Source organism: Natrix helvetica, assembly GCF_964273705.1.
Source record: "Natrix helvetica genome assembly, chromosome: 10".
NCBI classification, from domain to species: domain Eukaryota; kingdom Metazoa; phylum Chordata; class Lepidosauria; order Squamata; family Natricidae; genus Natrix; species Natrix helvetica.
This window is the reverse complement of record NC_138561.1, coordinates 15,944,488-16,016,576: the sequence shown is the minus strand read 5'-3', so window position 1 is coordinate 16,016,576 and position 72,089 is coordinate 15,944,488. Positions and strand designations below refer to the sequence as shown.

Sequence of the window (72,089 nt, the reverse complement as noted above, 5' to 3'; positions counted from 1 at the left end):
ATCTTGATTTATTTTTAGCAATAGCAATAGGACTTCCATGCTGCTTCACAGTGCTTTACAGCCTTCTCTAAGTGATTTTTAGAAGGGACGCGGTGGCTCAGTGGCTAAGACGCTGAGTTTATCAATCAGAAAGGTCGGCAGTTCAGCAGTTCAAATCCCTAGTGCCACATAACCGAGTGAGCTCCCGTTACTTGCCCCAGCTTCTGCCAACCTAGCAGTTCGAAAGCATATAAAAATGCAAGTAGAAAAATAGGGACCGCCTTTGGTGGGAAGGTAACAGCGTTCCGTGAGCCTTCAGCGTTTAGTCATGCCGGCCACATGGCCACGGAGACGTCTTCGGACAGCGTTGGCTCTTTGGCTTTGAAACGTAGAAGAGCACTGCCCCCTAGAGTTGGGAATGACTACCACACATGTGTGAGGGGAACCTTTACCTCTACCTTATTTATTTTTAGAAAAAGAGTTATTTGGAGGTTCGTTGCCTAACTGTTTTGATAGCTCTTCTGATGGAACAGAGAGAGGCACCTCAAACGGAGACCTGAATGGTCAGTGTGGCTGCAATTGACCCTTGAGTCTGCTTGGTTTCAAACCTTTTGGAGCAGAGCTTGCAACCCCAACTGGAAGAGAAGCTTGCTTTTTGCAAACTGCTTCCTGAATGCGTTGGTCTTTCCTGGGGTTAATATTCAATCGCGTGCTTTTTTTTTCTGTTTGGGGTTCTGCACAAATTGATAGAAGTGAATGTTGCTGGAGAAGAAGCCGCGTTCTCCACAGCGATAACACAAGTACTCATTTTTCACAGCCAGGAACCTTTGATAACTTGCCTCTTTCAATTTTTGCATGTCGAGTTCACCTGCTGAATAATGTCGCAATCGCTGGATTAATTCTGGTTATCGGAGCTGTCAGCGCTTCCATCAAATAGTGGTGGATTTCTCCTTCTCGTCTTGACCCTTTGACCAAACCATGATCGCGGCAGGATCTCCAATCAAATAGCATTGGGATAAATGTCTATTTGCCAGGGGCTCAAAAGGAGGAACACTTCCCTCCATCAAGCTGGATAGGATTAAAGAGGTTTATTCCTGCAAATACACCAAATAAACATCAATTTTTAGGGAAGGGGAAACATTTTGGTGCAAGCCACTCATTGATGATGTAAAAAAAAAAACCAGTGCTTTGTTTTGTTCAACTAATTGAGGAAATGGATTTGCTTTAAATACTGCTGGAATGTATAAATTGCTCCATTGTAGAAATTAGCTTTCCTTCTCAATATCTCAGAAAATAATCGTATAGAAATGGGTAGCACATCTGTTCGAACATTATTACCCCTAATGCATTGAAGAAGGAGAAGCATTGCAGTCTTCGACTTTATGTTGGTAGGCGAGACCGTTGTTAAGTGAGTTTTACTTCCCATTAAAGCCTTTCTTGCCACATTTGTTAAATGAATCACTGAAGTTGTTAAGTGAGTGACACGGTTGTTAAGTGAATCTGGATTCCCCAGCAACTTTTCTTGTCAGAAGGTTGCACATGGCAATGGCATGACCCTGGGACACTGCAAATGTCATAAAAATGAGTCAGTTGCAAGTGTCTGTATTTTGATCACACAACCATGTGTTGTGGCCTGCCAGCAGAGCTGGCAGCAGATTCAGACAGTGAGGAGGGTTGGGGAGCAACATGGGCCAGTCCTGGAGTCTGGGGAAGGCTCTGATGAGGGCTCTATGTCGGAGGCAGAGAGGGGTCCAGAGCCGTCTGCCAGTTATCAGCTGCCTTCAGAGTCAGACATCAGTGAGGCAGACAAACATATGGAGCCTGTTCTCAGTGTGTGCATGTGCAGAGTTGCCAGACGAAAAGAACAGTTAAGGAATAAGGGTCAATTTGGGAGTGGGGTCACAGGTGGATGGTGAAAAGACTGTGGGAGAGGAAAGACTTTGCTGGAGAGGAATTCACTGTAAATTAAATAAAAGGGGTTTATCGGGACGAGGACTCGCCTTCGTGCTGCTGGGGAAGCCTAGGTCAAAACACAATGGGGATGCTGCAGTGGTCATAAGTATGAGCATTTCAGTGTCATTGTAACTTTGAACACTCACTAAACAAACTGTCGTAAGTCAACGCCTAGCTGCATTTACGTTAGCGTCAGTATCCAAGTGCCTGTGGTTCAACCCTCAATGTCTTCCCCTCAATTTATCGAGCAGAAAGGGCTATAGTAGGATTTCCTTCTGTGATGGGGGAATCTTGCTCCATCAGGATTCCTGTCGCAGAGGAAAATCGACAATTGTTCAGTAAAGAATCCCCTTTCAGACTTCTGCTGAGTAAAATAAGGTCAGGTCCAAAACCGATCGGTGTAGGACACTGACGCTACAACTGTGCTAAGCCATTTCACTCTCTCCTGCACACAGATTCCCTCCTCAGTTTTACTGACTCAAATCAATGCTTCATCAAGCTCACTATTGAGTTTGATGGACCACTGATTGGATTCAGGGTAGCTGATGGGGATCGTGAGTAAATCCACCCTCGGGTCAAGTGCAATTCTCGTTGACTACATGGATATGCTATACAATTTTTTTGGCAGTAGTATAGTAGTAGTTTACCGCAGCACTTTTTTTTTCATATATTTTTTTCAACTTTCCAGAGCATCCTATAGCCTTGGGTTTTCCCTGATGGTCTCTTATCCAAATAGTAACTAGCAATAGCAATAGCACTTAGACTTATATACTGTTTCAAGGGACATAATGGCTCAGTGGCTAAGACGCTGAGTTTGTCGATCGAAAAGGTCGGCAGTTCAGCAGTTTGAATCCCTAGTGCCACGTAACCGAGTGAGCTCCCGTTACTTGTTCCAGCTTCTGCCAACCTAGCAGTTTGAAAGCATGTAAAAATGCAAGTAGAAAAATAGGGACCACCTTTGGTGGGAAGGTAACATCGTTCCGTGAGCCCTTGGCATTTAGTCGTGCTGGCCACATGACCACAGAGACGTCTTCAGACAGCGCTGGCTCTTCAGCTTTGAAACATAGATGAGCACCGCCCCCTAGATTTGGGAATAACTAGCACATATGTGCGAGGGGAACCTTTACCTTTATAAAACAGGAGTTCCCAACCCAAATCTATGGACCAGCACCGGTCCACAGCATGCCAGAAACCAGGCTGCGCAAACAAGCGAAGCCCCATCCATGGGATGCAGCCAGCACATGAAACCACGCCCGCTCCGGTCCATGGAAAATCTGCTCTCCAAGGAACCGGTCCCTGGTGCCCAAACAATTGGGGGGGGGGGGGGCACTGCTCTAAAATGTCTCCTTTCCTTCTGAATCTTTCACGCTACCATAGTAGTTCTTAGCCTTCACAGGCTTCAACACAGGGCCTGCCTCCCCCTCCCAAAATCTTGCTCACTGCTTGTTTAAATAGAAATACAACTTAAGAAAATAAGAATGTTAGAGCTATGCCAGCGCAGGTCAAAAGGCCCGTTTAGCCTAGCCTTGTCCTCAGCTTAAGCAAACAAGACGCTTATGAAATATAATAATCCGCTCCCATCGTATTCTCCGAGAAATGATATTAAAAAGGTGCACCAACAAAAAAAAAAAGCATGGCATGAGAAACACAGAGCTAATATCGCTGCAGAGATTCCCACACAATTGTTAGGAACAAAGAAGGCAAGCCGGGGTCCTTTGTCCGTGTTTCTCTTCCATACATTCGTAATTTTAACATCTATTCATTGATCTCAGCCAGATACGTCAGCCTATTATGTTGCTTACAGTTGAGCCAGTTATCAGCCAAATGTCCTCCAGAAGAGTTGGAAGTAGAGTTGCCCAGAGTTGCCCAGATCTCAATAGATACACCAGCTGTGCTCTTTGGGGCAATTTGTTCCAGCATATCTGAAGGGTTCTCTGGACTGAACAAATGATCAGAAGCTCAGAGTAAGGATGGGTACCTGTATAGAAGCTCTCTCCTTGATTAGTTTCCATCCATTGCTTCTTGTCCTGACTTCAGGTCAGGAGTGGGCTTCAAAAATTTCAGCAACGGATTCTCTGCCCAGTTGCTGGGTGGACATGGCCAAGGTGGGTGTGGCCTAGTCTGCCTCCTGCACCATGGGGGGGGGGCATTTTCACTTCCCCAGGCTCCGGAGGATTTCCTTGAGCCTCTGGGAGGGCAAAAACTTCCCTCATTCCCGAGCCTCTGCACGTGCCCTGCCCTTACCGCGCATCTAAAATGGGCCAGTGATAGATTCGCGAAGGTAAAGGGATAAGAAATGATACCAAATTATATTTGGGTTTGCGGAAATACCATCCCAAGGAAACATAAACTAAGATTGAAAAGAGATACCTACAGCAATAGAAAATGAAAGAGAGAGAGCAGGAGAGAATGAGAGGAAGACGGGGGAAAGATGAAAGAGGTAAGGAGAGGAGGACGGGAGAGGAAGAGAAGGAGAGAGGGTAGGAAGGGGAAGAGGAAGAGCAGGAGTAGGGGAGAGGTAAGGGAAGAAGGAAAGGGAAGGAGAGGGGGCAGGAATAAAGTAGAGAAGGGAGGAGGGAGAAAAGAAAGGGAAATAAGGTGGTGTTACAAGAGGTGGAAGGGAAGTTAAATAAACAACCCAAACTGTATATTATAACCTATTAAATGGAATAACAAATGTATAAGAATGACAAATATAAAGAAGAATAACAATTATGTGCATGTATATTTAAAATGGCATGTAAGAGAATTTTTTTTAAATGGGGGGAGGAGCAAAATGGGCCGCGTGGAGACTCCTGGGACAGGAGGGGTGGGGTGGGCGAGGCCAGCCAGGGTTTTCCAAACCCTGGCTGGGGAATTCTGGGAGTTGAAGTCCACAAGTCTTAAAGTTCCCAAGTTTGGACACCCCTGGTATAAGGTCTCCTGCCTGAGCAGGGAATTTCACTAGAAGACCTCCAAGGTCCCTTCCAACTCTGTTATTCTGTAATTCGGTTAAAACTTTAAATCTTATTCAAGAAAGAGCAGGATGGCACATCAGAAAATAATAATGTCTCATTTATTTTGCTGTCAATCAGCAATCAAGTCTTGTACAATGCAGTGCTGGTTTCTAATTGCTCCAGCGCTCAGCTAGGTTCCAGCTGGATGGCAGGAGTGCTTAATGTCTCCTCTCTAAGTTATTTTCCTCCTTCTGCTGCTGCCACTGCCACTACCCTAGAGACAAGCAGTGGCGTTAATTAAGACATCACAATCTTAATGTTCACCCACCGGCTTCACTATATATTCAATTCCCAAAATAGATAAGCAGTTGCAAAAAAATTTCCATGCATTTACATGATGTCTTTCCAAGCGATTCTCTTGCCATTATTATCATTTACATGGCCATAATTTAAAGTATCCTCCAGGAAAATAATGCTCTTTTTTTTTCTTTTGGATGCGAGGCAAACATCCGTGTCACTAGAGAAAGTCGACATTTGACGCTTGACAGAAAAAGCTCCGAAATCAAAGAAATGTCATTATTCTGGACAGGAAGAAAGTCAGAGTGTTGAGTCTCCTACAATTTCAGTTACAGTGGCTAAGATGCTGAGCTTGTTGATCAAGGTCGGCAGTTTGGCGGTTCGAATCCCTAGCGCCATGTAACAGAGGGAGCTCCCGTTACTTGTCCTAGCTTCTGTCAACCTAGCAGTTCGAAAGCATGTAAAAATACAAGTAGAAAAATAGGAACCACCTTTGGTGGGAAGGTAACAGCGTTCTGTGCACCTTTGGCATTTAGTCATGACGGCCACATGACCACGGAGACGTCTTCGGACAGTGTTGGCTCTTTGGCTTTAAAACGGAAATGAGCACCGCCCCCTAGAGTCGGAAACATATGTGCGAGGGGAATCTTTACCTTCATCTAATATTTGCAAAATTGCAGACTTCAAGCAGTCCTCCACTTAGGGCCACAAATGGGACCAAAAATTCTGTTGCTAAACAAGGCAGTTGTTAAGTGAGTTTTTGCCCCATTTTATGACCTTGCCTGCCACAGTCGTTAACTGAATTGCTGCAGTTGTTAAGTTAGTAACCCAGTTGTTAAGTGAATCTTGATTTTACAATCCTTTCCCCATCTTGTTCAGCAAACCACTCTTGTTGTTAAGTGAATCAGGTGGCCATGAAACGAATCCAGATTCCCATGTTGACTTAGCTTGTCAGAAGCCAACTGAGAAGGTCCTGAATGGGGTTCATGTGACCCCAGGATGCTGCAACTGTTGTAAATATACACGGGTTGGCAAGTATCTGAATTTTGATCCGCTGACTGTGGGGATATGGCAATGGTCATAAGTCAAGGATCTTCCTTTTCCTTAGCTTCATTTTTTAAATAGACTTTGTTGATTCAGACCACAGAAAGGGATGCTGAGCCTATTAAGATACAATAGCACTTAGATATATCTACCGCTTCACAGTGCTTTTACAGCCCTCTCTAAGCGGTTTACACAGTCAGCCTCTTGCCCCCAACAATCGGGGTTCTCATTTTACCCACCTCGGAAGGATGGAAGGCCGAGTCAACCTTGAGCCTGGTGAGAATCGAACTGCTGACAGTCAGCAGAATTACCTTGCAATACTGCCCTCTAACCACTGTGCATTAATGAAAAAGCAAAAAATTATTCTTTGACGTTAATGCCTTATTTTACTGCAGCAAAGAGTCAGAAATCAATGCTTCTTTTTCTTTTCTTTTTTTCTTATCCTTCCTCACTTCTCTTCCCTCTCTTCCTCCCCACTGCTTTTCTATTTACTTTTGTATTTTGAATCTTATATTATTTTATAACTCAATAAAAAAATGTTAAACTAGAAAATCGAACTGATGACACTCGGCAGAATTAGCCTGCAATGCTGCATTCTAACCACTGCGCATGAATTCTCAGCATCTCATTCAAGAAAGCCTAAATTGCAATTGGTGAGTCCATTTTTCTATATCCTCCCTTCCTAGAACCCTCATCCCATTTCTGAACTGGGAAACATTCCTCTCTCTTTTTCCCCCTTTATGATATGATATAGTCTGTATATCAGTGAGCTATTTAAACAGAATTCAGCATGGTTTGAATGGCGTTTTCCTTTCCTGAATGATGGCTAGATGAATGGACTAAGAGAAACAAATCTGGAGCCAGAAATGGATAGTGTGACTATATATAGTTCAGCGCAAAATATTATGACTACCTTCAGATAAAATGTACACCTGCTGTTTTATGCCATACTTGTTTCATATACGCTGAATACTGCAGACCAAACTCTGCAGGTAGGTGGCAAGAACTGAGAAAAAGAAATAAAAAAAAACAACCCAGCCTTTTACAATTACTGTAAAACCACACAATAACTGAAGAGCATAACACACACACACACAGACAAGTTTGGAATTGACCTTATCTGGACGTAGCCCAGGTATACACAACTTGCTGCCCTTATCACATTCATTTTCAAGTTATAATCAAGACTCTCGCAAAACTAATTTGCTGTTTCTTTAGCAACCTGCTGGGGGTGGGGCAGGGCAGAGACATTGAAAAGGATAGTAAGAACGGAATAATCAAGTACAACATAATGCTAGAGATAAAATAGAGATCTCCACCTGACAGTTTCCCCAGATAGATGAACATCAGTTAAGCTAAGTCTACCTTGTTATAAGGTAAAGATAAAGGTTCTCCTCGCACATATTGTGCTAGTCGTTCCCAACTCTAGGGGGCGGTGCTCATGTCCATTTCAAAGCCGAAGAGCCAGCGCTGTCCGAAGACGTCTCCGTGATCATGTGGCCGGCATAACTAAATGCTGAAGTCACTGAGATATGTTTTCTGACTGAGGCTTCCCGAGAGCATGAAGCAAACTCCTTTTCCTGACAAAAAACCCTTTTAGTATAATTTACTGTGAATTCTGCTCATTCACCTCCAGCAAAGTCTTTCAAGGGAGGATTTACAGTCACAGACCTTATCTGGCTTGGAGAGCTGCCAGGCCAGGCCGATATCTGCAAAACTTGGCAAGGAGTCTTGGAGAGTCACGAACCAATTAAGCGAACTAATTGTCTTCTGCAAACTCCCCTCCCCCTCCACTCCTCTTTTATTTCCTCTGGGAGGGGCCATACATCCTCCACTTGTGGCCTTACTCCCAAGTCGACCCCTGTTCTTTAGCTGTTCCCTTTGTCTGGCAACTCTGCTCATGCGCACACTGGGAACAGGTTCCAGCTGTTCTTCTGCCTCACTGATGTCTGACTCTGAAGGCAGCTGATAACTCGCATACGGCTCTGGCCCCATCTCTGCCTCCGACGCAGAGCCCTCATCAGAGCCTTCCCCAGAGTCCAGGATTGGCCAATGTTCCTCCCCAACCTCTTCACTGTCTGAATCTGCTGCCGGCTCTTCTGGCCTCTGCTGGGCCACAACAAGATACCTCTCAGAATCTCAGGAGGATGAATAACGTACAGTAGCTTTCTCCCATGGCCTGTCCCTCACAGATAAGATCCAGAGGTGGCTTGCCTTTGTATATAACAACTTAGGGCAGGTTGGTGCTGATTACCTATTCTTCCTTGAATTTTTCTAATATTTTTTGTTAAACCCCATTCCTAGCCAAGATCATCAGTATAACTTTTGGCAATATATTCGGAAAGTCAAGTAGATATCATATAAGCGTTCGTTGAATCAAATCACAGAATCTTTCATTAAAATGAAAAGAAGTGCACCATCATCAGTTTCCTTGGGACCAAAAGAGAGAGTGAAGAAATCAATAGGGAAGAAACCACTTTCTCTTGAAAAGAAAGATGGAACTCATCTAACATTAGACGCTATTATGTTTGTTTATTGTGTCTCTAGAGCCAAACTATTCACATAAGGAAGGAAAATGTTTTTCTCTTTCTTTCTCTTTCTCTCTTGCCATAACCCCAAAATAGGAGGCATTTTTACATAGAGAGATAGAGAGTGAACGAGAGACGGATAAAAAGATAGATAGATAGATGATAGATAGATGATAGATAGATAGATAGATAGATAGATAGATAGATAGATAGATAGATAGATAGATAGATGATAGATAGATGACAAAAAGAGAGATTAAATGAGAGGCAGATGATAGATGGATGGGTGGGTGGGTGGATAGATAATAGATAGACAGACAGACCAACCAACTGACTAGACATATTCTAATATTTAAAAATTAAAATTATCAGTTTTATTAAAACCTGTGCACTGCAGACCCCATCCTCTATTTAATCCATTTATGAGAGAAATCAGTCAGAAAAAAAAACCCCACATAGATAGACCCAACATTGCCCAATGAGCTTTTAAAGCTCATTAGAGGTGGGAAATGAGATCTTCCTAGTCAGAAATCACATAAAGTCACATTAGCTTTTAGAATATTATGTTCGAGCAAGCATCACGTTACAGACTCCAGCTCTTACTACCCATAGACTATGGAAGCGATCAGCCCAAACAACTGAATGGAGCTGCATTGAAATGTTAAAAGAGATCCACCCAAGAAGATCAGATGTCAAGAAATCCCACCAAATCCTTCATGAATGTAGGACGACTTCTTTTTTGTTGTTGTTGTTGTTTATTTTCCCATTTCCGTTTTATTTTGTAGCCGACCTAAAAATGTCCGCATAAAATAGTTGAGGAATGCAAATCAGGCAAAAATCTCATTTGAATAATTAATTTCATTTAGAAAACCAAATTGATCCGATTTCATTCAATTAAACTGGAAAATCAATCCTCTTCGATGAATCTAGTTGATTTGGAGAGTCATTTGGGTGCTGAGTTTGGACTGGCTACTTCCCAACGAAATCTCTCAAAATGAGTTTTTTGCCCGGCCTTGTTAAACACAGATAAAAACATATCAGTATCTATTTTTCATTGTTGCTTCAAAAAGCAACAGATCACACGGGGAGATCTTTTGCTTCTCTTCTCAGATATTAGACACTGCTCCATTTACTGCTCATAAAAGCAGAAAAGAAAGGATGTAACAGTGATAAGAATAAGAGAATGGTTTATATCGGAAACAGTGTTGATCTGGTCAACTTCCTGCATTATTAGCCTTCTCAAAGCTTTTAATGGGAGGATAAATATCCCATCACATCAGTTTGGCTTTTGTTGGAGTTGAAATCCAGATGGAAATTGGGAATGCAATGCAAAGACTGCAATGCAAAGAATACAGTGAAACCTCATTGGTTTATATGCAACCATTGACATAGAGAGGAGAGGGAAGGGGAGGAGAGGAGAGGAAAAGGAAAGAAGAAGAGGGAGTAGGAGGAGAGGGAAGAGAAGGGGAGGGGAGGAAGATAGAAGAAGGGAAAGGAAAGGAAGGGAAGGGAAGGAAGGAAGATAGTAGAAGAGAAAGGGAGGGGAAGGAAAGGAAAGGAAAAGAAAAGAAAAGAAAAAAAGTTAAGGGAAGAAGATAAGGGGAGGGGAGGGGAAGGGAAGAATCACCCCCAATATTTTCTTTATAGTCTAAAACAGGGGTGTCCAAACTTGGGAAATTTAAGACTTGTGGACTTCAACTCCCAGAATTCCCCAGCCAGCATGGCTGGCTGGGGAATTCTAGGAGTTGAAGTCCACAAGTCTTAAAGTTCCCAAGTTTGGACACCCCTGGTCTAAAACATATGGCTGATAGACAAAGGAGATAACTTGCTTGCCACTTCCCTGGAATTTTACCTTGAACTTTCCCCTACCTCCAGTTTCCCAACCTCCTGGGTTGAGATCTTTGAGAACTAGCACCATTCATAAGCCAGAGAGTGCCTTCCTCGCCCGGCTGCTGCTTGTATGCCGACTGACTCCCACTTGAGCCAAGGAGGCACCAGCTCACCTTTTCAAACCCAGTGAAGCAAACTCGCTGGCCGCAAACCCATCTCTCAGCATTTTCTCCCCCCGAACAGCCGGGCTCTGATATTTATGAAGAGGCTCTTGGTTGGCGGTGTTCCCCCACCCCCCACCCCTCGCTGCAGTATGCTTGGATGGTTATTTTTGCATAGCAGCTAGTCAATATGTTTCCCTTTGGTGATATAGTAAGTATTAGGAAGCAAATAACTGCAGGCAACTTTCTATAATAACTTGGGTAATAACAATATTGCCGGCTTTAAAACAAAACAAAAACAAAAACACTTTGGGCCTGGAGCTTATTGTTTAATCATAACAAAAGGAGGGGGCGGGGGTGCACATAGATTTTCCAGGGTCTAGAGCTCCCATCCTCATTTCTAATTAAATTGCTAGTAGCAGAAACCGATGACCTCGGCAAAGGCAGGTTAGAGAAATAATGCTGTTCAGAGGAGCGTGCTAAACTTGACAATATGGGAATCTTCCTAATTTCACTTTGCGGGTTCTCCCGTCGGAAAAGGGCTCAAATGAAATGCACAGGTACAGTACGGGTGGCACCTGTCTCAGTAGTAGTAACTGTGAGAGGGATTCTGGAGTCCTAGTGGACAACCATTTAAATAGGAGCCAGCAGTGTGCAGCAGCTGCCAAAAAGCCAACACAATTCTAGGCTGCATCAACAGAGGGATGGAATCAAGATCTCATGAAGTGTTAATGCCACTTTATAAGGCCTTGGTAAGGCCACACTTGGAATACTGCATTCAGTTTTCGTCACCACAATGTAAAAAAAGATGTGGAGATTCTAGAAAGAGTGCAGAGAAGAGCAACAAAGTTGATTAGGGTACTGGAGGCTAAAACATACGAAGAACAGTTGCAGGAACTGGGTATGTCTTGTTGGATGAAAAGAAGGACTAGGGGAGACATGATAGGAGTCTTCCAATATCTCAGGGTTTCTCCTTAGTTCTAGGTTGCTAATAGCTTTTTGGCACCGCATTATTTTAAACACCATGCAGCATTCTACGCACGGTCCCTGACAATTGTGTCAAGTCCCTCTCAGCTGGATCTGAATGAGGAATTATACGGATATTTAATGCATACGTTAGGCATAAACTACAGAATCTTGGAACCTGATAAAGATTCCAGCCTTCATTGACTAGTCAGTTTGTTTAGGCACTGAATTATTTGAATCTCTTTTTTCCAGTCTGGGTTGAAAAAGCTTTAGAAAGTAAATCACTAAGAAATGTCTCTCTTGTCTTTGGATGGTGTAACGTCCCTTCCATCACTTTCCCAGTCTCTCCCAAATCTCTCCCAAACTTAGATCATCCTCATCTTCTTTTAATGACCACATTGCAGGGTGGAGTCTGGGCAACTGAATGGAGCCAGCAGAGTGTTTTACTGGCCAGATGCCTTTCCTGTTGCCAATGCGGAGTTCGGTTCAGCAGATATATTCTCAGTGTGCCCAGAGAGAGAAATATCTGCCTCTACCTAGGATCGAACTCACAGCCCTCCTGATTGTGAGGTGAGAGTTCCACCCTTGGGCCACTATACCATTCTTCTCAGGTTGGACCATGTGACTGCTTGTTTGTAGAAAGAGGAAAACTTTTAATTTTAATTAGGTGAAAACCGTGGGAACATTTAGAGTCGGTTTTCATCAGCCTGTGCCAATATGCTATGTCCAATAAAACTGTTCTTTGAGGAATATACTTGCCTCGGAGTTCTGTTTGCTATGGGTTTATTACTTGGAACCCTGACAGATGCTTGGGCAAGGAGGTATGGGCTCTGTCCTGATTTACCATGTGTCTATTTGTCATAAGAGACTCCCTGTCTATCAACTTGGAGTTGAAATCTCCTCCTCCTCCTCTTCTTCTTCTCCTCCTTCTCCTTCTCCTTCTCTTCCCTCCTCCTCCTCCTCCTCTTCTTCTTCTTCTTCAGCTTCATCTCCCCCTCCCTCCTCCTCCTCTTCTTCTTCTTCTCCTTCATCTCCCCCTCCCCTTCCTCCTCCTCCTCTTCCTCCTCCTCCTCCTCCTCCTCCCACTCCACAGATAGCAGGGTTTAATGAAGCAAGACGCACAAGCTGTTACAGCTACAAAATATGATCCCAACCAAGGAGGAGGAAATCCCTCCCTAGGAAGGGGGAAAAATATCTACAACCTGAAAAATGATTTTGACTGTCCCTCAAACCCCGGGTCTATCCAGGTCTCCTGCCTCCATTTCTGCTACTGGAACTTGCATAGTTGCTGAAACATAACTAACACTCAATAAAAGGCAGCAGGGAGGCTCGACTTGATTAAAAGCAAGGTTTTCTGTTCCCCCTCATCAGCATCCTATGTTTTAATTTATCTGCCCCTGGGCCAGTGAAATAGTAGCTTGTGTTAGAAAGATGCGCCTAAGATACTGACAATGTAGATACTGGAGATGACATAATGGGTCATAGGGGGACCGGTAAAGGAAAAGCTATCAAGAGTGCATTTCCTCCATGGGAAGTAGCCATCCATTCTGAGACTTAATGAAAACTCCCACTCAGATCCTGCCTCGCATCAGCAGAGCCATTTCTTTTCAGATTCCCAAACAGTCAGGGGCAGCTCTACTTTATGTTGCTGGCTCAGCTCCAAAACTGATTCCTTACTTGTAAGGAGGAGGAGGAGGAGGAGGAGGAGGAGGAGGAGGAGGAGGAGGAGGAGGAGGAGGAGGAAGTCACAGGTGCTTAGCAGAGATATTATAGCTATTATTTAGGAATTGAAAGGAATTCTAGAAGCCATGCTTGGCATACTTTAACTGTTTATTTCTTTCCTTCCTCCCTCCCTCCCTTCTTGCTCCTTCCTTCCTTCTTTCCTTCCTTCCTTCCTTCTTTCCTTCCTCCCTTCCTTCTTCCTTCAATCCTCCCTTCCTTTCTTTCATCTTCTTCCTTCCTTCCCCCCTTTCTTTCTTTCTTCTTCCGTCCTTCCTTCCTCCCTTCCTTCTTCCTTCCTTTCTTCTTTCCTTTCTCCCTCTCACCCTCCCTTTCTTTCTTTTTCCTTCCTTCCTTCCTTCCTTCCTTCCTTCCTTCCTTCCCAAAGAAGACACGAAACCATGTGAATTCATCCTTCATGAGGCCTACGCACGCTATTCCTCAAGTGATTTTTTTCCAAGCACGTCAACATGGAACACAAATTCTTTGGGACTGATCAGTCATGCAAACTCCTGAGTCACCATGCAACATTACTGTTAAATAAAAAGAAATGGAAAGTTTGTGCTGTGATAGCGCAGGCTATGCCTAAGGCCCTGATTTCATTAGGCAGGCAGCCTGAGAGCTGGACTGTAGCACTCAGCCTCCTGGAGAAACCCCATTATATAACACTTACAGACTACATGAAGTGTACATCTTAACCCCAGGAAAGGATAGGATGTGAGAGAGAGAAAATGAGACTTCACAACAAGTCATGCAACCTATAAGCAGTTTCTGGAAACCTCAAAAGTCTCCATAAAATAGTTGGAAAGATTCTGTAGGAGAAGAACAGGCAGAGTTGGGTTGGGGGAGGAGCTAAATGCACCATCACCTTATAATCCTTGCATTCCCACAAGTGCTCCAAATCCCACCTTCCTTGAATTCCATTGACCCTTATCTGGCACCAATTTAGTTTTGTACTTTAGTTGACCAGACTGTGTATAGACTTGTGTATACACAATCCTATCCTATCCTATCCTAAATTATTTTCATATTCTATTCTATTCCATTCCACTCTAAATCTTATTCTATTCTACTCTAGTCTACTCTATTCCTATTCTAGTCTATTCTAAATCTTATTCCATTCTATTCTATTCTGACTGCACCAATTTTAAAGGTTGCCCTTCACCACAAATCAGTGTAGGACCTTCTTAAAAGGAGACAGATTCTCAGCCTCGCCCACTACGATAAGCGTGCAAAATAACAGCCAGAGAACAGCTAGTCCTCACTTCACCAACATCTGCAACTTTACTAGAAGTTTCTCGCCCAACGAAAGAGGCATCTGTTCTTCTTTACAGAAGAACTGTTCTTCTTCTTTAAGCACTCTTTGGGTGCTTAAACTTTCTTCTGTGACTCTTTTTAGCTTGCTTTATTCTTGGAAGTGGCAGCTACTATCCCTCCGTGCTGCTATTTTCTGTTGCAGGGTTTCTGCAGCTTCCTTAGCTTGTCTACACTTCAAGATCTGAAAAAAAAAATCTCCCAGGGAGAATTCCTTCCAGATCTTTTGCCTTGAGATTTAATTGCTGCCTTAGAAGCCACAGATCCTGCAGATCACTAGAGAGATGATGGCAACAATGGGTGGGGGGGGGAGTGTTCATACACAACCTTTGGACTCTTGCAACTAAATCCCTGCAAGAACACTAATTGCCACTTATTTTTCTTTGCCTTTCCAAGAAGTTTGAAAAATAGTAGCAATAGCTGTTAAAGTTATATATGGTCCCATAGTGCTTTACAGCACCTTCTGGGAAGTTTACAAATATCAGCATATTAGCAGCAACAATCTGGCTCCTCATTTTATCAGCCTCAGAAGGATGGAAGTCAACTTTGAGCCTCATCAGGATTGAACTCCAGGTGGTGGGCAGAGTGAGCCTACAATACAATATTCTAAACACTGCACCACAAGGGCTCTTAAAATAAGAGCAATAGCACTTAGACTTAGCACATCGCAGCCCTCTCCAAGTGGTTTACAGAGCCAGCCTATTGCCCCAAATAATCTGGGTTCTTGTTTTACTGTGACCTCAGAAGGATGGAAGGCTGAGTCAACCTTGAGCTGGTCAGGATCGAACTGCTGACAGTGGGCAGAATTAGCCTGCTATACTGCATTCTAACCGACGGTGCCATCAGGGCTCCTAATAATGCAGGTACTCCTTGAGTCACAACCATTCACTTAATGACTATGACACTCAAAAAAGGTGGCTTATAGCCCATCCAGACATTACAGCATCCCCATAGTCACACAATCAAAATTCAGCCGCTTGGCAACAGGCATGTAGGTACTAATGACAGTTGCAGCATGTCAGGGTCATGTGATTGCACCTTGTGACTTCCCCAGCCAACCCCTAACAAGCAAAGACAATAGGGGAAGCTAGATCCACTCAACGACCCTCGTGATACATTTAACAACTAAAGTGATTTGATTAGCAGTTGAGGCAAGAAAAGGGCCATTAACAGAACTACTTGTGGCTGTTGACTGAAGTGGAATAAGAGCTACTGGAAGGAAACCGCGTCATGGTATCAATGAGCTCACTGCCCCCAAAGCCTCCAGAAATGAGCAATTGCTGCTGGTACCAGGCTTAAGACCTGAAACCATGTCAGCCACTAAACGTGGACCCTTGTGGATGGGGGAATTCAAGGCGCTGTGTGTCCATTGAATGATGAGTTACATTCTGTAGTCCAACCATAGCATTATAGAGCAGTGATAGCTAACCTTTTCGTCCTTGCGTGCCAAAAGTGTGCGCATGCGGGCGACAACGGAGACATGCATGCTCACACCCATAATGCAATGAGCCCTGTGCCCCTGCACCTGTGACCGCTCCGGGCATTCCCGTGACCCCCCTACTTCCCCGTGCATGCTCACAACCCCCCTTCATGCATGTGACACAAACCGCTGCACACCATTTTGGGCCTAGCAGGCCTCCCTAAAGCCTCCTGGAAGCCTCGTTGCAAACCCCCCCCCCCCCGTGTATGCACTTGTGACCCCACTGCCCTCCCCCACATGCCTGCGCATCTCCCACATGTGCAGCAGAGAACCAAAAATCTGCTGGCCGATGGGAGGCATGCGCATTGAAACTGAGCTAGGCGACGGCTCATGTGCATGCAGAGAAGGCTCAGCATGCCACCTGTGGCACATATGCCACAGATTCACCATCACGGTTATAGTTTCCCTCCAGTCTAGATTAGAGCCTGTTTTCTCTTTCTACATTGCCAAATTTTATTTTCCTGCTATCTCGCAATGGGGACCTCTACATCTAAAAGATTAGCTTCAGTGCAGTTTTAAAAGGATCCACTAAAGCTAGAAAGTGTATGTCCAACCAAATTTGTAGCAGTGACCTTCCCTCTCTCTCTCTCTCTCTCTCTCCCTGTATCCCCCCCAACACCACCAATGGTAGGGTTTAATTGTTCATGAGCTGCCCAGCTATGCCCAATGGATTAAACACTCCCCCCCTCCTCCCCCCCCCCGCTTGCAAGGTTTTTCAGGATGCAGCTGGAGTTTACATTCCCTTCCAGTGAATTTTGTGCAACGCTCTTCAATTAGCAAGTGGATTGATCAGTTTTCTGCATTCAAACAATACACAGAATGTTAAAGAAATGCCCATATGCTGGATTGCACCACATGCTGAAATAGACCCAGGCAGAAGAACAGCTACCCAAAGTCAAACTTCATCATGCCTGGCATCATGTGCGTCTGGCATAATGTTGTGACAGGAGCTTTTTGCCTCCAAATCCAAAAATCCAGAGGATTGTGATGTCTTTCTTAGGAGCAAGTAAAGCAGCAAAAAAAGAGAGGTTATGAGTTTTTGAGCCATTTTGGTTTATCTTGATACAGCTATTGCCTTCCTTCCTTGCCTTCTTACTTCCTTGCTTCCTTCTTTCCTTCCTTCCTCCCTCCATTTGTTCCTTTCTCCCTCCCTTTTTTCTTTCTTTCTTTCTTCCTTTCTCCATTTCTCCCTTCCTCCCTCTCTTCCTTCCTTCCTCCATTTCTTTTTTGCTTTCTCTTCCTTCCTTCCTCCCTCCCTCCATTTCTTCCTTCCTTCCTCCCTCCATTTCTTACTTCCTTTCTCTTCCTTTTACTTCTTTCCTTCCTCTATTTCTCCCTTCCTCCCTTCCTTCCTCCATTTCTTCCTTCTTTTCTCTTTCTTTTTCTTTCTTTCTTCCTTCCTTCCTCCATTTCTTTCTTCTTTTCTTTCTCCCTCCCTCCCTCCCTTCTTTCCTTCCCTACTATAATGCTACCCACACACACACACCTTCTCCTTAAAGCATCCACAGGGAGTGAGGGGGGAGATAAATCCAGTTAGCTTTCTGAGAAAGAAGGGGGAAAAAGAGGTTCCAAACGCCCCTTGCCCACATTCAGCAATTCCAGATGAGGGCAGGTGAGTATCTCCTTCCCCCACTCCCCACCCTCTCCAAAGTCCCTTCACGGGGGGTGGGGAAACGGAGACGTTAACACCCCCTCTTCGCTCTTCCGGCCCAGCAGCAGCAGCCACAGCAGAAGTAGCCGTTCCTCCCAAGCCGGAAATCCATCTTGAACTGAATCAACTAGTCTCTGTCCTGTTCGGTCCCCACTTCCAACTCCCCTCGCCCGCCATCACTCACTCACTCACCACCGCTACGTCTTCTCGGCCTGTGTCCGAGCTCCGGCACGCTTCGGCCTCTCCAATGCAGACTTCCAGCTAGTGTAGACGGGGAAGGGGAGAACAACCCTCGCTCTACCCCCCTCTTCCAGCTTTCTTGCTCCTTCAGCTCCTCTAGAGGCAGCCGCATCCCGCTTTTGAACCAAAGGGACAATATTTGGGCATTGGGAAAGACCTGGATGGCATCTGATTGACCTCCCGGCTATCTAAATCTCCTCCGGGCGTCCCCTCCCTGCCCCCACCGGCTCATTTCCCTTTCCTTTTAAAAGCCCCTGCCCCTCCCCTTTCTGGGTTCTCTCCGGGTCATGAATGGCTTTTTAAAAGAAAAAGCCGATAGTTAAAAAAAAAGGGGGGGGAGTGACGGCCACTATTGCTGGGGGACGGAGCAGGGGGAGTGGAGAGGGGTTTTGGGGGGGCGTTTGCAAGGGGGGGCGTCCAGGCGTCGGAGGAGACCCCTGTGAAAAGGGGTCGGGCTTTAAGAGAAGGGTCTCTTAGATTGAGGATAACACGCCACCCACCCACCCGATTTATTTCTTGTTTTGCTGAAACTTGAAGCGCAATTGGCGCTTTTGCAGGGGGGGGGGGGGAAGCAAGGGAGATCCACCCAAACACACACACACACACGGCCCCTCTAGGATGTTGTTAGCCCGGATGGCTCGTGGGGGGGGGGGAGGAAGCTTCGTGGAAAGCGACTCCTCTTGATCCCCGGTTGGGACAAGGCTCCTGTGGGATGAACGTGGGAAAGCGCACCTCGGGACCACCAGACGCTGGTCTCTCGCGGAAGGCACTTCCCCATCGGCTACCTCCCTCCCATAACACACAGAGAGAGGGAGGGAGAGAAGGGAGAAGGAGAGAGGGAGGGAAGGGGGGAGGGAGGAAGGGGGAGGAGAGGAGGGGGAAAGGGAGGGGGAAGGGAGAGGGAGGGAGGAAGGGGGAGAGAGAGGGGGAGAGAGAGAGGTTCCCCTTCCTCTCGCCCAGCCCCCTCCCTGCCCCTTCCCTCCTTCTTCGAGCAAGGCGACCGAGCAGACAAGCCAAAAAAAAAAACAGTTTGGGGGTGTCCGCCTTCCCTTTCCATCTCCCCTCCCTTCCATCCCCCAGTTTGGATGGCGCGATGGGACCATGTCCGGGGTGTGGTGGGGGGGGGGGTGAGGGGGCGTGTCTCTTTCCGACGCGACCCCTTTTGATTTCAGGGAGGCACACTTTAATTTTGCTCCCTTCCTTCCTTCCCTCCCTCCCTCCTTCCTAACCCCACCCCCGCCGTCTCCGTTTCGGAACCGGCCTCGCTCCGGGAACGTCAGCTCGCGAAGTCCCTCGCATAGGTTGAGCGGTGTGTGTTTCGTTGGAGACGCGAATCGAGGGGGTTAAAACATATTTTTTTTAAAAAAAAAGGCAGGAGGAATTCAGCCTTTTGATTCCTGCGTTTAATTCGGACTTTGCATCGCTGAGGAGGTGGTGGAGGGAGAGAGAGAGAGAGAAAGAGAGAGAAAGAGAGAGAGATTTCAGATCTATCTGGCAGGAGCAAAGCAGAGCGCGGCGGAAGAGAAAGAAGAATATTGCAGAGATCAGGCGTCTCCTTTGGAAGAAAAAAAAACCCACCCCTTAAGAGAAAGCGGGGAGGGGGCACGGGAAAAAAGCCAAAAATATACGACCTCCGATGGGTCTGGCCAGCCGATTCTGGCGTTCCTCCTTCTCTTTGGACACCGGAAAATCCCATCCGACGCAAGGAAGTTGAACCGGGAGGTTTTTTGCCTTAGGAAAGGGGAGAGACGGGGCGTTTGGGGAGCGGGGGGAAGGAAAGAAGCCGACCAGATTTACCCTTCTGTGCTTAGGGATCCAAGCTTCCAGACCTCATGACCATTGGATTTCCTTGGGGCCACCTGGATGTGGATTTAATTCGAGCTTCCAGAAGCAGAGGAGGAGGGGGGGAGGCGAAAACCACACTGTTGAGCCTGTTGGACTTGAAAGGCGTCTTGATTTTTTAGAAGCCATCTCTTGTTTTGTTTTGGTGATGGTGGCGGTGGAGATGATGATGATGATGATGATTTAACCAAATCCTGGACAACCGGCGGCCCACACTCTTGTCTAGAGATCTACGGTTTGCCATGGGATTGAAGAATTCCTAGCCTGGCGGCGTGAGGACCATTCCTCCCAATTTTCCCCCCCTCTTGTTCGTTTGCACCTTAAAGGATACATTTATGAGATGGAAAAGCGAGGGTTATTCGGCGCCCTATCTTACTTGATGCTTAATGCTCCTTTGCTGCTCCTAGTACAGGGTAAGTCCGCAAACTTCTTTTTATCTTTTTTGGGTACTCTAGGTACAAAATAAGGCAGGTCGGACGTGAATAGCAAGGGGAGGGAGGGGAGGGGGTGAGTGCCAGAGAGCCTACCCTTCTGTGCAGTTGCCACAGTTATTTTTTTTAAAAAGAAATCAGTGCAATGTTTATTAGCACATCTGTTTTCTGAAAGGCAAAACACTAAATTGCTAAATTGCTACGCATGTTTGTGGCTAGAGAAATGAGAGAGACAGAGAGAGATGAAGGAACAGAGGGTGAAAAAAAATGACTCTCTGTTAGGGGCAGCTATGGGTCATAAGTACCCCCCCCCCGGCTGCAAATGCACGGTTTTGAGGCTGAAGCCAAAGGGTGCGTGCAAAAAACACAGCCAAAGCTGCAGGATTGGGGGCCAGCTGCACTCTGCTGCAGAGAGGGTGGGAAAAAAATCAAAGCTAAACCGGAGACTGTGGGAAATGGTGGGGGAACCAGGACGCCCATCCCCAAAGCCTCACAGCTGCCAAAGGGGGGGCAAAGCATGGGTGCTGGCAGAGTCCAGGACGTGGGCATCCGAGGGGAGGGAAGGAAGGATTTCTGCAAACTTTTAGGGGCTCCTTAGCCACTTGTCTGACATGGATGGGTGCCGAGACTGCAGTGATAGGGAGGGGGGGTCTACCTGGTATTGGGGAGGAGGAGGAGGGTTTCCCAGGTCCCTCATTCAGAAGGAGGGAGGGCTGGTGAACTTACTGGCAGGGAGATGGGTGCCCTATTCGGAATTGGAAGAAGGACTTCAGGAAGGTCTTTGGCATTCGGAGGGGTTGTTTAGATGTATTTCAGATTTCCTTTGCTTTTTGTTTCCTTTCTTTCTTTCCTTCTTTCTTTCTCAGTGTTTGTGGTTGTGTACCAGGGAACCAGTTTGTGTGGCAATGTCTCCATGGGTTGAAGGAGGCTGAGAAATTGCCCTGGTGCAGGGTTTTGGCTTGCCTCTCTGGTTTTAGCAAAAGTACTTGGGAATGTCTGTCTTTCCTTCATTTCTTTCTTCTTCCCTTCCCTTCCCTCCCATCCTCCCTCCTTCATATCTTCCCTTCTCTTTCCTCCCGCCCTTCCTCTATTCTCCTTCCTTCTTTCCTTCTTCCCTTTGCCTCTCCCTCTCTCCCTCCCTCTTTTCCCCTCCCTCCCTTTCTTCCTCCCTTCCTCCTTTGCTCCCACTCTCTCCCTCCCTTTCCCCTTCCTCTATTCCTTCCTTCCTTATTCTCGCTCCTTTCTTCTTCCTTCTTCTTCTCCCTCCCTCTTTTCCTCTTCCTCCCTTCCTTTCTTTCCTTTCCTTCCTCCTTTGCCTCTCCCTCTCCCTCCCTCCCTCTCTTCCTTCCTCTATTCTCGCTCCTTCCTTCCTTCTTCCCTCTGCCTCTCCCTCCCTCTTTTCCTCTCCCTCCCTTCCTTTCTTTCCTTTCCTTCCTCCCTTTGCTTCTCCCTCTCTCCTTCCCTCTTTTCCCCTCCCTACCTCTCTTCCTTCCTTCCCTCCTTCCTTCCTCTATTCTCCTTCCTTCCTTCCTTTCTGCTACCCTCTAGTTTCCTTGTCCTTCTTTTTATCTTCAGCTACATTTACCGAAGTTCCTAAAGATGTGACGGTTAGGGAGGGAGATGATATTGAGATGCCTTGTGCTTTTCGGGCCAGTGGATCTGCCTCTTACTCCTTGGAAATCCAATGGTGGTACCTTAAGGAATCAGCACGAGAGCTCCCACACGAGGTAGCCATCAGTGGTCCTGGCAGCAGAAGCAAGGTAATGAAAAAAATAAATAAATAAACCCACTTCCCAATGATGCAATTACATCCCCCCACTATCAATTAACGTGATTTGCTACAGAGTCCTGTGTGGTTGGTAGAAACGGAGGAGACTTCAAGCAGCGTTTTAGCAACATAAGCAACAAAACTGCATTTTTCTGGGTTCTTTCTGTCTCTGGAGCTAATTCAGACACGCAGGCAAAGTACAGAAGCAGCCCAAGGGGACCATTTATGCAGTCCTTTCCACGGGTGCTCAAAATAATTATGGATCTGTGCCTAGTTCACAAGTGCTGATTAGCATCTGAAGGGTCAAAGGTGTAGGAGATATCAAAGTTCAGAGACCATATCCAGGGCATGATGTCACCATCCAGACTCTCCTGTGCATCTGGTTGCATGTTCAGATGTTGCTGCTTATTCCGTATGTTATGGTGCCCGATAACTAGTGAACGACATCACTGCGACGCCTTAGGAAACCCAAAATTTGCACCCTGGCTTTTCCAATTTGTCGAGCTGAGATTCATGGCTTCAGTTTTCAGAAGAGTTCTGAATGATGGTGAGCTGTAGTCTAATCCTTCAACCTGGAGGCTTCGTAGCATCTACAGGAAAGTTTGCCACTCAGATAAAAAATCACGTCAGGAGGGGGCCATTTACCCTCTTTCCTGGCTTTCTGAAGACACTGTCCAGGGTAAAAGGGGCTTGACTCAGCCAGACCCACAGTTGAGACATCTTTGGTCCTGATGTGTTAAATAGGTAAGCTTCTACAGATCAAATGGGAGAGCAGAGATGGATGGTGCTACTGATAACTAATGTTATTTCAGTTCTGGTTAGGGTGGAGGCAGCCCAGACCTCTCATACGCAGACACCACACACAGTGAGATGCAAGCAATCTCTCTCTCCATGAATGAGACCTAGGTTGGTTTAGAGGTTCAGGCACCAGGCTTGAAACTGGGAGACTGTGAATTCTAGTTCTGCCCTAGGCATGGAAGCCACTTGGATGATTTGGGGCCAGTGGCAGCCTCTCAGCCCAACCCACCTCACAAGATCGTTGTAAGCCAAATAGGAGAAGGAGGGAATATTAAGATGGTATGTGTTCGCTGCTTTGAAGGTGGGAGAGAAAAAAATTAAATAATAAAATCAATAAAATACAATAATAATATAATAAAATAAAATAAAATAAAATCATAGAATTCAGGGGGATCCACTCAGATCATTACCAAACTATACTGGGAAAGAACAGATGGAGGAAAAAATGAATTCCATGCATCACAGCATAAACACTGATTTCCGTCCATGCTCAGCTTCAGGATGAGAAGAAGGATCTCACGCAGGGTACAATGTTTCAGACAGATAGTATGCCAGAAATTCTTGTTATTGCTTCTACCGGCACATTTTGTAGGTTTATTGTAGACCTTTACTAAGAAAAAAATTTAGAGAAATGTTTTGGTGACATTTTGGTTGGTCCTAAGGCCTTTGTTTACAGATGTTCTTGCCTTTCATTTAACTTTGGTAGATAGATGACAGTCAGACAGACTTATGTTAGATGAGATGGTGGGTGGGTGGGTGGGTGGGTGGATAGACAGATGGATAGACAAATAGATGGATGGATGGATGGATGGATAGACAGACAGATGGATAGACAGATGGATGGATGGATGGATGGATGGATGGATGGATGGATGGATGGATAGACAGATGGATGGATGGATGGATGGATGGACGGATGGATGGATGGATGGACAGACGGATGGATGGATGGACAGATGGATGGATAGACAGATAGACAGATGGATGGATAGACAGATGGATGGATAGACAGATGGATGGATGGATGGATGGATGGATGGATGGATGGATGGATGGACAGACGGACGGATGGATAGACAGACGGATGGACGGACGGACGGATGGATGGATAGATGGATGGACAGATGGATAGAGAGATAGATGGATAGATGGATACACAGATGGATGGATAGGTGGACAGATGGATAGACATGGATGGATGGGTTGCTGGACAGACAGAACTATATAGGCTACAAGTTCGATAAAGCCTAAGAAAAATATGATTGCAGTCAACTAAGTAGTATATTAAGATTGGACTTGGAGAGCTCCACTTGGTTACAAACTGCCCTTTGAATCATAAAAATGTAATAAAGTGGGCAGTCCTTTTTATTGTGTTGATCTTCATTCCTTCGTAGAATTGGAATTACTTCAGTAGAGTTATAAGGGGGAGAGATCTAGTCGTCCAAATAGGCCTACACATTTGTAGTGGTCCAGATGTTGGACCAGGATTGGGAAGATCACATCTATTCTCATCCATGAAACTTCCTGTGTGTGAGAGAGACTTGGGCCGAGTTAATCTCTTGCTGCCCAACCCAACCCTACATGGTTGCAGGAAACAGAGAGAAAGGGATCCATGCTTATACCCCCTTTTGCTCCTGGAGGAAGGAAGGAAAATATAAACCTAACAAAAGTAATCAATAACAATTAATTTAATAAAAGTCCTGATGTTTTTCAAGAGGACGTTGTTTTCCCAAACAGTATACTTTGGACCATGAAATTGGCTGAAGTCATAAAACAATGAAATAACAGCACAAAGTTCAACAGGAAGGCTCTCTGAAATAGTGTCGTTCAAACTCAGCCAGTCAAGCTACAGAACCAAGAACGAATTCATACATGTCGTATTCTTTCAGTGCAAAGAGTCCAGAAAATAAGTCGTATTTAGGGACCATCTGTCAATCAACCAATCAATCAACCAGAAAAGGAGCTGGTTTAATTTTCCTGAAGAGGAAATGTCATCGTTAAAGGCCGATCCCTTAAAAGATTCCACCTCATAATCTTCCAACCAAACAGAACATCTACCAGGGTGGTCAATAAAAGTCAAGATGGTGACATAATCTAAAAGGTCTCTGGCTCGAGCAGGGGGTTGGACTAGAAGACCTCTAAGGGCCCTCCCAACCCTATGAGTCTATGATTATTTTAAAATTGTAACACCACCACCCCCAACACACACACAAACAAACACACACATGCCTCAGCAGCCAAGCCTTTCCTCCTCCTTCAGGCCAAGGTAGTAATTTTTCTCAAACCACCATAAGCTTTAAAGGTTCACAGCAGCATTCTGAAGGGAGTCCAGATGTGAGCAGTCACCGGGGCCAATGCAAAATGGCTTTCATGAAATCCCAATCATAAAAGCTGACTAAATAGGGTTTGAAAGGCAGTCATTATCTTAAAAGTCATGGACTTCTTTTTTCAGAGCTTCCACCTCTAACAGGGGTGTATACAGGCATTTTTAAAAGTGCGTGTGCAAATACATACACGGACAGATTATATGATGATCCGCTATATGGTGCAGCCCTTTTGACTAGTACTCTCACTACCGAAATGAGTCAAATGGGGTTTTATGTTTGCTTGTTTGTTTGCAATGGAACCTACCTAAAATTGACCAATAATAATTAAATGGTGAGATTTAAGTGGAAAGAAGACATAGAAGGTATGAGACGTTTTTTAAAGATGATGTTTGACTGGAATCTCATACTGTATGTATTTAACCATCATCGGTGGTCTGTCTGCCTGTCATCTATCATCTGTCTACCTATCCATCCATTCCTGTCTCAACACTTGTACTTAGGTTTTCATTAACTGAGAGGTTGATTCTCATACTGAACCCTATTTGTGTGGAAAGAAGGTTTTGTCATTTGTGCAAAGCCAATCAGCTAGTCGTATTGAGAGCTTAAAATTCATTGCTGTTAAGCATGCATTAAATTCTTCCTCCCTCCCTTCTCCTTATCCTCCATTCCTTCCTTCCATATTTCCTTCCTTCCCTCCCTCTCTTCTCCACTCCCTCCCTTCTCCTTATTCTTCCTTCTTTCCTCCCTTCTTTCCTTGCCTCCCCCTTCCTCTCTTCCTCCCTTCCCCTTCCTTCCATCCTTCCTTCCTTATTTCCTTCCCTCCCCCCCCTCTCTTCCTCCCTCCCTTCTCCTTCCTTCCTTCCTCCCTGATTTCCTTCCATCCCCCCTCCCTCTCTTCCTCCTTTCCATGCTTCTCTGTATCCTTCCTTCTGTCCTTCCTTCCTTATTTCCTTCCCTCCCTCCCTTCATAAATAAATAAATCAACACGATCTAAAGGATTGGTTGTTGTTTGACAAAATAAAGTTCACTATGCAGATGATTCATTCTAAATATTGAAGGGTTGTGGGTTCCCCCCCCCCCCCCGCTTCTAAACTCAATTGGGCTTGTGCATGTCCATCCTCCGGAGACATTGCGGGCAATCTCTGCAGAGGGATGATTTATGTCTTTTCTTGACATGTGATAATTAAATGTAGTCCAAGGGAAGCAGGTGAAGACTTCAAGAGCCTTTTTCCTAGCAGCTCTGGGAAGCCAAGCTCTGAGCTGGCATTGGGTTTGAAGGGGCTCGCTCACCTTTAACGCATGAGCACCAGCAAAGACCGCTGATCATCCATCGACTGGATGAGAACCGCCTAAAGATCCACTCACAAAATCTATGGCTCTATAGGTGTATGATCAGACAGGGGTTCCCAGTGGGGGGAAAGGCATGGAATCAGAAAAGTTAAAAAAAATGGCAGCTCTGAGCTGCCACCATCTTGGCATTTTTTTTAAACCCTACCCTCCATGGATCCTCCTGCAGCCAGGACCCTCTGTAGAATGGATTTCAACAGATCCTGAACCAAAATCTATTGATCCCCTCCAATCATAGAATAAGGGGAGGGTTTTGCACGAAAACGCACCCTGAACCCCCCAATTGCATTCAAAGGAAATGGTCACCTGCGTGCGACGAAGGAAAAAATGAATTTTACGGAGGTGGGAATCCTTATTTGTCTTTGTGACGGATGTGCAAGTTCACTGCCCCTCCAGCTGGTTCCCAGAAAATTACACTCAGCCATCCCCGCCTCTGTCAGATGTCCTGAGAATTACGGAATAGGTCCAGGGTGGGCTGCACTTCATTTGCATAGCTCCGCCCTGGCACCTATTCCTTGCTCATAGTACAATGGAAAGGCTCCAGCCTTGCAAATCATGCTGGGCTTGGTTGAGAAGTCCACTCTAGGCCTCTCTCCATAATCCTGCCACTCTAGGCTTTCCACTTGTCTCCTGTCGGACAGTCAACAATGCTTCATGGCAATAGAGACACCCAACTCTCATTGGGCTCTTCTTTTGGATGACCTGCCATTTTTGTTTTTTTCCCCTGACCATTTCTTGCAAACTTAGCCTTGCCAACTTCTCACAATTGTGTGTAATTGTTTGACTTTTGACTACTTCAGCACGAGAGATGGGTACGTAAACACTGCAGTGCCAACAGAGCATGGAAAGTTGATGCAGGATGGCTCAGAATGCAAATGAGTATTTATTTAAAATCTGAAACCCCGGGCAGCTCACCGAGTCTCTGACTGATAGGCAATCCTCTGGAGTCTTCAACCTCCCTTGAGATGCCAGGATTGCTGGAATTGATTTGCGAAGCCTACAGGCACCCAGCCACCAGCTGCTCTTGGCGTGGGGTGGCATGTTAAGAGAATGGAACCGGCAAGGAAAATAACAATTCCATGTTGATGAGAGACCTTCTTTGGATGCATGGAATGCACTGAGTCAAGCCAAGCTTGACTGGTTCTCTGCAGTGTCACATCTGACTATGATGGGTTCCAGTGGTGGGATTCAAACAATTTAACAACAGGTTCTCTGCCCTAATGAACAGCTGGGTAGGCATGGTTCAGTAGTCATGTTACTGGGTGGGCATGACCAACGCAACATCACTCAGGTCGATGGACGCTTCACCTTAGCTGTTACAATGTAATGAGGGTTAACTGGAGAGGCAGTTTCTGTAAGCAGGGCAATAAAGGTTTCCTTCCTGCCTTCCTTACAAGATTAGCCCTGTAAAGTGGGGAAAAACAAAAGGAGGTTTCTTCCAACAACTGGTTCTCCGAACTGCTTAGAAAGTTAACAACCGGTGCGAACTGGCTGAATCCCACCACTGCTACTCAAGTGGAAATCATGGGAGTTGCCTTCCCAACACATCTGGAAGGCAGACTATTGGAAGAAGTTGTCCTAAATGTTAGGATCTAAAAGCAGTTAGGTGAAAGGATTATTGAATGGACTATCGCATTGGACTGTGGGGCTGAGAGGTATAGCTTTTTGTCCATACCTGTTCAGAGTTAGCAATAGCAATGGCACTTAGACTTATATACTGCTCCACAGGGTTGTAAGTGCTGAACAGCTTACAGTGTAAGCATTATTTGCATGTTGCCCCCTCAACTTCCTCGTTTTACCGACCTCAGAAGGATGGAAGGCTGAGTCAACCTTGAGCTGGTCAGGATCGAACTGCTGGCAGTCGGCAGAGTTAGCCTGAAATGCTGCATTCTAACCCCTGTGCCATCACAGCTCTTAGTACAATCTTATTAGTTGGACTCTTAGGTACCTCCTTAGGGAAGGGGAGAAGGGAGAAATACAACATTTTTCCCTCTGTTGCAACTCTGGACTGCTGGAAGGGAAGGCAGATCATATCAAAGTTCTCGGAGCATTGAAAGGAAAAATCATTATAGCAATAGCACTTAGACTTATATACAGCTTTACAGTGCTTTACAGCCCTCTCTAAGCAGTTTTACAGAGTCAGCCTATTGCCCTCAACAATTTGAGTCCTCATTTTACCAACCAGGGAGGGATGGAAGGCTGAGTCAACCTTGAGCCTGGTGAGATTTGAACTGTCAAATTGCAGGCAGCTGGCAGGCAACAGTAGCCTGCATTACTGGACTCTGACCACTGCACCAACACGGCTCCTATCCAATCCCTTTTCCTCTTTTTTTAATATGTGTCATGTATAAATAAAAGAAGAGGTCTTGTTCTCAGAGTTGCAGCTGCCATCTTGAGTTTTTTTGACCCTGCTCCTAATCAATTGGAACCAGTTAAGACAGTCTCTCTCTCTCTCCCTCTCTCTCTCTCTCTCTCTCTCTCTCTCTCTCTCTCTCTCTCTCTCTCTCTTAAGCCAGCATCACCATCATCTTTTAATAACCCCATAATCAGGGGTGAAATCCAGCAGGTTCTGACAGATTCTGGAGAACTGGAAGCAGAAATTTTGAGTAGTTTGGAGAACCAGCAAATGTCACCTCTGGCTGGCCCCAGAGTGGGGTGGGAATGGAGATTTTGCAGTATCCTTCCCCTGCCACACCCACCAAACCACACCCACTAAGCCACGCCCATAGAACCCGTAGTAAAAAAAAATTGAATTTCACCACTGCCAATAATCCCTTGTGGGGTGACGTCTGGGCAACTGAATGGAGCTGTTTATCTACCGGATGCCCTTCCTGTCGCCAATGCAGAGTTTTGTTCAGCAGATATATTCTCTGTGCAGAGAAATATCTGCCTCTACCTAGGATTGAACTCACATCCTGTTGATTGTGAGGCGAGAGCTCTACCTCTAGGCCACCGCACCACTCCTCTCTTGAGCCAGGATCCTGCTCCCAATTTCCCCACTATTTCAAGCCAAAAGGAAAGACCACGAGATATTTATTTTATTGGAAAATAATGTCATTCTTCTGGAAAAATTACAAGGAATGTATCAGCCATTTATACTTGGACGATGCTGCTGCAAAGCCTTTCTCTAATTAAGAAACACTGACACCCACTTGCTGCCGATCAAAACTGACTTCACCAAGAGCGATGCTCTTAGCCTGAATTAGCTTTGCTCTCTGCCAATATAGTGGTGGCACAGCCAGTTGCTATCAAGGAAAATTGCACGCTAATGCAATGTCCACTTTTTTTCTCCCCAATATCTCCAAACACGAAGTGCACCTTTATTAAAGGATGCAGAATAGTTTAATTGTGTGTATTTCGGTCTTCGTGTTTTTCTCATTGCAGTAGCTACATTGGTGCATTTTTTTTAAAAAAAGCAGACTTGCACGCTTTAAAGTTCACACTTCACATTGGGTGGCTTTCTCTACTAACTTATTGCTGTTTGTCTCCGTGTTTGTTAAATAGGCTGCCCGTCAAAACATTCCAAGGGGGTGTACAAAGCTATGTAAAATATTAAAAAGGAACCACGTCACGATGTAAAAAAGATGTGGAGACTCTAGAAAGAGTGCAGAGAAGAGCAACAAAGATGATTAGGGGACTGGAGACTAAAACATATGAAGAACGGTTGCAGGAACTGGGTATGTCTAGCTTAATGAAAAGAAGGATTAGGAAGACATGATAGCATTGTTCCAATATCTCAGGGGTTGCCACAAAGAAGAGGGAGTCAAGCTATTCTCAAAAGCACCTGAGGGCAGGACAAGAAGCAATGGGTGGAAACTAATCAAAGAGAGAAGCAACCTAGAACTAAGGAGAAACTTCCTGACAGTTAGAACAATTAATCAATGGAACAAATTGTCTCCAGAAGTTGTGAATGCCCCAACACTGGACGTTTTTAAGAAGATGTTGGATATCCATTTGTCTGAAGTGGTGTAGGGTTTCCTAAGCAGGGGGTTGGACTAGAAGACCTTCAAAGTCCCTTCCATCTCTGTAATTCTGTTCTAGAAATGTGTAGCTTTGTTGCACGATAGTTTTTAATAATCCAATAAGAAGGTCAAAAGAAAATTCATCCATCAGCCAGCAACTAAAATGCTTCCGGTATCAGTTCAAGGCACTGTATTAAGACCATCACTTGTTTTATGATGCCCCAATGTTTCTTTCCTCAACCTGATCCCCTTTGTGGATGTCCCTTGGTGGAAGTCACTATGAAACCTCCAGGAACTGAATTTGACTTGAACAGACTTTTATCTTTTCCTTCGGCAAGTGCTCTGCACTCAGGAGGCCATTCCATAGTTGAGGTATCTCCACTGAGAAGGACCTATTGGATTCACCTCCTAGGGGCCAGAATCAAGATACAATATGTCCACAAACAGAGCTTTCGCTGGCATGGCTCAACCCAACAGTTGATTTGCAGAGGACAAAACAGAGGGGTTTGTGACTGTGATTGATGCCCTGCCCTTGTTTTGACATCTGCCACATGCCAAAAGGGCTGAGCCCTGCATCATGTGGTCACAACGGCCATTTTGACTTTTTATCGACTTCCCTTGCCAATGCCCCAAAAGAAAATGCCCTTCCAGAGCCCCTGAAACCATCCTTTTCACAGTTTGCATTTTGGACGCGGATGCCGCCTTCCCTTCTCTTGAGTTCTTAAAGCTTCTTTGGATGGGTGAGCTCGGCATTTAAAAGAGCCTCTTTTCGTTGGCTTTGACAACAGACCTGCAGGGTGGGAAGAAAAGCTAAATAACGTATAAAGACATTAAAATGATTGCACGGTAGGAAAATTGATTTTCAAAGCTAATATTTGAATGCCAGGTCTTTCTCCTCGCTTCATGCCATTGCAATTTCACATGCCTGTTGGAATTGTATTTGCTTGAAATATAATAAATTAAGTGATTTCTAGCTCTTCTTGCCCTCAGCTGCAGCTTTCTGGTAGCAAAACTGAATCTACACTGAGCCACAGTGGCACAGTGGCTAGAGGGCAGTACTGCAGGCTACTTCTGCTGACTGCTGGCTGCCTGCAATTTGGCAGTTCAAATCTCACCAGGCTCAAAGTTGACTCAGCCTTCAGCCTTCCTAGGTGGGTAAAATGAGGACCCAGATTGTTGGGGGCAATATGCTGACCATGTAAACTGCTTAGAGAGGGCTGTAAAGCACTGTGAAGCAGTATTTAAGTCTAAGTACTATTGCTATTGCTACATAACAGGAATCTTCTCAATTCAGCTCTGGTTCACCCAGACCATCTACCCAATGAGTTAAGATTTAGGGGATATTTCTATCCAATCCTTGTCATGGTCTGATCATTTCCACCTTAGGCTTGACTTCCATACTGCTACCCCTCGCCGCAGGGAGGCGAAACCGATTAGATGGTTCCGCCCTAGGATGGACCCTGAAAGGTTCCTGATGGAGCTTGGGACTTTTCCTGAATCCCTTGCTCACAGTTCGACCGAAGCCCTAGCGGAAGCCTGGGATAGGACGGCCACTGGGGCGTTGTGCCTTTGCGGCCTCTGACCCAGTGCCGATCCCGGGTAGCTCCCTGGTTTTCAGATGAGCTCTGGGAGATGAAACACCGGAAAAGACACCTAGAGAGTGATTGGAGGGCCAGCCGGTCCAAATCCAACCAAACACTAGTAAGAATTCATATTAAATCCTACTTAGTGGCAATAAAAGCGGCAAAATGGCAACATTTTTTCGCTCTCATCATGTCTGCAGATAACTGCCCAGCCACCCTGTTTAGGATGACCCACTTCTTACTTAATCAAGGAACTGGGGAAGACCACTTGCAGGGTAGGGCTGAGGAATTTGTTCAGTATCTGCAGGATAAAATCGCTCAGATTCGGACAGGCTTGGACTCTGACTGGGTAGATTTGGGCGAGTCGACAGGGATGAATCTTGTGGAAACTATCTGGGATGAGTTTGACCCTGTGACTCCCGAGGGCATGGACAGGATTATGTCACAGTGCCCAGAATCAAGGAGCGCTGTGGGGAAACAGCCGTGGAGCCGTAGCGTGTGAGCTGGCCGATCTGATTGCAAGGCAGGCTTCCTGAGTGGACTCGTGGCCGCAGGCAATCAGATGGCTGAGGAGAGGCAGCCAAAGATCAGTTTCGAATTTCCCTCCAATTTGTAGAATAAAGGATTATTTAAGGAACCAATTTAAAGGAACAACAATTTTTTTTGGAAAAATTCAACAATTAAAGATACAATTAAATAATTTGGAGGAGAGATCAATTCTCACAGCAAGTCCAGGTTGGACTGAGTCTGAAACTGGGGAGGAGCCACAAAGGCCCCATGACATCATAAGTGTAGACTCAGTCCGATTGGTTAATGGACGGAGCATACCCAGTCTGGCTGCTATCTCTACGATAACAGGAAAATGTCTATTGGGTTTTTTGGATATTCTATTTAATCTTTCTTTTAACTTTTGTAATATGTCTTTTTATGTTGTACGCCGCCCTGAATCCTTTGGGAGAAGGGCGGCATATAAGGACAGCAATAAACCTAACCTAACCTAACCTAAGAGTCTACTCCCAATCCAAATAAATTAGCACCACATAAAAGGATTCTGAGAAATACCATCCACTCAATTCTTGTGGAGAGGGAAAGAAGCATTGTTCCTGATCTTCAGAAGTCTCTTGTTTCAATTTTTCCCCCTTCCTTTTCTTTTTCAGGCAACCAATAAAGATGCAACTAAGATCAGCGTAAGTACCTATCAAAATGCATGCATGGGGGGGTTGCCTGCATGGGGCTGTCTGTCTAAAGTATTGCAGTGGTCCCTCAAGGTTAGATTTCTACCTGCCCTGAAAATGGACAAAGAGGCACCAAAGGCAGCAGAAATAATTGAGCACGTTCGGAAATGAATGCCTTCCTATCCATTCATTGCATGCTCGTTATCAATTAACGGCGAGGCCGTTCTAAACAGCTAATTGCCCTGCTGATAGAGCAGAGTCTGTCTTTGGCATGTAGATAGGTGACAGTTTGGGAAGGTCCACCTTCCTCCTGAAGTCTGTTGATCCTCAGCTAGTAGAGAGACAAATTTGTCTTGGGGTTTCTCATCTCCTCAAATTCTAGTCTCAGCCTGTAATAAGGAAAGCCAATACATTAGGAAGCCACACACACACACCCCTCCGGAGATGTTTAAAGGGAGATAAGCCACTGTTGTTGTGGCCAGCCAGCAGCCAAGTCAGACAGTGAGGAGGTTGGGGAGAATCATGAGACAGTCCTGGAGGCTGGGGAAGGCTTAGAGGCAGAGGCGGGACCGAGGCCATCTGGCAGTGATCAGGTGCCTTGGGAGCTAGACAGCAGTGAGGCAGAGGAACAGTTAGAGCCTGTTCCCAATGTGCGCCTAGGAAGAGCTTCCAGAAGAAAAGAACAACAGAAATCGGGGGGGACTTGGGAGTAAAGCCACAGGTGGAAGGTGATTGGCCCCTCCCATAGGAAGTAAAATAGGAGCGAAAGGGGAGTGGGCTTTTGCAGGAAACAATTCATTCGTTCGGTTATTAGATTCGTTTCAGGAGTGTGAAGATCTGTCCGTGAATCTCAGAGACTCTGTGCCCAGTCTTTCCTGGCACAGCACCTCATTTGGACAATATTTACATGGCAGCTTTCCGAGAATAGATAAGGTCTGTAGTCATAAATATTCCTTTGAAAGACTGTTTGCCAGGCCTTTGCTGAATGGGAACGAGAGGAATTCACATTTGTTTAATAAAAGGGGTTTTGTCGGGACCAGGACTCTGCCTCGTGCTTTTTGGGGAAGCCTAGGTCAGAACAACTGTTGGGAGGAGCCAGGGTAGAAAGCATGGACCTCTTCATTCTCTCCTCCTCTTCGCAGTGGGAAAAGGGTAGATCATTTTGTGCTAGGCTTACTCTAATAACTTGTGGCGCACATTGAAACTGAGCCAAGGACCACATGAATTTAGACCAAGAGCTTCATGTAGAGGTAGGGCCACCAGCTGCCTACCTGGGGAGCAGATTATTTATACATTCAGAAGAATTAGATACTCTCTCCTTTCTAAGCTTGTACCACTTCGAGATACAGATGGGAATGCTATGTATTTGGATGAAAACGCCTGGGTTTTGCTTCAATGGGGGGAAAAATATCTGCCTGTTAATGGAGAAAAGAGGACTCCACAAGCAATGTATTAATGGGAAATGGCCCCATTGTTTTTACTAAGATTCAAAGGCATCTTTTTCATCAAGGTTTGCTAAAGTTTCATCATGTGCTTAATGTCTGAAGCGGATGGTTGGAGAAATGGTAGGACAGATACAGAACACCATAGAGCAAAGGTTTAGCCCACTCCTCTAAAATACAACAATCTGTGTAGTTTGGAGGGGATGGGTTTAATGGATAGTCTTAATACCTCCATCAAGCAACCTTTTATTCTCGCCTTCCTTCCTTTCTTTCTTTTTCTTTCTTTCTTTTTCTCTCTCCCTTCCCTCTCCCTTTCTCTCTCCCCCCTTCCTTCCTTCCTTTCTTGCATTTATCTTCATATCTCCCATCCTTCTTTATCTATCTATCTGTCTGTCTGTCTATCTATCTATCCCTTCCCTCATTTTCTTTTTCATTTTAATGAATATTCTTAATACCTCCATCAAGAAATTGTTTATTCTCACCTTTCTTTCTTTCTTTCTTCTCTTTCTCTCCCTCCCTCCCTCCCTCCTTCCTTCCTTGTATTTGCCTTCCTATCTTCATATCTCCATCCCTTCTTATCTATCTATATCTATCTATCTATCTATCTATCTATCTATCTATCTATCTATCTATCTATCTCCCTTCCCTCATTTTCTTTTTTCATTTTAATGAATATTCTTAATACCTCCATCAAGAAATTGTTTATTCTCACCTTTCTTTCTTTCTTTCTTTCTTTCTTCTCTTTCTCTCCCTCCCTCCCTCCTTCCTTCCTTGTATTTGCCTTCCTATCTTCATATCTCCATCCCTTCTTATCTATCTATATTTATCTATCTATCTATCTATCTATCTATCTATCTATCTATCTATCTATCATCTCCCTTCCCTCATTTTCTTTCTTCCTTTTTTCTTTTTCATTCTGATTTCCAAGCTGCTTTCTCTTCTTCTAACAAAATGATCCCATACTCTTTTGGGCCTGCTGGGTGATCTGGCATGGGTTTGCCCTGTGGCTGATTGCACCTTAGATTTCGGGGGCTAATCCATCATTCATCCACCTCTGTCAAGTTCATTTAGACAATATTTCAGTGGAACTACGCTTGTTGTTTCGAAACACCCTTCTGTTATATATATCGCCTACTCTGTCCCTACTTTAAGGTGGGCTTAGTCATGCTAGCTAAACCCTGCCAGACCCTGCTTGTGAAGTTATGAGCTATTCAAATACAGGAATAATAATAATTCTCTCAAAAAATTGAGGTATGCCATTTTTTTTTTGTCTGAAGACAATGGAAACGATGTAAGATCCAGGTTTTAAGTGGAGAGCAGCTAGACAAAATCTACGAGATGCTTAAAATCTCATTTCATTAAATTAACAGAACAGTTGATACGTTACACACCTTGAATAGGATAAAGAAGACTTGACTGAATTGGTCTCTTCTAGTTGTGTGATGCTATAATTCGGTGATTACACCCAAGGCATTTCAATTTTTCCTTTCTTTTTCTTTTTTCCCTTTTCCCCCGCTTTCGCCTTTTCTTTTCCTGTCCTTTCTTTCTTTTTTTGGAGGGGAAAAAGGAGAAATCTTGTGGGGTGGGGGGGAGTCAGCTGGCAGAGATTTTTTTTGAGCTTTTGCAGAGAGGATTAAATGGAGACACTGTGTTGGTATTTTAACGAGGAGAAAGGAGCCCTGGGTTTTAGTCTGGGGAACAGAAGCACAGAATGAGTGTCTGGGTGTGATTGGATCCCTTTCTTTCTGTAAAAGGATGAAGACGGGATTAAGAAAGCCCAGCACGTTGGGGCTGATATTTTGACAGGTGATATATTTTAAATGCATTGTTGCTGAAAAGGGGAATGGCTAGGATTAACGGCCCGGCTGTTGACTGTAGTGGAGAGATGCATTTAATTAAGGGAAGAAGGAAATGGAATTAGTAGCTGATTTTTGGAGGAGAGAAATCAGAGCTTTAGAAACAGTCAACTATAGGCTGGAGAAATAGAAATGGACATAAGCAAAGACTAACAATGGGGAGGCATTTCATTCACGAAGAGGACAATTCAATTTGGAAGATGAAGGGCACTGCCGAAAGGCATCATATGTTAGCTTAAAGTAGGAGAATCAAAGAACGAGATGATTTTTCAAGCCGTGGCTTTTTTTAGTAACCCCGTCGTGAACATTGCTTGGGTTTCAGCCTCTGTAAATAAACCAGTCTTTGCCATTTTCCAATCTTGATTTGTGCCTTAAGGCAACGAGGGAATGTGTTTGTCATTGGTGTCATAAATCATGATAAAACAAGCCAGGGCTTAGCATAATATAATTATGTAAAAAAGATGTGGAGACTCTAGAAAGAGTGCAGAGAAGAGCAACATAAATGATTAGGGGATTGGAGGCTTAAAGAACAATTGCAGGAATTGGGTATGTCTAGTTTAATGAAAAGAAGGACTAGGAGAGACAGAATAGCAGTCTTCCAATATCTCAGGGGTTGCCACAAAGAAGAGGGAGTCAAACTATTCTCCAAAGCAACTGAGGGTAGGACAAGAAGCAATGGGTGGAAACTAATCAAGGAGAGAAGCAACTTAGAACTATGGAGAAATTTCCTGACAGTGAGAACAATTCATCAGTGGAACAACTTGCCTCCAGAAGTTGAGAATGCTCCAACACTGGAAGTTTTTTAAGAAGATGTTGGATAACCATTTGTCTGAAGTGGTGTAGGGTTTCCTGCCTAGGCAGGCGGTTGGACTAGAAGACCTCCAAAGTCCCTTCCAACTCTGTTATTCTGTTAAATGCTGCTTGTTTAAGAAATCTACGATATTAGCAAGACTAACTTTACTTCTTGCTACCTCTCTCCCAGCCCTTGAGACCATCCTACTGTATGATTAGTAGATCTTTGGTCCATGAAATGGACTTTGAATTGCACAACATGTTTGCCTGACTGCTTAATTGTCTCGCCTCATTAAATCTTCTTTAGATTTGACTGCACAGAGCAATTTATAACGAAGGGAAAGCTATAGGGAAATAAGGCCATCTCAACCTCTCAGCCCCCAAAATAGAATGTGTCCTAGGACAGACACATTGTGGGATCAGCTGCAAACAAAAAAAGGGGGGGGGGTAGAGTCACAGCACAGAAGAGGAGGAGCCAGTGACATGTTGATACAAAAGGCCATGCCTGGGAGATTCCATGGGAGTTCTGGCTGTGGAGACAGAGGTCCAATGCTCAACACATGATGGATTCAAAAAGATCTAATAACCAATGGAAGATCATCAGTCAGAAGCCCATTAATGTGGTTCCTTCCCACTAGAGTTCCTTGACTCAAAGTTCCATCAGCTCCAATCAGTATTCCTGTCTACTGAAAAAAAAAACATTGAAAAAAGCCATCTTCTATCTCCAGGGCTGCCACAAAAAAGAGGGTGTCATTCTCCCTCTTTGGAGCTATTCTCCAAAGCACCTGAAGGCAGGACAAGAAGCAATGGGTGGAAACTAATCAAGGAGAGAAGCAACTTGGAACTAAGGAGGAATTTCTTGACAATTAGAACAATTGATCAGTGGAACAACTTGCCTCCAGAAGTTGTGAATGCTCCAAACACTGGAGGTTTTTAAGAAGATGTTGGATAACCATTTGTCTGAAATGGTACAGGGTTTCCTGCCTAAGCAGGGGGTTGGACTAGAAGACCTCCAAGGTCCCTTCCAACTCTGTTGTTCTATTCTCTTGCACAGTCCAAAATATCTGAGTGTGCTGGATGGAGGAGGGCTACTAGTACTAGGGAAGGGAGTTCATGGTTAGAACTGTATCATGTAGGCATGGAATAAGTTGGCAGAAGCTGCTTCTGTCCTCCTTTCTCTCCTTTGCATGTTGCTCTGATGGGAAGGTGATCTTACTGTCCACAACCTTCAGGCTTTGTTCTGCCTCTCCCAAAAGAAAAGAGTTTTTATCTACTGTCTACTATGAAGCTAGTCCCCTTGAGTTCAAGGAGGAATAGGTGAGGGCACCTTTGGGCATTGGGTATGAACATCAATGGATCTTGGTTTTGCCTCCCGCGATTCCCCCTTGGCTTTAAGGTGGACTCTAGGGAGGGCGAGAGTCACCCGAGACCCTCGCTCTTATGACACCACTGTTGCTCCCTTTCCTCTTTCCTAATTTGTCCTTCTCAGTCCACAAACTCAACAGGAGAGAATAGAAAATCTCTTAAGGATCACTTTGTTGCGGTGTGTTCGCCGCAGAAACCTCACCGTGCTTGGTATCCTAATAACAACGGTTGTTAAGCGGACCCACCACGTCTAAATAACCTCTTCTCTCTCTCCTCTTTCCAGACGGTGCGCGTCCAGGGCAATGACATTTCGCACCGGTTGCGGCTGTCGGGGGTCCGGCGGCAGGACGAGGGCATCTACGAGTGCCGGGTGTCGGACTACGGCGACGAAGACACGCAGGAGCATAAAGCCCAGGCGGCGTTGCGGGTCCAGGCGCGCTTCTCTCCTCCCGACGTGCAGGCGGCCGAAGCCGTCTCGCACATCCAGAGCAGCGGCCCGCGGAGAAGCAGCCCGCCCGGGCGAGCCACGGCCGAGCCGGGTCTGGGAGACAAACGCCTCCTCCCGGCACAAGGCGAAACTGCCGCTGCGGCCGCCGCTTCCTCTTCCCTCTCTTCCTCCTCCTCTTCTTCTTCTTCCTCGGCGTCTTCGGCATCCGCCGCCGCCGCCGCCTCTTCCTCTTCTTCCAGCCCCGCGACCGTTGCCGCGGCGGCGGCGGCAGCAGCAGCCTCGTCGGCCTCGCCTCGGCCGGCCTCCGCGATAGTCCTCCCGCAGCAGCGAGGATCAGGTAGGTGGAGCCGCAGCGACACCCGACGGGGAGTGGCGGAAGCGCAGGGAGCTGTCCGTGGTGCTGAGCGCCGGCTTGACTGGGCGGCCCAAAAGGCGTAATCAGATTCACATTAATAGAGTAGGAATGGACCTTGTAGGTCATCTAATCCAACCCTCCGCCCAAGCAGGAGACCATACACCATTTCTGACAGATGGAAGTCCAGTTCCTTCTTGAAAGCTTCCAGTGATGAAGCTCCGGAAGGCAACTTCTGTTCAACCTGCTGTGGCCTAGAGGTGGGAGCAAGCTGCTGTGGCCTAGAGATGGAACTCTCGCCTCACAATCAGGAGGTTGTGAATTCAATCCTAGGTAGAGGCAGATGTAGGTTCTAGATGGTCCCTTCCAATTCTGTTAATCTGAAAATGTTCCATTGGTTGATTGCACTGTCAGAAAAATTCTCCTTATTTCAGGTTGAATCTCTCCTTGTTCAGTTTCCATCCATTATTCCTTGTCTGGTCCAGATGCCCATGCTCTGGCTGTTGAGCCAGACTTGCTTCTTTCCTCTGCTCCATTGGAGTTCTGTTTGTTCTCATCTTTTGTGACCTGTAAAATCCTCCTTTAAAGGCTCAACTGAACATTCTTCTTGTTTTTATTTGGTATGCTCTTCTATCAAAGCACAGGGCAAGACATTGCCCACCACCAGAATCTTAGGAAGTGGGTTAAGCTGGGACGAGAGCAGTTGATCCAAAGGTCTATGGAGATTCTCAGTCATCAAGGTCATGGTTGTTCCAAAGGCACTTTTTCAAGAGGCAAGTGGTTTTTCTTTGAAGACGTTTCACTTCTCATCCAAAAACTTCATCAGCTCCTTCTATTCCTCACCATCCAGTCAGGGCTGAAGAAACCTCTTCGATGAGAAGCTAAACATCTTCAAAGAAAAAACAGAAAGTCCAGTTGCCTCTTGAAAAAGCAACTTTGGGACAATTGGGCCAAAGTTAACTTCTGAGTTTGGGTGGATTTGGGTGCAATCTGGGTCTTCTATCCCAACATTGTATAACCTTAACACACCTTGGCTCTCAGTATGGTCTCAATATATTTTCCCAATAGCCTTCCGTTCAAATAGAAAGCGTTAAATAATTCTCAATGTACGTTTTCTTCCCCAGGTTGCCTTGCATTAAATTTCAAGGAATTAAGCCTAATGACAACAAAAAGTATTTAAACTGAAAATGACAAAAATTGGGCATGGCTTGTGATAAATTGTGTTTGGGGCATGTACAGAAATGTTCTTTTTGAGAAAAAATGGTTCTTTGAAGGATGAAAATATTTCTATGGGATTGGATGGTGTTTTCAGACTTTGAGTATATTTCTTTCAATGAAGCTCTTACGCTAGGAATATTGCCGTAGAAAAGCTCTTAGTTGATCCAAGAGGAAGCTTTGTATTTCTCACAGCTGGATAGTAAGTGAACGTAATGCTTTAAAAGGTCAGCTGAGTACTTGCCTCCCTAGGACTCTCTATAGAAACAATATAGACTCATTGTACGAAGAAAACTCTATTACAAATTATTATATAAAGCATTTCCCCAAAGCACTATGTAGCATTAACCAGTAATAGTAATAACAGCAGAGAAGCCCCTTTGCTCTTTCATAGAACTGATTGCAATAGTTCTTTGGATTTATTTTCAGGCAAAATCATAATTACATTGCATCACTCTATTTGAATGTATATTTATGTAATAGAATGGAATATAATAGAATTCTTTATTGGCCAAGAGTGATTGGACACACAAGGAATTTGTCTTTGGTGGATATGCTCTCAGTGTATATAAAGAAAAATAAAATAGAATACATTCATCAAGAATCATAAGATCAACACTTAGTGATAGTCATAAGTTACTAATAAGCAATCAAATTATACTAGGAAACAAATAAACAATATACATTTTAAAGATACAAGCAACATAGTTATAGACATAAGTGGGAAGAGATAGGTACTAGGAATGAAGAGAAGATTAATAGTAATACAGTCTTAGTAGATAATTTGACAGTGACAGTGATAATTGTAGGGATTAGTTGCTTAGCAGAGTGAAGGCGTTCGGGGGAAAACTGTTCTTGTGTCTAGTTGTTCTGGTGTGCAGTGCTATATAGCCTCGTTTTGAGGGTAGAAGTTGAAACAATTTATGTTCAGGATGCTTTTTTGTGTGCCCTTGGACATCTACTTGAAATAGAATAACAGTGCTGGAAAGAACCTTGGAGGTCTTCTAGTCCAACCCCCTGCTCAGGCAGGAAACCCTACATCACTTCCAACAAATGGTTCTCCAACATCCCCTTAAAAACTTCCAGTGTTGGAACATAATGGTATATGCACCATAACTTACAAAGGCCTTCATGGCTTAGGCCTTTAGGACAGTTGCTCCAAGTTGAATCTACCCACCCAAAGCAATTTAACTGAGAAAGGGTGCCCTGAATACCTACTCCCTGAGAAATCATATGTTAGGTATCAAAGCCCAGGTCCCCACACGAAGGTTCAATACAACTGATCTATTGCTGTAGCATATGCCCAAGAGTCTTCTCAACTAATAGTCCACATCTGGTGAGAGTTAGATAAGGGTCAAAGGCACTCAAGGATTGTTGGCTTTAGTTTGTTGTGGCTGCATAGGGATTCTGGGCTGATTCCTCTTTTCACCCTGCCCCCCAGGTTCTGCCACCCCTTCTCCCACCTCATGGAAGTAGGATAGCAAAAGCAAAGCTCCCTATCTTTGCAATATTCAGCTTTCCCAGGTGTGAATGAGCCCACCATTCTATCATTCCAAAAAGAATGTGTAGCTTATTCTCTTCGGCAAATACAGTAAAAGTGATTTTTTTTTTAATCTGGTCCTCTGACATGTATTTATTTAGAACTAGTGATGATAACCCGGAATTGCCTGAATATTTATTTAAAGGGCGGAAATGTCCAGACCAAATGTAATTTCTAATGTTGGATTTTCCCCTTACCAGAGGGAGCCCCCTTGTGGAGTACTGTGAAGCCATGGCAACTCCACTGTGCTGTACAGTAGAAGCCATTTACAGCAGTACAGTAGAAGCCATTTTAAGGCACAACAGTCTGTATCTTAACAGAACACACACACACACCCCACAGTATTTGTTTCCAGACACTAAGCCATCTGTGTACCAAGTTTGGTTGAAATGGCTCAAGGTGTTCCAGAGTTATGGCTGGAAAACACACACACACACACACACACACAGCCATTATATATACATTGCAAGCCACCTAGAATCTAATAAGTAATGTATAATGACTGGTGGTTGCAAATAAATAAATCTGTAAAATAAAAGTGAACAACTAGAGCAGTGGGGGGTTGCAGGCGGTATGGCCCGGTACGGGCATACCGGAGCCTTCCCGGAGCACTGGATACCGTTCCGGTATGGTGCTCCAGAGGGCCCGCCTGCCTGCCCGCCCGCGGTACTTACCGGTCTTTTAAGTCTTCAGCACTTCCGCGCACGGTGCATACAGTGCCTGTGCAACATTCCACTGAGCAGCTGGAGCGTCGCAGAGGCTCGCAGAGGCGCTAAGATGCATGCACGCGCTAAGATCCAGAACCTACCACTGAACTAGAGACACCCGCCCGCCCCCAAAGGCTTACATTTTTGGCAGCCTAACTTAACCTGGGGATGCTGAGGTTTTTAATATCCAAAGTAAAAGTGTATTTTCCTTATTGTATTATCACCTCTGCTTTTTTTATTTTTCCATCCCATTTCCAAGTCATCCATTTTCTCTCTTTTTTAAAAAAGTTTTTATTTTATGTTCATACATAACAAGTATACCATTACATCTTAACAATCACAAGGAGGCAGGGTGGTATCTGCTCTCCCTCTCTCCTCTGCCCTGCCTCCTTTCTTCCCTCTACTATTCCTCTCTTCTCTACCTCCCCTTCCTCTCTTCTTCTCCTCTCTCCTTTTTCCACTCCTTCTCTCTCTCCTACTCTTTCCCTCCCTTCCATTTCCTTCTCTCCTATCCCCTCTCTTCTCTACTTCCCCTTCCTCTCTCCTTCTCCTCTCTCCTCTTTCCACTCCTTCTCTCTCTCCTACTCTTTCCCTCCCTTCCATTTCCCTCTCTCCTATCCCCTCTCTTCTCTACTTCCTCTCTCCTTCTCCTCTCTCCTCTTTCCACTCCTTCTCTCTCTCCTACTCTTTCCCTCCCTTCCATTTCCCTCTCTCCTATCCCCTCTCTTCTCTACTTCCCCTTCCTCTTTCCTTCTCCTCTTTCCACTCCTCTCTCTCCTACTCTTTCCCTCCCTTCCATTTCCCTCTCTCCTATCCCCTCTCTTCTCTACTTCCTCTCTCCTTCTCCTCTCTCCTCTTTCCACTCCTCTCTCTCCTACTCTTTCTTTCCCTTCCATTTCCCTCTACCCTATCCCCTCTCTTTCTCCTTTCCTCTCCCTTTCTCGGAGTCATCTTCTTTTCCAAATCATCCATTTTCCAAGACAGATCTGCCATTTCAATACTATGAGGCATGGATATGCATGACTCACAATTCTGAATTCTATCCGATAAAAAATAGACAGTGAGCAGTTGAAAAATAGAAGCGACGTGCAGAATATGTGAGCGGGTTGTGGTGGAACAGTGGAAGTAGGATTGTCAGTAACCTGACAGACTACAGACACAGCCATAAATATAATACCTCCATTGGAAAAAATATTTATAATCATTGAAATAGAATCCTCAATATATTGTAGGTGCCACCCCAGGCATCACAATACGATTGCCAGAATGGTCTAGATTTAATCATTTGCATCTTGAAGCATATGGCATATGGAACATTGTTCCCATCAATTGCATAATAATATCATGACTGCATGATGTCACTTGCCTTTTTCTGCAAAGCAGAGAACTTGCTTTCCTGGATCAAATATTAGAAGGACAGTGTTGGAAAGTACCTTGGAGGTCTTCTAGTCCAGCCCCCTGGTTAAGCAGAAAACCCTATACCAGTTCACACAAATGGTTGTTGAATCTCTTCTTAAAAAATGCCAGTGATGGAGTAACTTCTGGAGGCAAGTTGTGACACTGGTTGATTGTTCTCACTGTCAGGAAATTTCTCCTTAGTTCTAGGTTGATTCTCCCCTTGATTCGTTTCCATCCATTGTTTCTTGTCCTGCTTACTGGTGCTTTGGGGAATAGGTTGACTCCCTCTTCTTTGTGGCAGCCTCTTATATTCTAGATGAGTAGCAACCTTCAAGTAACTCTTTGAAGGCAGGATTTTTGGAAGTCCCTTCCAGCCCCCGTGATTCTAAGCTCTATGTTTCAGAAAGCCACCAACCATTTCAGACCAGGGATTATAAAGCAGAACCCAGAAGTAGCATTAACAGCCTGGATTGCCATGTTCTGAGAGAACTACAATGTCCACATTACTTTCCATGAGCAAGAGGAATAATCTTGAAGTCACAGTGACTGTTCGCCTTGCTTGGATCCTCCTCCGGCTGTTTTCCCATTAAATGTATACCTTAATTGGAGCACTTCTGAACAGTGTGGGTCATTATAAGCTTTCAGTAAATTATTAAAGGGCTGATCATAACAGTAAACTCCATCTTCCTCCACAACTGATTAATTTATGCGGAGTGCTTGTGAGTTACATATATAGTACATATGCCTTAATGAAAGAGCCAAATTGTAATTGGCACAGAGCCATGTTAACAGTTAACAGATGGGCATAAACATTTGCAGCAAAAATAGCATGTGAGGGTAACATTTCCTGCCCAGATAATTTCATTTCAGCTAATGTATCTGTTGCGCTGTTCTCTATCTCTGGTGGGTTTTATGTCGGGGGGGGAGGACACAAGGTTTGGGTTGGGCCAAAACTGAAGCAACCAATGGCAGAGAGGATATTTGGGATGCAAAGCACATCAACTGCAAGAGGTGAAGGTATCTTAGATGAGATATTCAGGTCCATTGTGATGTACAGATGGTCCTTGACTCACGCCCACAATAGATTCCAAAATGTATGTTGCGAAGTGAGACGTTTGTTAAGTGAGTTTTGCCCCATTTTACAACCTTTCTTGCCAGGGTTGTTAGGTGAATCACTACAGTTTGTTAAGTTAGTAACACAGTTAAATGAATCTATTCTATTCTGTTGTCCATCCATTCTATTCTATTATCTATCTCTTCTATTCTATTCATGAAGGCAAATCTATGTGTCCCAGGATAAGGTTGCAGAAGCAAATTGGGCCGGTCACTGGGACCAGAGGTTTAGTCTTCTGAGCTTTCAGACTTGTACTGGAGCCCATTCTCAGTGAAATTTCTCTCTACCCGAATGTGTGCTTTCGGCTATTCTATGCGTAGAACCCCAATCAACAACTAAAAAGCCGCACACAACGAGGAGGCGTATAAATACCACACGCAGAATATACCCCAAAGCACACACTCTGCTAGAGAGACATTCCCCAAGGATGGGCTCCAGCACATGTCCGAAAGCTTGAAAGACCAAACCTCTTGTCCCGATGACCGACACAGATTGGATCCTGTACGAAGGATTTTACTTCAAATGTCTGTTTAATCATGAAGCTTACTGAATATCTTTGATTTGGTAGCTATTTGTCATGATTTGAAAGGATAGTTCATCAGGACAGCAATTAGAATATAATTATCTCTTAAGAGATATGCATGAGTCGGTGTAACATCATTATTTCTGGAAAAGCCTGCATTTCCAGAAACTCTTCAGTTTATGATACATTAGCATCATTTGGTACACATATTGTTTCTTTGGTAAACGCTAAAGTGCAGCAAGTACCTCTGGAATTATTTGATTTAGCAAATAGATCTATCCATCCCTTTTCCCCCTGGGGTTAGCAGAATGTACGCAGTTGGCAGCAGGTCTATGAATAATGTATTCAGGAGGCTGTCGCACCATAAATACATATATGCCCAGAATTCAATTCATTAAATGTTTTAATGCACTTATCCAAGATGGGTTTCGTTACCTAGATTCAACCCGGTTTTTATTACTCGTGTGGATTTTGAAAAGAAAATATTTACTACCTTTTAGATAGAAAGCACTTACTGATGGCATAATGAATCCCTGGAATGATTGGCTGTGAGATTTGCAATGCATTTTACCAGTTTTTGCCATTTACTTCAGGTTTCCAGCAAAAGACGCCATTTACTTAACGGCTATTGTTAAAAAATGGTTGTAACTACAAATCTGGTCCCATTGTACCTCAATTTATGAGTTCAAACATCTTATGACTGTAATTTCTTTAGAAAAGAGTGGAGTGGAGTGGAGTAGAGTAGAGTAGAGTAGAGTAGAGTAGAGTAGAGTAGAGTAGAGTAGAATAGAATAGAATAGAATAGAATAGAATAGAATAGTTTATTGGCCAAGTGTGATTGGACACACAAGGAATTTGTCTTTGGTGCATATGCTCTCAGTGAGTGTACATAGAAAGACAAGATACGTTCGCCAAGAATCATAAGGCACAACACTTAATAATAATCATAGGGTACAAATAAGCAATCAGGAAACCATCAACATCAATATAAATTGTAAGGATACAAGCAACAAAGTTACAGTCCTGCAGTCCTAAGTGGGAGGAGATGGGTGATAGGAACGATGAGAAGACTAATAGTAATAGTAATGCAGCCTAGGTGAATAGTTTGATAGTGTTGAGGGAATTATTTGTTTAGCAGAGTGATGGTGTTCAAGAAAAACCTGTCCTTGTGTCTAGTTGTTCTGATGTGCAGTGTTCCAGAGCGTCATTTTGAGGGTAGGATCTGAAACAATTTATGTCCAAGATGTGAGGGGTCTTAGATATTTTCACAGCCCTCTTTTTGATTCATGCAGTATACAGATCCTCAATGGAAGACAGGTTGGCCGTAATTGTTTTTCTGCAGTTCTAATTATCGGTTGAAGTCTGTGTCTATCTTGTTGGGTTGCAGAACCAAACTAGATAGTTATAGAGGTGCAGATGACAGACTCAATAATTCCTCTGTAGAATTTTCTGGGTTCAATTGCATCATGAGTCCAGGATTACCTGTACATGTATTGTGGGATACCCTTAAAAGATCCTACTCTCAGAATTCTTGCACCAGATTCAGTAAATGCATCTCAAATTCTGGGGTGGGGGGAGTGAAAATAACTCCTGCTAATCCTATCTCGAAATGCTTAAGATGACCAAGACAGAAAAAAATTAAATGCATAGAAAAGTATCACCTGGGATGGACTGGTTAATTAATTAAACAAAATGTCAATTCAATGACATTTAGCATTCAGGCTGATCATCCCTGGTTTTTAAGCTCTGAATATTTTTTAGGGCTGTTTAGATTATGTATCCACAGGTCATACATTGTGAGGTTCAAGCCCAGAGAGAAGAGAGCAAGAGTCAATCAAATCCAGTCCTTTATTAGCCTGAACCAAATAGACAGAATCTTGCCAGACTATAGTTATAACATTCTAAGCTGCTAGATACATCCTGAAAGATTGTAGGGTGTGAGTACCCTGAAACTTTCCCCCATCCCTCCTCCATCCAGCCTGGGACTGTGAAGTCTCTTAATCCAGGCCCTTTCTAGGAAAACTCTATGTTGTGCTACTGCAGAGGTATATTCCATCCCGCATGTGCTTTCTTCTGGCTGAAAAACATCCCACAGCCCTGGTAGAAAAATAACATTCCAATAAAAAGAGATACGGATGCCAACTAGTCCACTCAGCTGGAGGAATCTTACAAATGCAGAATCTCTGAAAGACTGATGGTGCTACCTAGTTTGGTAATGAAACATCTGCCAGAAATTCACCTGTCAAGGTTCTGACTAATGAAACCAAATGAGTCAGTACTCTGAGACTTTCAGCTTCCTCAAAGAACTGCTTTATTGAGTACATCATTTCAGCATGGATGATCTTAAAACCAGCTCTAGTTATTTCCTACGGTTTCAGGATAATTAAACGTTAGAGATTCCCCCTCTCCTAGTGTCACAAGTCACATTGTCCAATTAGGTGTTCTGGTGTCTTCTTGGCGACCAGTTTCAGTCTCTGGCCGGCACCAGTTGAGACCGACCTTGGTTCCCATGAGATAGTTGGTTGTTTTGGCTAGTTCGCATTCCACTCCTCTTTCCCCCCTCTTTCGATCCATTCATAGTTGACCAAGCTCAGAGGACACCCAGTTCCCCAGAGAGCAATACCTTCACCGGGAGCATTCATAGGGCACAAATGCCCATTTAAAAATGGGCGGAGTTTTGATGGTACCTTTGTGACATCTGGATGTTTTCAACCGTGCCATCCTCCCTGATCTTCAATGCAGGAGAATCACTGCAATTGGGATTCAAAACTTTTTACTACTGGTTCTGTGGGTGTGGCTTTGTGGGCATGGCGTGGCTTTGTGAGTGTGGCTTTGTGGGCGTGGCTGGGGAAGGTAACTGCAAAATCCCCATTCCTTCTCCACCCCACTAACCTGCTTTCCAGCTCCGTTCTCCTGTTCAGAGCAACAAAAGAAGATCAGCTGGGAGGCTGGGAGAGAGCAGGGGCCAGCCTATTTGCCGGTTCTCTGAACTACTCAAAAGTTCTGCTACCAGTTCTCCAGAACCAGTCAGAACTGGCTGAATACCACCTCTGGTACTATGCAGTTTCCATGGTACAAATGGTCTCAGCAGTGATTCTACTTTAATAAAATACCAGAAAGAGTATTCAGCATAAATGAAGTCAGAATCGGGTTTTTAAATGTCACGAGGTAATAAACATGCAAAAGGCACTTCTTAAACACATCCCTAGCGTTTTAAAAGCCAGGTCTATTAAGGGCTACCTTAGACCTGAATAAAGTCAAATGAGGGAAGAAGCTTTTTTTTTTTTTTTTGCTATGGGATGTAGATTAATTCCTAGACTGAAGAATATAAAAATGCCATTGGACTCTACAACAACTAGGGGGGGGGGGGAAGAGTTAGCTACAGGACTTTTGAGTCATGGTGGCGCAGTGGTTAGAATGCAGTACGGCAGGCTAATTCTATCAACTGTTCAGTAGTTCGATCCTCAGCAGCTCAAGGTTGACTCTGCTTTCCGTACTTCCGAGGTGGGTAAAATGAAGACCCAGATTGTTGGGGGCAATAGGCTGACTCTGTAAACCACTTAGAGAGGCCTGTGAAGCACTGTGAAGCGATAAGTGCTGTTGCTATTCCCATTCTTCATTTGAAAAGTTAGTGTCAATCAGGAACTGTGTTTACCAGTTCTCAAGCCTTAAAATGAGAAAAATACAGGTTTACCTGTGTTTGAATTGAGATATACACCAGAGAGAGGGGGAGGGAGGGACGGAGAGAGAGAGAGACACACACAGAGAGAGAGAGAGAGAGACATAGACAGAGAGAGAGAATCTAACCATCAAATATATTGCAATATATATTTTCATGGGATGCAAATTTATGTCATCTAGCATAGGACTGCTTCTCTCAATCATTGCACCCATGCACAGCTGATGCTTACAGTAACAAAACAAAATTGTAAGATGCTTTATCATCCAGCGTATCTTTAATTTTTAAACTCAGCTTCATAGATCAGGAGAGAGGCAATGTAGTGTAGTGGTTAAAGTGCCAGGCTAGAAACCGGGAGACTGTGAGTTCTAGTCCTGCTTTGGACACAAAGCCACGTTCTCTCAGTCCTAGGAAGAAAGTAATGGTAAACCACTTCCAAAACTGTATGTCAGGGTTCCAAATAGCATCCAAAAATAAATCAGAATCCAAGGCAAAGTATTGCTCAAAGTTCCAATTTATTAAGAGAGCCATGTTGGCACATCTGGGGAAACCCGAATCTGAAATCTGCCCGATTTTCCCCACCCAGTTGAAAGTTCAAGATCCATCACATGGTCCAATCTCCCATTGCCATGCTGGCAGTTCCACCCATCCAGTTCTGGTCAGGTACAGAGGTGCAAAGACAAAGGATGACCTTGGCTTTCTAGAAAGAGTTTTGTTATGACTACATAGCATCTAACTCCCTACAATCCCCCTTCTCATTTTCCCACAATAGAAAATGCATGGTTGAATAATAGAAAGTGTAGCAGGCCAAAGATCCAAAAGAAAAGATGGCTGCAGGCCTGACACTATAGTCAGCAGGAGTCAGGACTGACTCGAAGGCACCCTGCCCACCCCCCAAAAGATAAGATAAATTGTGTTCTTCCAGTGAGAAATAAAGTGCCTTGTTTATAAGTGGGTTCCAAGTGAAACAGATTTCTGTTTGAAAGAAGCAGCACTAGTAATTGTTCCTGAAAAAAAAGAGTTTAAGTGCTTTAAGTCCATTGAGTAAGGAATACATCAGTGGTGGTATTCAGCTTTTCAGACCGGTTCGGGCGAATCGGTAGTGGGGACCTGCAGTTGGGCCGGCCACCCGCCCCGGCACTATGCCGTCCTATTTAGCCACATTTTCTAAGCCAGACGCAAGCGAGCAAGCTGCGTGTGGTCACATTTTCGGTACACGGCGAACCAGTGGTAAAATTTTGTGAAATCCAACTGTGGAATACATGCTTGGGATTGTGCTCCACATTTATTTCTGCAATATATATATATTTTTCTCTTCTTTGTCCCTTCCCCACCACACCGCCCACAAGCGCCAATATAAAAAAAAGCCAATATTGTAAATTGTGAGGTTGCAAACGTGTTTTACAGATGGAACGCCTTGTATTTCGCAGCCTGAATCCCACTGTTGTAATTTTACATCCATTTATGCCTGAGTAGTAGAGCTTGAAAGTTACAAAGTGGAAGGAAGATAACTTTCCCCTATTTCCAAATTCCAAGAATGCATGCCAAGAAAACGGTTGCCAAAAAAAGGCCCCTGAGAATCTGTTCAGAGCATGTACAGAAGTGCAGAAAAATTATTCAAGTAAGAGGGATTAAAGCCAGACAAAAACCAATCTGCTGAACATACTCTAAAACTGTAGGACATCTAGGGATGATATGATAGCAGTCTTCCAATATCTCAGGGGCTGCCGTAAAGAAGAGGGAGTCAAGCTTCTCTCCAAAGCACTTGAAGGCAGGACAAGAAGCAATGGATGGAAACTAACCAAGGAAAGAAGCAACCTAGAATTGGGGAGAAATTTCCTGACAGTGAGAACAATTAATCAGTGGAACAACTTGCCCCCAGAAGTTGTGAATGTTCCAGTACTGGAAGTTTTAAAGTAAAGATTGGGTAACCATTTCTCCGAAGTGGTATAGGGTTTCCTGCCTGAGCAGGGAGTTAGACTAGAAGACCTCCAAGGTCTTCCAAGGCATGGATCAGTGGTTGGTTTCCAATTTTTTTACTACCGGTTTCCCCGTGTGTGTGCACGACGCTTCTACGCATGTGCAGAAGCATCCGGGCGGGTGGTTGGACTCTCTCACCACCGCTGCTACTGGTACTCCCAATCCGGCCGAACCGGGAGCAACCCTCCTCTGGCATGGATGGTTCCACAGACTTTAAGTTAGAACCTTTTGCTGAAAATTCCTTCTGGGGTTTTGTTTGTGCATCTGTTTGCTAGGCCAGTAGTTCCCAATCTTTCCTTCTACCACGGGCCTCCTTTAAATACCTTTTATGGCCACAGATCTTGGCCATGGACCGCCAAGGTTTAATTCAAGATTTAAATCATAACATTTTTTTCAAGACTTCCATTCTGTCCTAGGCTTCCCCAGCAGCACGAAGCCGAGTCCTCATCCCGATAAACCCCTTTTATTTAATTTACAGTGAATTCCTCTCCAGCAAAGTCTTTCCTCTCCCACAGTCTTTCAAGAGAGTTCACAATTACTGACCTTTATCAGGCTTGGAAAGTGGCCAGGCCGATATTTTTCAGATGCCACAATACTTGGCAAGAATACAGGAATGAATGAATTGTCTCCCCTTTCGCTCCTCTTTTATTTCCTCTGGGAGGGGCCATTCTTCGTCCACCTCTGGCCTTACTCCCAAGTTGACCCTTGTTCCTTAGCTGTTCCCTTCATCTGGCAACTCTGTGCATGCGCACACTGGGAACAGGCTCCAGCTGTTCTTCTGCCTTACTGATGTCTGACTCTGAAGGCAGCTGATAACTGGCATACGGCTCTGGCCCCCTCTCTGCCTCTGACACAGAGCCCTCATCAGAGCCTTCCCCAGACTCCAGGACTGGCCCATGTTCCTCCCCAACCTCCTCACTATCCGAATGTGCTGCCAGCTCCACTAGCCACTGGCAGGCCATAACACCTTCATGGATTCCCTGTGATGACATTGCACATCCCCCCCAGAAGTCCACAGATTGAGACCCACTGGGCTAAGCAATCGCTGAGAAGAACATCTCACCCAGAGGATCATATGGATTCCCATCCATACAACCTGATACCAGTCGGGCAACTGTAATGTTCGCAAGCTCTTATTTGCCGAGATTTTGCCATGGTAGAATAGCAGTTACCCCTTAGCGCTTGTCACTCGGGAATCCTTCCCATGAATCCAGAAGTGCGTTGATAGGATGGCTTACAACATTATAATTATGCAGTGATTGGAGGGAGGGTCCTTCTTCCTTCCAAAAAAATTGAAATGAAATGAAAAAGGGATGACCCAATGAGAAGCCAACAAAAGAGTCTAAAAGCTATCCTACAATGGCGACAGTACGAATATCTGAAGTATCTATTAATACAGGAATAAAAGGCCCACAAGTTAGGAAAGGAATAGATCTCAACAATTTCATTTTGAATGCACGCAGAGAGGAATAATTGCTTCCGAGCCTGTTGATGTATCCTAGAAAGCTGTTTTAGGCTTTTTTGCAGAAACAGTTTTACTAACACACACAGTTTTCTGAAGGGCGAGTGTGGCTAAACCAAAGAAGGACAGCCGTGATAACCTCTCTTTATATGTCCAAGTGGAGAAATGAACACTAAAGAGTATTAAGTTGGCAAGCGCAATTCAGAGTTAGCAACCGGTGGCATTGTATATTAGAACGGCGAAGGCAGTGGTGTAATTCAATTTTTTTTTACTACCTATTCTGTGGGCATGACTTGGTGAGCATGGTGTGGCTTGGTGGGTGTGGCTCGGTGGGCATGGCAGGGGAAGGATACTGTAAAATCTCCATTCCCACCCAACTCTGGGGCCAGCCAGAGGTGGCATTTGCTGTTCTCTGAAATTTCCAGTACTCCAGTACTCAAAATGTCCGCTACTGGTTCTCCAGAATCTGCTGGATTTCACCCCTGGGCCACGGGATCCTAATATGTGAATCCAGGGGTGAAATACTACTGGTTCAGGCGAACTGGTATTTCTGACAATCAGCTGGGCGATGATCAGCTGTGACGCGTGATTTATATTAGCTAGAATTGTCAGATTTCCTGCCTTCTAGCTGATCTAAATCAATCCAATGGGCAGAAAAGGAAATTATGTAGACAAAGCAACTGAGGAGAAGACTGCTGATATCATGTCTTTATAGAAATATCTAGTGTGGTTGTGGTCACCTTATTGTGTAGAGCTGCAGCTGTCTCATCTCAAGCAGAATTGAGGGCTGCTGAACATTTGGCAGGAACTCTGCTAATAAATTTATCAAGAGGCCAGAGTGATTTCTACAAGAGTACAAATTCTCATGCTTGCAGGGCTTTGGCTGAAAGGAGAGAGGTAAAAGTAAGCAGGAAATGCAGTAGGGATGTGCAAAGTCATGCATTTGTGGAAAAGAAACTAAGACAAGTGTGGCTCTCTTAAGTTTCTTGTAATTTATTTCTCATATTCGACAACTAGTGTAATTTGCATGGGTGCCCAGCAGTTTGCATCCATTAAAACACATTAAAATGATGACATGCAGGAGGAGGATGAAAAGCAAATTGCTCTGGAGTGAATTTTAACAAGTGAGGGAGTTTATCCATCGTTTTTTTTCCGTCCTGTTATTTTTATCTTGATTTGCTTGGACCGTTGATTTGCTGTATTTTTCTTTTCCATTTTTGCTGTATTTGAAGATTGAACGAGGGAGGGGTTCGTGTTTCTACAGTTGGCAAGCTGGCAAGAATCATTTGGCTGGCAGACAGAGAAGGGAGGGAAGGAGCAAGGGAGGGAGGGAGGAGAGGAGAAGGGAGAAGGAGAGGCATTCTTGCAGTGATGTTGTGGTTGTGGTCTTCCCAAAGAATATCACATCAAGATAAGGATACCTGGATCTAGTTCCAGGCCCATCTTCCACTTATCTTTGAATTTATTTATTTATATTTCATTTATTTAGTTTGTCAAACATGTACAAGATAGCAGGTATAAGTATAAACATGGACATGAACAAAGGAAATGAGTCCAAATAAACGAGGACAGTAGGACAGAGACTGTAGACACTTTAGGAATGGGGTGAGGTCCACGGTAGGCAGTTTAAGGTTGAAGCTGTGGGGGGTTACAGGAAGTAACAACGGAGTCAGGTAGAGCATTCCAGGCGTCAACCACTCTGTTGCTGAAGTCGTCTTTTCTGCAATCGAGTTTGGAGCGGTTTACCTTCAGTTTGTATCGATTGTTTGCCCGTGTGTTATTGAGGTTGAGGCTGAAGTCGTCGTTGACAGGTAGGACGTTGTAGCAGACACTTTTGTGTACTACACTTAGGTCGGACTGCAGGCGGCGCAGTTCCAGGTTGTCCTTTATGAATGAAGAGAATTCATGCTTGGAAAACAACTTTGAGAACTCTGAACTTTTAGCTGAGCAATCATGTACATGCTTAAGCAGAATTATGCACGCTCACATTTTTATTCATTATCAAACGTTTGCATAGCAGCTTCTGGATGTTAGTAGGTATTTTGATACTTTCCCAAAAGAGAAGGCTTGGGCGCCTCCTATCCCTACTTCAAGGCAATGATATCCTTGTATTGTAAATAGGTTGCGCTGATTATGGGTTCTTAATTTAAGGAGTGATTTGGGTGGGAGGTTCACAATGAGAGCATCCCACCACATGTCTGCAAGTGAGACAGTGACAAAACAATTGTGTGTTTCTATTTTCAATAACCCCAGTAGAGTTTGCACTGAGGAAAGGGGGGGGGGTTGAAAGTGTCAGTGCAACGGAGTTATTCTGGAGACAGTCCTTAGCTACGGGTTATTTTTGCATCGTGGGCTGGTTCTCACTGGAAGGCAAATGATTGTCATTTGAGAAGGGAGATATTAAGCAAATTAAGGTCTGTGTTTTATGATGCTATTTTGGGGCAATTGAAGAGCCTCGTAAGCTTCCTTATGTCGATGGTTGACTACTGAGAGAACAGACTGCTAGACTAGATGGGCCAGAGGTTTCATACAGCAGGATACTCCTTATATTAAGAACATCGCCTTTTCCTGAATAAAGCCTTTATTTAGCCAACAGAATAGAATAGAATAGAATAGAATAGAATAGAATAGAATAGAATAGAATAGAATAGAATAGAATAGAATAGAATAGAATAGTTGGCAGGGATCTTGGAGGTCTTCTAGTCCAACCTCCTGTCTAGGCAGGACACCCTACACCACTTCAGAGAAATGGTTATCCAACATCTTCTTAAAGACTTCCAAGTTAAGTTAAGCTGCTGGAGGAGCCGGCAGCTTACATGCCACAACACAATACTCTAGATTGACACATTGTGCCAATTCCATAACTGAGTCCTTTGGAAGAAGGGCGGCATATAAATCCAATAAATCCAAATCCAAATAACACATTTTATTAGAGACTGATAGGGCATGTTCCGCGAATCCAACCATTTGTATACTAGACTTTATGGTATAGTGTTGTCCAACTTCAACTTTGTTTGTTCAGTAAATTGGGACTAAGCAAACCATGCTTGGTTTGAAGTGAGCATCATCCCCTAGACTGAACACAATCTTGGAAACCTGGGTAGTTCCAACTCTGTTATTCTATTCTATCTCTAATCCAACTCTAACCAAGCCACTGGCCAAAAACTAACTAGTCTGAAACTATCACGCTCCATTATAATCCTTTCTAGGCTCAGGGAGGTCACAATCAGATTCATTTACAAATGACACAGCAAGTTCTTTGTCTCTGAACTGGCAAGGCAGATAGCAGATTGTTCTCCAAGAAGGGGGAAATACTGCCGGAGATTCTTTGTGCCATCTGTTGCACAAACCAACATTTGTTTCCCAATGTTTTACAACATTCATAGCTTACATGGAATCCATTCATAGCTGTGTGGGTGGAAGAAGCATATACTGATGAGAGGGTTAGAATTGTTTTGACAAATTGGAAAAGTGTCTTGCGTCCTCTAAGACTGATTTCCTACTAGTATCCAGAGAAGAATATCAGAAGAGTGTCATATTTTTTTGAGGGGGTGATGATCAGAGGAAGTGGTAACACAAACTATCAAAGGTAGCTACCCATCATGATAAAGCTTCTACTAGTAGCAAAATTTCTAGAGTCACTTGGTCAAGATTAGGGGATGAGATATGTCTCTAATAAACAAAATGCACCGGTACAGTATATGTGGTACCTTGCTCAATAGTGGTGACTGTGAGAGGGATCTTGGAGTCCTAGTGGACAACCATTTAAACTTAGAACTAAGGAGAAATTTCCTGACAATGAGAACAATTAATCGTTGGAACAACTTGCCTCCAGAAGTTGTGGATGCTCCAACACTGGAAGTTTTTAAGAAGATATTGGATAACCATTTGTCTGAAGTGGTGTAGGGTTTCCTGCCTTATCAGGACGTTGGACTAGATGTCCTACAAGGACCCTTTCAATGCTGTTATTCTATTCTATTCTATTCTATTCTATTCTATTCTATTCTGTCCTGTCCTGTCCTATTCTGGATGTAGCAAGCAGAAGAAAAAGCGAGCAGTGAAAATAAGCAGAAAGTCAACATGATGTAAGTCATCCAAGGTCTCTTCTAACTCTGTTATTCAATTCTATGAAGAATTTACATTGGCTGGATATATATTGGGTTAAACTACTAGGGAAGCATAATTATGAAATTCCTTAAAATTGGGTTGCCTTAGGATGTATTTGGGTAGATTGCTTGGCAACACTACAGGTGTGATATGCTGTTGTTTTCATGGCTTTTTCAACTTCCTGGTCTAGTCTAAGTCCTGAATTTATATGATGGTCTGGCCATCTGTGTACTTGACCAGTGGTAGTAGGAATGGTGGTGATTACCACCCCTCAGAAGAAAATACAATATCAAGCAAGCTCAAGAATGGATTGAAAATGCAATTAAGAACAAAGTTAGCATATCTCATAATTGCAGGAAGCATGAAACATCGAATAAGGAGCATACACTAAAATCCACCATGAAAGCAGCATCAAAGGCCACCTTGTCAAGTGAAATGCACCAATGCTTCCATTCCTATTTTTAAAAATTTATTGCATTAGGCTTATTTGCCTCTCTGATCCTAACCAACATTGAGGTGCGTTACGTTCAGGCAACAACCAGGGTTTGATTGTGCAAAACTGATGTGACATACTTCCTGCAAGAATGAGGGTTATTATTACCCCTCCTGAGATCAGATAAGATCAGGTGGAAGGAGAGGAGGAGACACACCTGGAAGAACGGAAACAAGATAACAGTACAAGGACAATGGTGGCAGCGTACGAAAACTTTAATGAAAGGCATTGATCTTGAACCAGAAGATGGAATAGGGTGGTAGAATAGAAAGATGGATGTTACATGCTCACATTTAACTCTGGTCCAGATGAGTAATGCCGAAGCCTCAAAAGCTATAGAGTTCTTCCTTCTCTGTGGGTTGAGCTTGCAAGTATTTTTAAAAAGTGATAGAGAATCAAATACTTTGGTTGTGTGACAGAACAAGTAGTCTTTATGTTAAGGGAATGATGATTTAACAGCTGACCAGCTGCTGTAAGGCTGTAAACCAAGATGATGCAATGAGAATGAGTCAGCAGGGTTATCACTTTAAGGGGCTGTCTATGTAAGGGAGGCCCTGTGAGGGCAATTTCTCTCTCCATGTGTGCTTCCATGTTATAGTTGAAGATTGATTGATTGCCTGGTTTTGCCTAGTACATGTATCAGAGGTGGTATTCAGCAAGGTTCTGGCCATTTCTGGAGAACCAGTAGCGGAAATTTTGAGTAGTTCGGAGAACCTCTGACTGGTCCTGCCCCCATCTATTCTCTGCCTCCTGAGTCCCAGCTGATCAGGAGGGAATGTGGATTTTGCAGTAAGCTTCCCCTGCTGTGCCCACCAAGCCATGCCATGCCCACCAAGCCACACCCACAGAACCATTAGTAAAAAATGTGAATCCCACCACTGACATGTATGTATGTATGGACAGACAGACAGATTGATAGATATGCCTTCTAGATAAACCATTGTTTGAAAGACAAAACCTCTGTGTACTCATTTTGCTCCTGGGTTGTCTCAAAATAGTAGACACACTGTCCACACAGTGCCTCTAATTCATTAGATTTCATTTGGGTTATATATTTGTGAAGGTTCTCCCCTGCCCATATCTTCATCCTAGACCCTGCAATAGTTTGGAGTAGATTCTTCAGCACGCCACTCAAAAGTCAAGGGAAGTTTTCAGTCTGGGGGGGGGGAAATGCTTCACACTCATGAGATGGTTAATGAAAGCAAGAGAGAGCTTGGTATGCTTCTGTAATTTCCAAACCTCTGACCTTCTGATGGTCCACAGAGGTCTGTAACAGGTCCCACATGCAGCTGCATTAACACAGATAAATTGTCTGCATCATAGTCCTGCTATGTCAGGATTCCTAATTGCCCGATGGTATCACATTAAGGGATTCAGTGGCTAAGATGCTGAGCTTATCAGTCAGAAAGGTTGGCAGTTTGGTGGTTCGAATCCCTAGCGCCACATAATGGAGTGAGCTCCCATTACTTGTCCCAGCTTCTGCCAACGTAGCAGTTTGAAAGCATGTAAAAATACAAGTAGAAGAATAGGAGCCACCTTTGGTGGGAAGATAACAGAGTTCCGTACGCCTTCAGCATTTAGTCATGCTGGCCACATGACCACAGAGACATCTTTGGACAGCGCTGGCTCTTCAGCTTTGAAACGGGGATATGCATTGCCCCCTAGAGTCAGGAATCACTAGCACATATGTGGGAAATCTGTGGAAATGAAGTCTTTCAGATCAACAAAACAGTCTGGAACATTTTTTTTTGAGCCATGCTCACTTAATGGACAATATTGTCCTCTAACTATTGAGTGGGCAGAAAGCTGTCATTTAAATGAGATCCAAGAATAATTAAGTAAAGCTGTTGTGTCAAGGTACCCATGGAGAGAGAGAAGAGAGGAGAGACAGAATTGTACTGAACAGATGGGGCAAAGGTAATTGCTTTAATTCCCTGTCTCCTTAGTCAATACATAGCGTAGATCAGTTCTTAAAAAGCAGAAAAGGCCATGTTCGTCCGTCCATTTCTTTATGACACACCACCGAATGAAGGTTCATGACGAGGGGTTGAGGAGTCCATGCTTTTGTTAATGTTGGTCTTTATCCAATTTGGCAGAGCTAGAACAATCATGATGTCAACACAGATTGGCAGTTGCTTCCCCAGACTTGACATCCTTCCAAGCCCGACCTAGAGATGAGAAAAGAGACCTGAGAGCTGAGCCATGAGCTCCACCACATGACCATGAGTTTTTCCCAACTGTGAACTATTTGTGGTCCTCCTAGGAGAGCCCCAGCTGATTCCTGTTTACCGAGGTGAAATTTTGCAGAGTGGTTAGAGAAAGTTTGCTTGGGACTGGTGAACTGATGGCTCAGTTCAACAAAAGAAATCCAGTAAACTGTTCAAATTCCAGTTGTTCTGTCCTAGGCTTCCCAAGATCATGAAGCCGACTCCTCGTCCCAATAAAACCTCTTGTATTTAAGTTAAAGGAAATTCCTCTCCAGCAAAGTCCAACAGTCTTTCAAGAGATTTCACAACTACAGACCTTTATCAGGCTTGGAGAGCTGCCAGGCCGATATCTTCCAAACGCCCCTCTGTAGCAGACGATACTTGGCAAGAAGTCACGAACAGATCTTCACCCTAATGAATTGAACTAATTGTCTCCTGCAAACACCCCTCCCCTTTCGCTCTACTTAGAGGGCTATAAAGCACTGTGAAGCAGTATATAAGTCTAAGCACTATTGTTATCGCTTTCCCTTCCTTCCTTCCTCATTCATTCCCTCCCTCCCTCCCTCCCTCATTCCCTCCTTCCTTCCTCCCTCATCCATTCATTCCCTCCCTCCCTCTTCCTTCCCTTCCTTCCATGATGGTGCAATGGTTAGAATTCAGCATTACAGGTTAACTCTTTGCTATTGCTGTTATTATATGAATAATGAAGAACAGGTTACCTATTTTTTCACCACTGGATTTAGTCAATGTGAGCAGCTGCAATTTTTGATAAAATCTCTATATGAACCCTTATTACCTAAAAGCAAGAATTTTTGCATCAATGCAGATGGTAAAATTCTGCTGGGTTCTGCTGATAACCCAGGCTTAGATAGACGTATGTATGGGAATCCCTGGGAGATCATTGACACCATACCCATCATAACGACATTGCCCAAGTGAGAGGAATGACCTCACTGCTGTCATTTGTGGCTGATGCAAATGACACCATTTGTATCATTTACGCAATGACACTGTGAGGAGTGGTGTGGTTTGGTGGCCTAGAGATGGAGCTCTTGCCATAATCAGTGAGTTTGATCCTAGGTAGAGACAGATATTTCTCTCTCTGGGCAGTGAGAATTTATCTGCCGAACAAAACTCCACATTGGCAACAGGAAAGGCATCGGGCCATTAAAACACTATGATAGCTCCATTCAATTGTCCAAACTCCACCCCACATGGGATTATGGAGTCATTAAAAGATGATGATGTGCAATGACACTGTGACCTGCATAGAAATAGCACTTAGGCGTATATACCACTTCATAGTGCTTTGCAACCCTCCCTAAGCTGCTTATAAATGTGAGCTGTTTTGGGGGCTGTTTTCAGGCCATTTTGGGGACTGATTTTGGCCTGGAAAATGCCCAAAAAGCAGCCTGAAAACAACCTGAAAAGTGGCCTGGAAAACCACCTGAAAAATGGCCTGTTGGTTGTTTTGGGGGGGCTTTTTCTGGTTGTTTTCTGATGATCCGGTGCCTGTGAAGTCCATGTGCACACCGGAAACCAGAAGAGCAGCAGGTGATGGTGTATGTGCCCACAGAAAGGGCTCTGTGTGCCACCTTTGGCACGCGTACCATAAATTCACCATCACAGGTCTAGTACCTAAGTTTGTATAACCTCCTCAGCCAAAATGGGATAAAATCATGGTTTCTCGCGCTGTGTACAGCAGCACACGAAGAGGTCCCTCTGCAGATATCCATCTTCCTATTTTACAGACAAAAGCACATTCAATACATCGGCAAGAAAAGCTTCCCTGAACTGCTCAACCTGGTGAATCTGAATCCACAATATTGCTCTAATCTCTGTGTGGTGTGTAGGTGGGAAGCAGTGCAGAGCCTCGCTTTCTTGTAGAAATGTACTCTCTCGCTTGATCTGCCTTTTAGAGGTGACTTATTTTTAGTGAGTCGCTTGGACAGGTTCTTGGAAATGAGATCCCTCGCTGATGTTCCAGCATTTGACAATGTGCAGCATGAATCTCCATCGTAATAGTCTTGACACTTGTGGCCAAGGATTGAAATGACTTTAGACCACAAGCCAACTCACCATTCTCATTGATTCTGGTTATTCTTCATGGCAGTGCTCAGCTACTTATTTCACAATCGGTCCGGTTCTTGTTGAGTAATAAATGGTATGAGAAAAATTCCTGTTCGCCAAGATTGAGGAAGGTGACCTTGAAGGTCATTTCATGTTTTTCCCCCCCTTCCATTTCTGTCAAGATTCGCTTAATTTCCCCCTGTAGGCTTCATCCTAAATACATCTTAAACGTATGCTGGGTACAGAAACCCACTTATGTTTCTTCAGTTTTGACATTGCTTACAGCCAAGGGGCATTTAAGACTCCTGGTGGCCTGTTGACTTAAAAGAGATCACCAACCACAGGGCTGGCACATTTGGGCTGAAAGATCCAGAAATAGTAGAAAAAAACAAATAGAAATAGCGCTTAGACTTATATACTGCTTACAGTCCTCTCTAAGCGGTTTACAAAGTCAGCCTATTGCCCCCAACAATCTAGGTCCTCATTTTACCCACCTCGGAAGGATGGAAGGCTGAGTTAATTTTGGGCTGGTCAGTATCAAACTCCTGGCTGTGGGCAGAGTCAGCCTGCATTCTAACCACTGCACCAGAATCAGCCTGCATTCCAACCATTTTACACCAAGGAAGGGAGTGAGGGAAGAATGGAGGACGGAAGGAAGGAAGGAAGGAAAGAATAGAAATAGCACTTAGACTTATATACTACTTCACAGTGCTTTATAGCCCTCTCTAAGCGGTTTACAGAGTCAGCCTCTTGCCCCCAACAATCTGGGTCCTCATTTTACTGACCTTGGAAGGATGGAGTCAACCTTGAGCTGGTAAGGATCAAACTGCTGGCAATGGGCAGAGTCAGCCTGCATTCTAACCACTGCACCAGAGATAGATAGATACAGTAGTAGGTAGGCAGGTGCTTTAGCCCTCTCTAAGCAGTTTACAGAGTCAGCCTTTGCCCCAAACAATCTGGGTCCTCATTTTATCCACCTCAGAAGGATGGAAGGCTGAGTCAACCTTGAGCCTGGTGAGAGTCAAACGGCCAAATTGCAGGCAGTCGGCAGAAGTAGCTTGCAGTACTGCACTCTAACCACTGCGCCACCACAGCTCTTATGGTTTGCCATCTAGAGATCAACCGGATTTTTTGCAGGCTAGATTGTCAAACTCTTCTCCCCAGCGAGATTCCAGAGAGCCAATATAACCTCTCCTGGAACTAGATCTCCTGGAATGAGATGGAAATTTTGGACACAGTTGTGGTCATAAATCAAGGACTACCAGTATATCATCAAAAGTTGGTGGTTAAAGAGGGTTGATTTAGAGTTAGCTTGGGTTTTTTTTTTTTTCCTTCTGGTCTTCTGGATTCAGGAAGTAAGAAGTCGTTTTTGTTTTAAAAAATTAAAAAGCTGGTTAGTTATTTAAAAAAAAAACAAAGCAAGAAACAAGATCTGGAAGTTGAAGCAAATCCTTTGATTCTCTTGGTAACAGAGCCAAGCCACCAAAGGGCAACTGGTATCAGAAATTATGCAAAGCTTTTAATTAAAAATTGCCCACGAGCAAAGGAGGTTAGCTGTCTTCCTGCCAGGGGCTTCTTGGAAAACTTTTCAAAGTGCTGCAAATTGGATTGCACGGAAATCTAATAGCGGAGCAGCAGACTTGGGGCTGAGTGATATTGATTGAGATATATATATATATATATATTAATGAAAATATTCAAAGATAGCAACGAGAGGGAAAGTATATTTTTTCTCTCTCTCTCTCTCTCTTTATCTCTCTCCCTGTCTCTCCTCTCTCTCTTCCTCTCTCTTTCTTTCTCTCTCTCTTTCTTTCTCTCTCTCTCTTTCCCTCTCTTTATCTCTCTGTCTCTCTCTCTCTCTCTTTATCTCGGGCCATCTCTGGTTGCACAAACCTAAAGAACTCCAAGATGGTAATAAAGAGATAAGAGAAAACTGAAAACATTAACTTATATCTAGGAGCTATCTAAATGAAAAAATATTTGCATTTTTATATTGCACTAAATCAGGGGTCCTCAAACTACGGCCCCTGGGACGGATACGTGCAATGAATGTTTGTGTTGCTGCAGAGAGTCTCCCTCTTTGGGGTCTTTTTGTGTGGGTCGGAGGGGAGGAGAAATTCCAACTTGGGGGCTACTTCAGCCTCCTAGTGTGGGGCTTTGGGCAAAGGCTGGGGGGAAGCGCTGCTGGTGGCGAAGAGCCAGAGGGCCCTGTTCCAGTGGGACTGCATCATGGCCTGGAACTGACTGACCATCTCGGCCTGCTGAGTCTCTAGGCGTTGGTACCTGGCCTTGCACTCCCGCAGGTCTTCCCTCTGCTTGGAAAGCCTATGCTCATAGTCCTCAATGAGGTGCTTCTGTTGAGCCTCTTTCTCGGTCAGATCCAATTTGAACTAAGCTGTTTTGCCAACTCTTTCTCATGGTGGCCATTTAGCTCCAACTACTGTTTCCTGTTGGGGCCCTAAGGAGCCTGGGCGGGGAGCGAGGAGTGGCAGGGAGGGGAGGGGCAAGTCAAGGCTGGCAAGGCGCCCCTTGATGTGAGTGACATTGAGTTGCCCGTGCCCACTCAGTCACATGACCACTTAGCCACGCCCATCCAGATGGTCATTAGGCAGATCATATTAGTAGTCCGCGGGATTTACAATTATGAATTTAGTGGTCCCTGAAATCTGAAAGGTTGGTGACCCCTGATCTAAAAGATGAATGGTATGTAAAAAGCAGAAACTATGGAAATAGCGGTTTGAATTAAGACTGGAAAGTTCTGGATTCTAACCTTTACCCAGTGATGAAATTCGCGGTGCATTTTAGACTAATCCTATTTTCACAGTCTGGCTTTGGAGGAGTACAGAGGATAAAAGTTGGCAAGGAAGAGGAACATGTATGTTGCCCCAAGGAAAATAATCAATAAGGAAGTCGTACCACATCAGCCAAAGGCTTATTTTATCCAGCATTCTGTATTTTGTGCTTACTGATTCACGCGTTATTTAATTGTCCTTGAGGCCCTATGTCTAGATTTATTTATCCCATATGGGCTTATTTGTTTTAACTTGGTATATGTATAGCCTATCCAGAAAATGTATTATCTTCCTATAATGGAAATTGTCAAGGTGAATCTTGCTTCCCGTAGCCAAAGACAACATTGGTTCACATCCTATTAATCAAGAAATGCTGGAATCAAGCCATCTTGTCTTTTAGTTTCCTGGAAGCTCAGTGCCAACTCAGTTCTATGTATTTTAAAAAGACACGGTCCTATCAGTTGCTTTGGGGTGCAAGGGCTAATTCCTCTCAAGAACTAGCTGTTAAAAAATATCCAATTATTTTATGTATGTATATTTGTTTCTATCTATCTATCTATCTATCTATCTATCTATCTATCTATCTATCTATCTATCTATATTTATCTATCATCTCTTTCTCTAGTCATCAATCTATCATCTATCTATCTATCATCTATCTATCTCTATCATCGCTCTATCTATCATATCTCTCTCTATTTATCTAGCAATCATCTATCTCTATCTATCTGTCTATCATCTCTCTATATAAACTATCTACCTATCATCTATCTATCATCTATCTATTTATCATCTTCCTATTTATCTATCTATCATCTATATCTATCGATCTATCTATCTATCTATCATCTATATCTACTGTATTTTGCTCTCTTTTGGCTTTTTTTATTCTTTTATCATTCAGAATTTTAAGGATAGGAGTAAGAATTAGAAGCTCCTAGGAACTGATTTTCTGCCACACCAGATATATTAATGTGGGCTGGGGAGAAGGGAGGAATCTGGAGAAGCACAATGTTGAAGGTTTTGTGTGTCTTTTCTGCCATCTAGAGATTGTGTATGTTATTGCAGATAATATATTGTAGATCTCAGCTCTAGCTGTCTAGTGCCACCATCAGGTGGCTTGCTGCTTTCCTTTGGCTGAAAGCTTTTGAGATCTTACATTCCATCTACTTGTTTTCTATTAGATGCAGTGGCAGGCAATGCAATCCACATTCAGTCACCTGGCTTCCCTTCTTCCTTTTAAAATGTTGATTTCATTAGAAATTAAAATTAAAAGTGAAGCTGGCTGACATGCCACAAAAAAGCAAGATGATTAGGGGACTGGAGGCCAAAACATATGAAGAGAGGTTGCAGGAATTGGGCATGTATAGTTTAAAGAAAAAAAGAACTAGGGGTGACATGATAGCAGCCTTCCAATATCTAAGGGGCTGCCACAAGGAAGAGAGGGTCAGTCTATTCTCCAAAGCAGCTGGAGAATCCAGGCTAAGAAGCAATGGATTGAAACTAATCAAGGAGAGATCTAACCTAGAATTAAAGAGAAATATCCTGATGGTGGAGTGGCTTGCCTTCAGAAGTTGTGGGTGCTCCATCACTGGGGGATTTTAAGGAGAGATTGGACAACCATTTGTCTGAAATGGCATAGGGTCTCCTGTTTGAACAGGAGGTTGGACTAGAAGACTTCAACAGTCCCTTTCAGCTCTGTTGTTCTGTTTTCTATTTGTATCTATCATTTCCATGCCTTTCTCTTCCAAATCACAAAAAGGTAATTGACTAACAATTCTGTCTTAAACACTGTGCCAATGAGTTCCAAACTTTTGCCCAAATGAAGCTTTATTGTTCTCTCCTTCCTTCCCTCTGATATTTTCCTCCGTTCTCTTTTCCCTAGGTACAGAGCCTATTTATGCTACTCACTCATTCTTCTGTACGTTCCTCTTCGTGCTGCATAAGCTTGTACACTTGTTATTAAACCACTGATGGACTTCTTTATCCAATAATCCTCAGTCAAACAAATGAGACCACAGTCAGAACAAAATGAAGAAGGCAACAATCCTCTACAAGAACTACAATCTTAAAAGATGGACAGAGAAAAGACTGGAAAGGAAGCATGACACATCCTACAGGGGAAGGGTAAAGCATATTTTTTGGGGACATTACATGAAAGGCTTGTCACCTGACATGATAAATTTAGTTTTAAGATCCTGTGGCATCAATGCCCTATTTCACACAAGGTAGCTATAATTTTCTCTTTTCTTTTTGCAATTGTTTTCTTTTTTAAAAAAAAATTCCTCTGGTAATTAATTTTGCACGAACTGTTGAACAGAAAGGGGCAAAGCTCTTCTCAAGAAAGGCTCTTTTTTAATAGATACTTGTGGTTAGGATTATTATTATTATTATCATCATTGCCTCCCTCTCCACTCTCCTCTTTTTAAATTATTTCTTTTTGAAAACATTGATTTTAAAAAAAGGCACATCTTACCGTGATGGATATTCACTGTCAATAATATTTATTTTTAAATAGAAAAAAAATAAAAGATTGGAAACAAGGTAAGACATTTGTTTATAAACTGTATTGTATATTGCTGAATAACAGTTGAATAATAAAAAAAAAATGGAGATTTTGAAATAAGGTTATTTTTTTTAACCAAGATCTGAAATGCCATCTTTTCACCCTAACATTGGTTTTCTAGAAGAACAAAAATTGCTAAAGGATTTTTTTCTAGGGGGAAAAAAAGAAGTCATTTGTTCTTGGGCAGGGTGTAATAAATCAGTGGTTGTGGGTCAGGACCATGGAAAGCTTCTGGGATTGTCAGCTGAATGTAGCTCGATAATCAGGCAGGAATTTGGCTCAACAACTGGACTGATCATTACAGAGATAGATGATATATCTCAAGAGGTGGTTCTTGACCCATAACAACTAGTTTCTGAGCTGTGCAATAGCTTGCTATTTGCATTTTCTGTTCCAAATTATCTTGGACTTACTATATTTGCCCGTAGCTAATACACTTCATCTTCCTACAAGGGATATAACTGTTCCCCATTTGATTGCTGCATTGTGTTGAATGAACAGATCTCACTCAGCTGATAGAGTGGTTCCAGTTTCAAAAACATGGTTTTTATTCTTTTGTTAAAGACACCCAGTACTCCCAGCCCTTGACAAGTCCTTACATCGCTGAGTGCTCTTTGAACAAGTTGTTTGAAAACCAAAGAAAGGGTCGCTGATATAAACCACTTCTGTCCTTTGAATCCTTCTAATATTCCTTGACAATGGCTTTGATTGAGGAATTGTGAAGGCTACTAACCCACAATGCTTCAGCTCTTGGATTGTGGTTAAAACCAAAGAGATTTGAAGGTGGCAGCAACTGTGAGACTGGATCCCACAAAAGACACTGTGTTTAGACTCACAGACTAAGCCCATCCGATTCACACTGTGAGCTGAACCCTTGAATAAAACCTTAGTAAGACCACACCTGGAATACCGCATCCAGTTCTGGTCACCACGTTACAAAAAAAGATGTTGAGACTTTGGAAAAAGTGCAGAAAAGAGCAATTAAGATGATTACAGGCCTGCAGACTAAATCACATGAAGAACGATTGCAGGATTTGGATATGGTTAGACTAGAGAAAAGAAGGACTAGAGGTGACATGGTCACAGTATTCCAGTATTTGAGGGGCTGCCACAAAGAAGAGGGGGTCAACTTACTTTCCAAAACACCAGAGTGCAGGACAAGAAACAATGGATGGAAACTAATCAAGGAGAGAAGCAACCTGGAATTAAGGAGAAAGTTCCTAACAGTGAGGACAGTTAACCATTGGAATAGCTTGTCTTCAGACGTTGTGGGCCATTCATCACTGGAGATTTTTAAGAAGAGACTGGACAGCCAATTGTCTGAGATAATAGAGGGTCTCCTGGTTGACCAGGCAGTTGGACTAGATGACCTCCAAGGTCTCTTCCACATCTCTTCTCTCCTCTCCTCTCCTATTCTTTTCACATATGGGGGACATATAGAAGCTGGAAAGTCACATCAGAACTTAGTGCCCCTTCACACAATAAATGATTATCTGCTTTGTCATCACTATGCTTCAGCCAAAAGGTAAGGGTTGATAAGAAGGCAACTCTTTTGCTATGTCCTTAAAATCTTAACAGGAAAGATTTTTTTGGGAGGGGAGGTTGTTGTTTGTTTATTTCTAGCAACCAGATGGTCTCCTGAGGCCCTTAGTCCTCTCAATCCAATCTACCTTTTCAAATTACAGGTTCTGGATGAATGCTGATTTGATCCACATTTTCTGAAAAGAATCACATGGCTTGATCTGAATAAATTGTCCTTGAGTTTCTATTTTCTCTCTGCATTTACATTCTACACATTAGTCACAGAATCAATTATCTGCGTTAAGGAATTGACATCAATTAAAAGGTTTTGTGTGTGTGTCTGCTGGAAAACCATATGTAATAATTGGGGGGAGGGGCCCTATCCCACTCCTATCCTCATGCCCCACTGAGCTTTTAATCATATTAGTGGAGCAGAAGGACATGGAGGTATAAATCCAAGGCAATGAGGTGGATGTGTGTTTGTGTGCGCGTGCATGAAAAAAAAATCAACAATAATCACATCAGAATTCAACTATAATGTGGCGAATATAACTGTGGTGTCAAAAAAAAAAACAACAAGGAAAAGGTTGCAAAAGTGGAAGCAGGGAAGGCTTCCACCCTTGGTCATTGCTGAGCATGTCTAGTTTAAAGAATTGGACCAGTTCTATATATAAATATATAAACTGTGTGAAACCAGGTTTAATAGCAGTGACTGTGAGAGGGATCTTGGAGTCTTAGTGGACAACCAGCTAAATATGAGCTAGCAGTGTGCAGCAGCAGCCAAAAAGCTAACGCAATCCTAAGTTGCATTAACAGAGGGATACAATCAAGATCAAGTGAGGTACTAATACCACTCTATAAAGCCCTAGTAAGACTACACCTAGAGTACTGCATCCAGTTTTGGTCACCACACTATAAAAAGATGTTGAGACTCTAGAAAGAGTGCAGAGAAGAGCAACCAGGATGATTAGGGGACTGGAGACTAAAACATATGAAGAACGGTTGCAGGAACTGGGCGTGGCTAGTCTAGAGAAGAGAAGGACCAGGGGAGACAGGGTAGCAGTGTTCCAATATTTCAGGGGCTGCCACAGAGAGGAGGGGGTCAAGCTATTTTCCAAAGCCCCCAAAGGCCAGACAAGGAATAATGGATGGAAACTGAACAAGGAGAGATTCAACCTGGAAATAAGAAGGAACTTTCTGGCAGTAAGAACAATCAATCAGTGGAACAGAAGTTGCATTCAGAAGTTGTGGGAGCTTCATCACTTAAGACTTTCAAGAAGAGATTGGACTGCCGTTTGTCAGAAATGGTGTAGGGTTTCCTGTTTGAGTAGGGGGTTGGACTAGATGACATACAAGATCCCTTCCAACCGTCAATCTGTTAAACCAAGGAATTAGGTACGGTCATTCTATCTCAAGCTTTGGAGAGCCGCCACCAATCAAAGCTGATAATATTAAATTAGAAAATCCAAGAGTTAAACCATGTAACAACCCTACGAGACAGGTGAGGATAAGATAGATTGCTTGGCCTAACATTGACCCAGGTGTTGAAAATAGAATTATGTGACCAAGTGGAAGGTCCGGATTGGCAGTGCTAGGTGCACTCTTCATGTGGCCCGCCAGCCAGGAATGGGATTTGGGGGGTCTCCAAACTGCACAAAATCTTAGCTAGAGGTTCTCCCAAACCCCTGCAAACCTCCAGCAACCCACCCCTAGACATGCAGTAACTTTCTTAATGAAAAAAGGTATGTATTAAGAAAATGTTTCAGAAAACGGCAACAGTGGGCCAACTTCAGCCGGACTCAGAAGCTAAGAAGATCATATCTGGTTGATATTTAAATGAGAGGCCACCAGTAATATTAGGACTCTGGCCTGAATTTGAAAATACTCCAAAAAGAAACCAACAGTGAACCATTTCTCTACTATTGCCAAGAGAATTTCTATTACTACTGTTGTCATTAATGCTATTATTAAAAGATCATGACATCATGCTTTGGAACCTGGCTGAGCTTTTTGTAGCATTTCACCGAAAACACGGAAAGCTTATTTTATTTTATTATTTTAGAGTGTACATGATCCCATCCACGCGTTCATTTTAAAAAATACAATTTTGCGTTTAAAATAAAGCAGAAGCTGAAGACACATAACCTATGAACATATTAAAAGCAGAAACGACATGAATGTAAAAGCTCCTTTTAGAAAAGCACGGCTTCTTTAAAAACCCAATTAACTGCAGTACATCAACTCATTAAAGCAGCCTGGTCTTTTTTTCAGGATTACAGGAAAAAAGACATAGCCCTCCCACCTCCCAGTGGCTGCTTTAATGAGAGACTTGGCAAAGTTCATTATTTGCTGTCACAGAAATTCAAGTAGCTACTATTGCAAGTCTCCCATGATTTATTATTTCATTAAAAAAGAGGAACCAAAAAATATGATGGGATCAAAAAAAAGTCAATGTCTTAATTAATGCATCTAGCCAAGACAGATTAGTGGAGCTTAACTGGGAGAATATTAATTCACAAGTGCAGAGCACTCATTTAAAATTGTAAGAGCATTCACAGTCAGGTAAAAAGTAATGAGGATGTCTCTAGCAAATTTAAGTACTTTGCCGTTGACACTCTCCTAGTAAAATCAGGAAAAAACTGAATACAATTCTATGCGTGTTTGCTCATAAGTAGACCGACGGCTTTTAGTCACTGTTGTCAAGGGTTCCAAGTAATGCGTCCATAGAAAACAAAGTCCAAGGTACTCAAGCAACCTTAAACATTCAAAGAGCCACAAAGGTCCTAACTGGAAGGCCCCCGTTCAATTCTGGAGCCAACCGGAAGTCCAGTTCCCCCACCATAGAGTATCCTCCTAGCGCTGTGTCCTTTTTACTCTGCTGACTGGAAGTCTGGTTCCCACACCATAGAGTCTCCTCCTAGTGTGGCGTCTTTTTTCCTCTACCCGTCCTAACCAAAAGCTCTATCAATTGTGGAGTCTACCAGTGACAGGGAGCCTCAGCAGAGGGATGAAAAAACCACATGCAGCTCCAGAGCTGCAGCTTGCTGACCCCTGGTCTAGAAAGATAATAATAAAGAAGACACCTTGCTATACATTTTTCTAGAATAGAATATTTGTAGCTCAGGGTTA

General features: G+C 43.9%; 1 protein-coding gene across 1 annotated transcript; it reads left to right on the top strand.

The window, feature by feature from the left end:
* Positions 1-19,333: 19,333 nt before the first annotated feature.
* VSTM2B (V-set and transmembrane domain containing 2B) lies at positions 19,334-67,473 on the top strand. The gene is made up of 5 exons (XM_081963242.1): positions 19,334-20,353; positions 21,947-22,131; positions 33,314-33,343; positions 39,070-39,571; positions 66,759-67,473. The coding sequence occupies exons 1-5, from the start codon at positions 20,281-20,283 to the stop codon at positions 66,845-66,847; spliced, it is 879 nt and encodes a 292-aa protein (XP_081819368.1). The 5' UTR covers positions 19,334-20,280; the 3' UTR covers positions 66,848-67,473.
* Positions 67,474-72,089: the final 4,616 nt, after the last annotated feature.

Excerpts from the sequence above, each read along its gene's own strand:
- VSTM2B (XM_081963242.1), top strand. The coding sequence starts at position 20,281 with ATGGAAAAGCGAGGGTTATTCGGCGCCCTATCTTACTTGATGCTTAAT. Across the intron at positions 22,132-33,313 it reads GTCCTGGCAGCAGAAGCAAG|GCAACCAATAAAGATGCAAC; the intron begins GTAATGAAAAAA and ends TTTCTTTTTCAG. Across the intron at positions 33,344-39,069 it reads AAGATGCAACTAAGATCAGC|ACGGTGCGCGTCCAGGGCAA; the intron begins GTAAGTACCTAT and ends TCCTCTTTCCAG.